The sequence below is a fragment of the Schistocerca gregaria genome, chromosome 2 (assembly GCF_023897955.1).
Source record: "Schistocerca gregaria isolate iqSchGreg1 chromosome 2, iqSchGreg1.2, whole genome shotgun sequence".
Lineage (NCBI taxonomy): Eukaryota > Metazoa > Arthropoda > Insecta > Orthoptera > Acrididae > Schistocerca > Schistocerca gregaria.
In genome coordinates, this window is record NC_064921.1 from 14,032,587 (window position 1) to 14,104,675 (window position 72,089).

The 72,089-nt window shown below is 45.0% G+C and overlaps 1 protein-coding gene across 1 annotated transcript; it reads right to left on the reverse strand.

Moving 5' to 3' along the window:
* Nucleotides 1-24,346: 24,346 nt before the first annotated feature.
* On the reverse strand, nucleotides 24,347-50,111 carry LOC126332401 (uncharacterized). Its single transcript, XM_049996593.1, has 2 exons — nucleotides 50,056-50,111; nucleotides 24,347-25,373 (listed from the first exon to the last, which is right to left on the reverse strand). The coding sequence occupies exons 1-2, from the start codon at nucleotides 50,109-50,111 to the stop codon at nucleotides 24,347-24,349; spliced, it is 1,083 nt and encodes a 360-aa protein (XP_049852550.1).
* Between the last annotated feature and the right edge of the window lie 21,978 nt (nucleotides 50,112-72,089).

The following is a 72,089-nucleotide window of genomic DNA, read 5'->3' on the forward strand; positions in this document are numbered from 1 at the left end:
GGAATTAAACATACGATTGTAGTTGGTGGTGACTTGAATTTGAAATCAAACATGCACCTGACTCATGTATTGTTGCCGACATATCGAGGGTAAATTAAAGTTTTCTTTGAACCTTTCAGCAACTGTATCACCTGAATTGGGAGGTCGGCAAAAGGATCCAATTATTTTATTCCAGTTGCCATCAGTGACCTCTGCCCGTACTAACTCACAGGAAGTATCTACGTCAATTTCGCTGCAAATTGACCTACGTCTGACAGCAACGAACCCGCCACAGCCAACCGTGTTTAGCCTATCCTTTCGGAACACCGTTAGGTTCTTCGCAAAAATTTCGGCCGAGCTTGTATCTGTCTTCAGCCAGCTTCCAGTCCCTATAACGATTTGAGCATCAGTGCTTTCTATTAGCGCTTGGAGCTCCAGTACTTTCCCAACACAGCTACGACAATTTACAACTGTTATACCGATGGTTCCTGTATGTACTGTACGTTCTTCCTGTGTTCGGCCTGCACCCTACGTGACTGAAGCCCGTTTTGTGTTTTCCCGAGACCTAAAAACCCGCCCAGCCCCTGCTACCGGTGCAGCCGCCTTGTGCGTATAGTGGACACCTGACCTATCCAGCGGAACCCGAAACCCTACCACCCTTTGGCGCAAGTCGAGGAATCTGCAGCCTACACGGTCGCAGAACCGTCTGAGCCTCTGATTCACACCCTCCACTCGGCTCTGTTCGAGAGGTCCGCAATCGGTCCTATCGACTATGCTGCAAATGGTCAGATCTGCTTTCATCTTGCAAGCAAGACAGGCAGCCTTTACCACTTCTGTTAGCCGCTTAAAACCAGATAGAATCTCTTCTGATCCAAAGTGACACACATCAGTGGTACCGTCGTGAGCCACCACCTACAGTTGGCTGCATCCTGTGCTCTTCATGGCATCCAGGAGGACCTGTTCCACATCTGGAATGACGCCACCCGGTATGCACACTGAGTGCACATTGGTTTTCTTTCCCTTCTCGGCAGCCATGTCCCTAAGGGATCCCATAAGGAGCCTAGCGTTGGCGCTCCCAACTATCAATAATCCCAATAATCCCACCCACTGTGATTGTCTGCATTTGTAGGTTGAAACAGGAGAGGCGACAGCGTCTGGCTCTGCGACTGCGTCAGCCACAGACAGCGCCTGGAACCTGTTTGTCAGACAAACCGGAGAGGCCTTACGGTCGGCCTCCTGGGAACTCTTTCGCCACCTGCTACACGGTGGGGCGACGTCCCACTCCATCACAGGTGAGGGATCATCATCAGTGCCAGCTGTAACTGGGCTGTCCAGCGGTGAGGACCGATCGGAGGATTCGGACGCGCTGGACGTCAATTGAATCCCCACGGCAAGTCCACAACAGTGGTGTCCGTCCACTGCACCCTCAAGCTGTGTAACCGAAGCTGTCACAGCCTGAAGCTGAGAGCGAAGCGACGCCAACTCGGCTCGCATCCGCACACAACAATGGCAGTTATTGTCCATACTAAAGACCGTTTTTCCTGTATAGTTTAGTTTTCCACGGACTATCGGCACGTGCAGAGCCACTCTACTGTAGACCCTGACGAAAACGCAGGAACTGTGTCTAACACGCAGAGATTAAAAAAGCTAACTACCGAAGCACTCAGAGGAAACTAAATAATTTGCCCACGATTAGGAACTTTTAATATGTCACAAAATCGATTTACTTTCTGACTCAAACTAAAACGCGAGAACTGTGGCTATTATTTAAACACGCAGAAACACAAGAAACTAAACTACTAAAGCAGAGATGATATTACAAAATACGCTCCTGGTTAGGAACCCGTAAAAGTCACAATATCGGTTATTTTCCTGTTATTGCTTGTGTCGCTGTCGGCTACTGCTGCCTGACTGAGTACCTGTACTTTGATTATCCCCAGAACTTCGTTTGGCTATGGAAGACTATACACTAACTGCACAAAAACGACTAAGTTTATTGTTACATGTTGTATCTGAACTGCTTCCACACATTTGTCGCACAGTGCCAAGAAGTTCGTATTTTTCATTTGTCAAACACACTGAGATAACGGACACACAGCAAAACTAACGTAGCAATTTTATGATTGGAAGTGAAAAGTCAGCACCCTATTTTTAATCCCTTTTTCCTGTTAAGAAATATGTATCTGCCAAAGAATTAGCTACACTGTCCGCCCCTGGTAGCTGAGTGGTCAGCGCGTCGGGATGTCATACCTAACGGCCCGGGTTCGATTACCGGCTGGGTCGGAGATTTTCTCGGCTCAGGGCCTTTGTGTTGTGTTATCATTTCATCCCCATCGACACGCAATTCGCGCGTAGTGGCGTCAACTCCAAAGACTTGCACCAGGCGAACAGTCTCCCCCACGGCAGGCCCTAACCACACGTCATTTTCCATCAGCTACAATAGTTAATTACGAATCTAGATTTTCCTCGAATCTTGATGAAACAGAACTTGTAACTGCAGTAATTCAGCTACCTCACAATGTTTGACTCTGCAGATTTTCTGCAGTTTGTAAAACCAAGTAAAAACTAACTGGATCGTAGGTTTTTTTGCCTTCTAATTCATATGTACCACCTCCGGTAAATCTACAATTTTTCCTGTAAGCTCTTTCTCATAGCCCTGCAATCTGTAAGCGGAATTGATATCCTTCACTAAAGCGACAAATTCGTCACACAGTGTGTGTACGGACCCTAGCATAGTGAACAAACTGTTGCAGCGCGTGCGGAACTTTGGCTCGAAGCATGAGCAGAAGCCACTTCATATAATTTAACATCGTAAATGTGGCTGAGTGCACTTATGCAGTTAGCACCATACAGAAGGCTTTTGCGAATATCCAAAGCTGCTGTTGTATTGGAACCCTGGTCGGAGACAAAAACAAAACTATGCAACATGTCCGGCGAAATTTTCGTATCAGTCCCTCTCTTGTGCGTCTTCTCGTAATATTTACTTCCGTGAGCTTAACGGCCGGGAATTCGGCTATGAATAAAACGTTATTCAAACTAGAATAATCTGTGTTTTTGTAATGTGCCGTAAGTGTCAATGCACGTTTTATACGAATCAGTCGGAATATCAACTATCGTAGTCAATTTTTTATTAATAACTTACGTACTCGTAATAACAAAATGTCTTACCCGGTTTTGGACTGCAAGAAGCCTCTTTTCTGATATGTTTACTTACAGCAGATATAATTGACATGACGTCTAAAACGCTGGCTTCTCGATAATGTGCACCCTTATAAATTTATTCTTGGCCTATTTCGTTTAAACCTTCATCAGACACCCCTCTCACTTCTAAAAGTTGTCATGTCCTTATCACACATTGCAACAAACTTCGCTGTTATGTTTTACTACTACCTACATTCCTGAAGGTGTCAGTGTGGGATTTTTTTACAAATGAATTTCTTTAAATCAGTTGTTCTCGACTAGAAAAACAGTAACGTTGACCAGTTACATATCCTGTAGACTGTTTTAGTATACTACAAATATTTGTTCCTTACTTCGCTTTTTAGTCTTTCCCATTTCTTCCACGTTTACTCATTGGTTTCACTTTTACTTGTTAGTGCACTTCCTCACTCTGCGTGATTACAAACACACCACGAATGAGAAGCCTGTGCTGAATGTAGTCGCGCAAGGATAAAGACACGTTTAACGTTTTTGGAGTCAAACATTACATGTGACTCGGTCATGGTCTCTACGCTAGGCCACTTAGCCTAACTGGACAGCCTACCCACATTAGTTGTGTTCAGCACACCTCACATTTTGTGCTAGATAACTGTCATGCACGACTAGCCTGTCCCATCATTAACTGCTGTACTGGACACACACACACACACACACACACACACACACACACACACACACACACACACACACACACACACCATTTTAAGGCAGTCTACACGACGCACGCTCCGACCAACTACACTGAATAACATCAGCGCCGCCCAGCTCCTAGCGCTGGTTGTGACGTTCTTTTCTGTGATATACCGCTTAGTATTCCACAGGAAAAGAAGTCGGATTTGGCTTGGTTGTTTCCGAATTAACAAGACCAGAAAAAGCCATGATAAAGCCGTGGGTATTGGAATGGATCATCCAATGGATCAAGTGCACCTACTCTGTGTTACTTACGGAGCTCGGACCCGAAAATTTTTGTAATTATTTAAGAGTGGATGAAAAATGCTCTTCGGAGCCCCTGAACGTCGTCAAGTGAAAGCTACATCACGATTTCTGGCCACTGGCGGAAGTTACGAGGAACTCACATTCAGCGCAATTAATCCCGACTATTATTATCTAAAATGATTCTTGAAACCTGCAAAGTAACTCGTAATGACATGAGGAAATATTCGTGATAAAGCAAAAGCGAAACGAAAATGAAATTATATTCATGTAAACTTTATGAATTTATGTTCGTATGTAATATTCATAATACCCCTCGTAAGTTCCAGAAATTCATTACAAATTAGAAGAAGACTGAAAATGGGAACGGCGCATATTATGTAACAAATTCAGCAACATATAAGACATGAAGCACTTAACAGTTGTTAGAACTTATGAAAAGCCCTTCACTTTCCTCTTGATAGCAGAATGGGCTGACGATAGGTTGCATTTTTGTAACACTTGCAATGATGAACCAGGCGTATTTCATGAAGAAAAGTCCATCGACTGTCTGTAATTCGGTGTTTGGATTTTCATTTCATTTCCGATACGTATGGAAAATAAAAACTAGTCTGTCTATTTAAGGGTATCAGGCTTCATTTCCGAAGGGTATCGGTAATAAAACCAACAGACAGACGACTAACAGTTATTCACAACGGGATCTATCTTTAATTTTTCCCTGTTTGCCACATAAAAATGTTACGGATTCGTTGCTTACCTCTGTATTGTTATTCTGCTCGCACGACAGGTCCGACAGATAGCTGAAGACTCGAAAACTTTCAAGAAACTCTGTCGTAAAAATTTCGTCTGCCTCGCACAATGTCACGTTAGCCACATTTGGACTGAATTGAACCTCGCGCGTGGTTACTGAAAAGGAACTGTTGTCAGGCGGTTTGCACGGCAGACTTCACAATTTGTAGGGCGAATGAGGAGGGGGGTGCGACTGTTTGCTGGTCTTACTTAACCAACCGACCGCAACGTAAAATCGGTCGGTCTTTCGATAAACAAGCAGCACTCATACAATTAGTAGGTCGGTAGGGCAACAAGCTACGCACGCACAATTTATCGGTAGGTGCATAAACCGGAGCATGTGTAGGGTCCTTTACTGACAATGAGACTCTGACAATAATTGAATGAGAGAAAGAGCACGAGTAACTAGCTTTCGCAGCAGTAGATTCCGATATCTCATAACATGCTTCTGACTGCAGCGTTGAAGCAATTCAATACTGCACCTTGCCAGCTATGTAGTATACCGATGCAAACATTACGACAGCTCATTGGCCACACCATTGGAGAGTTACTAGCAATGCTTGAGACAAGCTCGGCTAAGTAGCTGAGCACGATTTCTCGCAGTTTGCTTGTAGCCTCACAGAGGTTCCTCGAAACTACTACGAAATTAACGAGCGAGGTTACGCAATGGTTAGCACATTGGACTCGCAGTCGGGAGACTAATAGTTCAAACCTGCGTGCGGCCATTCAGGTACAGGTTTTCCTAAATTGTCTGGAGCAAATGCTGTGATGGTTCCTTTGAAAGGACACTGCCGACTTCCTACTCCATCCTTCCATATTCCGAGACTGTGCTCCGCCCCGTTGTCTACACGATGTTAAACTTGAACCTTCTACTCCTCCAGCTACGAAATGGGAGTTAATATTTGCCCAGATCTGAGGGAATTAGATTAGGAAATGAGACGCTATTTGGGGAGCAAAATAACTGACGGTGCTCGAAGTAGGAGGATATGAAATGTAGACTGGCAATGGCAAGCAATGCGTTTCTGAAGAAGAGGAATTTGTTAACATCAAGTGTAGATTTAAGTGTCAGGAAGTCGTTTCTGACAGTATTTGTATGGAGTGTAGTTATGTGATCTACCCATCTAATCTTCAGCATTCTTCTGTAGCACCACATTCCGAAAGCTTCTATTCTCTTCCTGTTTCACTTCCATACATGGCTAATGAGGAGGTATTGAATAGAATTGGGGAGAAGAGGAGTTTGTGGCACAACTTGACAAGAAGATGGGACCGGTTGGTAGGAGATATTCTGAGGCATGAAAGGATCCCAAATTTAGCATTGGAGGGCAGCGTGGAGGGTAAAAATCATAGAGGGTGACCAAGAGATGAATACAGTAAGCAGATTCAAAATGATGTAGGTTGCAGTAAGTACTGGGTGATGAAGTTTGCACAGAATAGAGTAGCATGGAGAGCTGCATCAAACCAGTCTCAGGACTGAAGACCACAACAACAACAACAACAACAACAACAACAACATGGGTACCACAATTTGCCCACGGAACGTGGAGTCACTAAAAACCTTTGTGCGATAGTTTGTGAACGATTCTCCGCTATTCATCAGGAAGTAATTAAAATTTGTGCCAAAACGAAAACATTTATCCGGCCGTGTTGGCTATCATCAGAGACCAGGTAAAGGAAACAGAGGCAGCTCAGCGTCTGAAAGCAGGGAAGTCGCATTTGGCATTGGTTTAAGTATAAACGAACTTTATTTGCGTAAATTAAAGCGTATGTAACACCCCTCCACACGCACCAATTTATCGGCTGCCAGATGACCAATTCCATTGCACCCTACACACGTCCCGACAGACTGAACTCAGCGATTATAGTGCGGACCTGCTGTCGTAATTTGTTTATTTTATGCTTAGTTCGTTGTGTTTGCCCTACGGCATCCCGCTTAGTTTATCACAGAAGCAAAAACGGGGTTTGCTTTGCCTGTTTTACAGGCAACAAGGAAAAACAGCCGAGAGATAGCTGTGGGCAAAGAAGTGGCAATCGCAGAACGGGTGAATCGTGCATTTCGGAACTGCTGAACACCATAAAACCATTCTTAAGGGAAAATACTGCAGTCCTGACACACGTTGTAAACTCCGAGGAGAGAGTGTTAGCTACGTATATTACAATTTCTCGCCAATGGCAGCAGGTGTAAGATTCAATGCTCTTCTGCCGCCACAATTATAAATTAAAATTGTTCCTGAAATGTGCCACGTGATTTATAGTTGACTGAGAAAATGCATCGTGCTAAAGCAAAATAAATACAACAAAAGACGTTAGTGAAAACATCATTAATTTATTTATGGACGTAGCACAACAAGATGACCGGTAAATTTCAGAGAGACATATTCGAAAAAGAAACTACACATGGTGTCGGCGCACGTCATCTAATAAATACAACAGATGCGTAAGAAATGAAGCATTTAGCGACTGTTAGAATTGAAAAAAAAAAAAAATACGTAGCAGATGCCATGGATATAGGCTGGAATTTTTCAGTACTACAAAAATGAAGCAAGTACATTCTATGAATTAACGTCCATGGCATGTCGATTCTTCGTCTTTTAGATTTCATTTCCGATTAGTATCGGGAATAAAACCTAATAACAGAAATAAAGAAGGGCGACAGACTTAACCTCGTGTTGCACATAGAGACACCATTATGTATTCGGTAAAAAATGAAACAGGTGCTTAATTTCCTGCATCGCCGTGAATACATCAGCAATCTTTAAATTTCTTTAAATACTCTGTCCTTAAAGTTTCATCCTCCTCGGACGTCCACATGTACATTAGAATAGCATTTAATTCCGTGTGCTGTGACAAAACATGAATTTTAGTCGGGCGGCTGGCACGATCGCGCTACACTCGACGCAATCTGTTCGGTCGGCTATCGAGTGGTGCGACGCGCCCGACAGTGGAAGTTCGTCGGTCGGTCAAAACACCGACACGCAGCCAATTTGTCGGACTGTCGGTGGTTGAGGCGCCACGAGAGGCGCTGCTGATGAATCACGTGATCCGTGACGGGTGTGACAGACGAAAGGAAGAGGTGTAAATCATTCTTCCTGCTTTTCTGAAGTTGTCAAGTGATATCTGAAGTTGGTGGTGGAGGTGTTCCCGTTGCTGACAGTGGAGGTGTTCCCGTTGCTGACAGTGGAGGTGTTCCCGTTGCTGACAGTGGAGGTGTTCCCGTTGCTGACAGTGGAGGTGTTCCCGTTGCTGACAGTGGAGGTGTTCCCGTTGCTGACAGTGGAGGTGTTCCCGTTGCTGACAGTGGAGGTGTTCCCGTTGCTGACAGTGGAGGTGTTCCCGTTGCTGACAGTGGAGGTGTTCCCGTTGCTGACAGTGGAGGTGTTCCCGTTGCTGACAGTGGAGGTGTTCCCGTTGCTGACAGTGGAGGTGTTCCCGTTGCTGACAGTGGAGGTGTTCCCGTTGCTGACAGTGGAGGTGTTCCCGTTGCTGACAGTGGAGGTGTTCCCGTTGCTGACAGTGGAGGTGTTCCCGTTGCTGACAGTGGAGGTGTTCCCGTTGCTGACAGTGGAGGTGTTCCCGTTGCTGACAGTGGAGGTGTTCCCGTTGCTGACAGTGGAGGTGTTCCCGTTGCTGACAGTGGAGGTGTTCCCGTTGCTGACAGTGGAGGTGTTCCCGTTGCTGACAGTGGAGGTGTTCCCGTTGCTGACAGTGGAGGTGTTCCCGTTGCTGACAGTGGAGGTGTTCCCGTTGCTGACAGTGGAGGTGTTCCCGTTGCTGACAGTGGAGGTGTTCCCGTTGCTGACAGTGGAGGTGTTCCCGTTGCTGACAGTGGAGGTGTTCCCGTTGCTGACAGTGGAGGTGTTCCCGTTGCTGACAGTGGAGGTGTTCCCGTTGCTGACAGTGGAGGTGTTCCCGTTGCTGACAGTGGAGGTGTTCCCGTTGCTGACAGTGGAGGTGTTCCCGTTGCTGACAGTGGAGGTGTTCCCGTTGCTGACAGTGGAGGTGTTCCCGTTGCTGACAGTGGAGGTGTTCCCGTTGCTGACAGTGGAGGTGTTCCCGTTGCTGACAGTGGAGGTGTTCCCGTTGCTGACAGTGGAGGTGTTCCCGTTGCTGACAGTGGAGGTGTTCCCGTTGCTGACAGTGGAGGTGTTCCCGTTGCTGACAGTGGAGGTGTTCCCGTTGCTGACAGTGGAGGTGTTCCCGTTGCTGACAGTGGAGGTGTTCCCGTTGCTGACAGTGGAGGTGTTCCCGTTGCTGACAGTGGAGGTGTTCCCGTTGCTGACAGTGGAGGTGTTCCCGTTGCTGACAGTGGAGGTGTTCCCGTTGCTGACAGTGGAGGTGTTCCCGTTGCTGACAGTGGAGGTGTTCCCGTTGCTGACAGTGGAGGTGTTCCCGTTGCTGACAGTGGAGGTGTTCCCGTTGCTGACAGTGGAGGTGTTCCCGTTGCTGACAGTGGAGGTGTTCCCGTTGCTGACAGTGGAGGTGTTCCCGTTGCTGACAGTGGAGGTGTTCCCGTTGCTGACAGTGGAGGTGTTCCCGTTGCTGACAGTGGAGGTGTTCCCGTTGCTGACAGTGGAGGTGTTCCCGTTGCTGACAGTGGAGGTGTTCCCGTTGCTGACAGTGGAGGTGTTCCCGTTGCTGACAGTGGAGGTGTTCCCGTTGCTGACAGTGGAGGTGTTCCCGTTGCTGACAGTGGAGGTGTTCCCGTTGCTGACAGTGGAGGTGTTCCCGTTGCTGACAGTGGAGGTGTTCCCGTTGCTGACAGTGGAGGTGTTCCCGTTGCTGACAGTGGAGGTGTTCCCGTTGCTGACAGTGGAGGTGTTCCCGTTGCTGACAGTGGAGGTGTTCCCGTTGCTGACAGTGGAGGTGTTCCCGTTGCTGACAGTGGAGGTGTTCCCGTTGCTGACAGTGGAGGTGTTCCCGTTGCTGACAGTGGAGGTGTTCCCGTTGCTGACAGTGGAGGTGTTCCCGTTGCTGACAGTGGAGGTGTTCCCGTTGCTGACAGTGGAGGTGTTCCCGTTGCTGACAGTGGAGGTGTTCCCGTTGCTGACAGTGGAGGTGTTCCCGTTGCTGACAGTGGAGGTGTTCCCGTTGCTGACAGTGGAGGTGTTCCCGTTGCTGACAGTGGAGGTGTTCCCGTTGCTGACAGTGGAGGTGTTCCCGTTGCTGACAGTGGAGGTGTTCCCGTTGCTGACAGTGGAGGTGTTCCCGTTGCTGACAGTGGAGGTGTTCCCGTTGCTGACAGTGGAGGTGTTCCCGTTGCTGACAGTGGAGGTGTTCCCGTTGCTGACAGTGGAGGTGTTCCCGTTGCTGACAGTGGAGGTGTTCCCGTTGCTGACAGTGGAGGTGTTCCCGTTGCTGACAGTGGAGGTGTTCCCGTTGCTGACAGTGGAGGTGTTCCCGTTGCTGACAGTGGAGGTGTTCCCGTTGCTGACAGTGGAGGTGTTCCCGTTGCTGACAGTGGAGGTGTTCCCGTTGCTGACAGTGGAGGTGTTCCCGTTGCTGACAGTGGAGGTGTTCCCGTTGCTGCTGCTGGCGTTGGAGGTAAGTCACAGTAAGTGGACTCATATTTCTGCACTGTTTATTTTTTGATTAGAGATTTGCTTTCTGTCATTGACTTCCAAATTCTTAACCATTTAACTCAAAAGGTCTGTGGTGAAGGCTGTGAGAAGGAAAGTTTGCAAACCGAGCAAATGTGGCATAGTGTTTTCAGCATATTTGGGAAGACAGTGAACGGATGTAAATGTCGTTGTTTGTGAAACACAATCGCGAAAGCTTAATTGTATTTCCTTTTTGTAAATGTTTTATTAAACTCACCTATATTTTAGGGCTGCATTACTCATTTGAAAGTAGAGGTGGATCAAACGCGGCGGTGGGAGACGGAGGGGTGAGGGTTATCTTAGGAGGCAGTATGCGCCTGGTAGTAGGGACCTGAAGGACGAAAAAAGTTTTCACAGCGCAAACGTGGAAATGAATTTAAACAGCTCTTACGAATTACGCGTTCTTGTCAGTAATAAAGAAGGTCGAAGGACGACTATTGCTCATTTCTGTTGCAGTGACATAGCGCACGGAACAATCTTCATTCATTCATTCATTCATTCACTGTCTTTTCTAGCGGAAGTATGCAACAGCGCTGGAATAGATCTTCAGGAAGGAAGGAAGGAAGGAAGGAAGGAAGGAAGATGTGAAGATTAGGTTTAAAGTTCCGCCGACATGGACATGATTAGAGACGGAGCACAAGCTCGGACTGTGTCAAGGATGGGGAAGGAAATCGGCCATGCCCTTTCAAAGGAATCGTCGTGGCACTTGCCTGGAGCAATTTAGGGTAATCACGGAAAACCTAAATCTGGATGGCAGAACGCGGGTCTGAACCGTTGTACTCCTGACTGGGGTCCAGCGTGTAACAACTGCCCCATTTCGCTTGTTAGTGTTTTCATAAACTTAGATTACATATCGTAACTCGTTTCGACAACTGTGTGAACATTGCTTGCATAACGCAACATGTTTGGACATGAGAGGAGCCGTAATATTATGCTGCTGTTAATTATCGCCCTCCTGTCTGCCCAAATAATACGCTACACTGTCCGCCCCTGGTAGCTGAGTGGTCAGCGCGATGGCATGTCATACCTAACGGCCCGGGTTCTATTCCCGGTTGGGTCGGAGATTTTCTCCTCTCAGGGACTGGGTGGTGTTGTCTTATCATTTCTTCCTCTCCGACGCGCAAGTCGCCGAAGTGGCAAAAGACTTGCACCAGGCGAACCGTTTACCCGACGGGTGGTCCTAGCCGCACGGCATTTCCATTTACCGCCCTCTCAACTCGAATTATCCAATATAGGAATTGAATTTCGTTTTTGTAAATGTTTTATTAAAATAACTAACAGCATGATGTCACTTACAAATACTAGTATTTGAAAAATATGTTGGAACTATTTGGTATTAGAAGCTTTCTGTAATTACGATAACAATACTAGTAATCTCCTAGAAATAATTACGTAATTTCGATACGTTATTAGTTTTTTTTATTTTCTACCCATCAAAAAAGTTCATCTTACGCCTGAGCGGATGATCAGTCAGCTTATGAACGTCTTTACTACAACGTAGTTGCAGCATTGTCGTCAGTGATGGGAAATATTATGGCTTAAACAGTGACTAAATAATTCGGATTTTTTAAAGCCTCTCAAGCGTCAGTGAGAATTCTGTAATGCCTCACACGTAACCGCTCCTCGCTTTCACGGACGCCTACCATATTGCGGAGTACGCAAGGTGTAAGCGGTACCTTTCACAACATACCACTGTGGTGTAGGGCAAGTCGAGACGAACAATTCGATATACTTCGTATGCACCAAGCACGGGAACTGCCTCATTGCCGGTAAATGTTCCGTATTTCAACCTGTTAAATTTTTCAGTATGGAGCAGATATAAACACTGCGCTTCACTGCCTGTCAATTTGTTACCACAAACTATTTGACTTTGAAACTTCCGGGCAGATTAAATCTGTGTGCCGGACCGAGACTCGAACTCGGGACCTTTGCCTTTAGCGGGCAAGTGCTCTACCAACAGCCACCCAAGCCCGACTAACGCCCTGTCCTCACAGCTTTACTTCTGTCAGTACCTCGTCTCCTACCTTCCAAACTTTACAGATGCTCTCCTGCGAATCTTGCAGAACTAGCACTCCTGAAAGAAAGAATATTGCGGAGACATGGCTTAGCCAAAGCCTGGGGGATGTTGCCTTTCACATTCGTTGATTTCGCCAGCTATCAAACTGTGACGTTACAACGTAACAAAATAAAGTTCGGGTTGTGCGACGAATCAGTCTGTTACCACACACAACCAAGATTAGTGGGTGGGGGATAGAGTGGTGGAAATACCACGCTTTAACTTCAGATTGGCCTACGTGAAACACCTAAGCTGTAGGCTCTGCGTTTCATTCGATATTTTCCAATATTCTCTTGCTCTTTTCGCTAACACAAAAACAGAAAAGAATACAACATTTTTGTAGCACATACAGTGACGTTTAATTTTTTAATGGCATGCATTTCTGCTAGTCGTCTGTTCTCGAGTTGATCATTTCTTTTTTACGCCTTTCTGTAACAACTACAAGCCCCTCCACCCTCCCTCCTGTCAGAATGTTTAGTACGTTGCTCATGGCACTCCCTTCTGCCACTGTATAAAACCTTAGATTACATGAATTATTTCCATATTCTGCCGGTTTCATCGACTATATTTTATAGACTTCATTGAACCACTCCCATTAAATTTACAAAGGTTTATAGAATTTGTTGGTGGTGTTCTGCAATGCAATTGTTCAGTAATAATTCAGTAAGGTGATTAATAACAGTAGTTGTTCAAGGAGTTGTAATTTATTGTTACACAAAGGGTATTTTACTCTCCTGTCCGGTCAATACTTCTCCAGCCTTCGGCAATGTTTTTTATTCTCATGGGATGAATCGTGTTGTTGGAGACAGGCAAATCAGTCTACAGACGATCATGAGAACAAAGGCAAGGCCCCTGTGGTACCCCCCCTGAGGTGCAGCCTTCCACTCCTACAGTCAATGAACCAACAGTGTCTCACCCCACCTATATGGATATTACCCCATCCTTATTGGTGACAGATAGCGACTCGGTGGCGTGACCGACTGGTTCGTTCACTTCCACTTTGGACTCTGGCTTGCAAATTTCCATTATAATTCCACTGAAGGATTCTCGTCACTTCCCAGAATTGCAGCCCCTTCTTTCTTTCTATTCTGCCACTTGTATTGCGCTCCAGCAGACCCATTTTGTCAATTTTTACTCACCCACCCTTTGTGGGTTCCATGATTTTGGTCGTAACTGAATTGGCCCATTGCAGGCTTCTGGTGGTGTGTGCACCTTGGTCCGCAAGGACATTGTTAGTAAATGGGCTACCCTCCATACCACTGTGGAAGCCGTTGCTGTCAGGGTCCATCTGGCCACTCCAATCACGATCTGTAATCTCTACCTCCCACATCCAGCACCCTCAGCACTTTTTTCAATAAATCCCTTCTCCCTTCCTGTTATTAGGGGACTAACCCCAAGAGGGTTGTGGGCAGGACAATAGAAGCTGTTCTGTTTACTAAACACAGGCGCTCCCACACACTTTAGTGTGGCACATGGCACTTGTGCAACCATTGACCTCAACCATTGACCGCCATAGGGTGGTGGGGTTTCGGGTTCTGCTGGATAGGTCAGGAGTCCACTATACACACCAAGCGGCTACACAGGTAGCAGGGGTTGTGTGGCGTAGACTGGGCGGTTTTTTTTAGGTTAGATGGCCTCGGACAAGTACAGAAAGGGCAGCAACCTCAAACGGTGCAGGGAAAAGTCAGGACATGTGGGGGCCAAACCGCGGTCTGTACTGTAATTGTAAACTGTCGAAGCTGCTTTGGTAAAGTACCGGAACTTAAAGCGCTGGTAGCTTTCTGTACCTATAACGATTTCAGCTATGGTGCTTTCTGGCTGAAGCCAGAGGTAAATTCTGCCGAAATTTTTACAATGGTACAGACAGTGTTTAGAAAGGATAGATTGTATGCAACCGGTGGTGGCGACTCAGCAGCATTGGTGGCTGAACAACAGAAAATCTGGAATACATTTCACATAAATATCCTCCGCATGTTATTGTCTTAGGTGGAGATTTCGATTTACCAGATATAGACTGGGACACCCAGGTGTTTAGGACGGGTGGTAGGGACAGAGCATCGAGTTCAAAAATGGTTGAAATGGCTCTGACACCACATGGTCACTGCTCTACCATATTTGTAACATTATCTTGTGTGGATGCATGCAAGTCCATGTGGCATTGCTGCTTTGTTTGGACTAAAGCATTCCTTTCTATTTTTTCCCTTACATTAGCATAAAGACAAATTTTCTAGTTATCAATAATGATACAGGATAGAAATGGTCAGTAGTGTTCACACACTAATCGATGACAAGCAAATGGGTAATGCACCAATGGCCAACAATGGTTTGGCTTGTGGTACCCATATCCTTTATTGTTGAACCTTCTTTGTTTTATTCAAATGCTGCACAATGACGACATGGCTATACTTCATCAAACTGTCAAGGTCTTGGGCGCAGTGATTAGGATCATCGTGTGTTAATGCATTTAGATGATCACATATGCTGAGGGTCTTTCTGAAAATGGAAGGTAACTAATGTCAAAACTATCATCCTTTAAGTGAGAAGCATTTTCTTCTCATGCTCTGTCCCATGGCATTATCCCTATTCAACGAGTGTGTTACCATTGAAACCACTTATTCATAAACACCACTATTCTCATTTTGTCCATTTAGCCATTTTAAATTTGAATCTAGCAGTGCTTCGCATCAATTGACTATGTACGTAGAAGAGTGTCCACATTAAGTGAGAACAAGGTAATGTACTTTTTAAAAATGTTTAAAAAGCACACTGTATTTTTTGGCCCTAAGCATAAGAAGACAGTTCATAGTATTTGCCATGAAAATGGGAATGAAAGAATATTGGAATACATGGCCTGGAATGAGTATGCCCACATCATGATATGAAAATCACCTCCAGCCTGAACTGCACTCTGCACGCTGTGGGTTAAACACTGTTTGGCCACTAGTGCAATGTATGACCCAGTACTTTGAAAGGAGGCTGAATTGTGACTTAGCTCATTGGAGGCATGTAACACAATGTGCAAGTTTCAGCTTCACTGTTTGGCCTACTGATAACATGCAGTAATATGTGCCACTGTGACCAAAAGCTTTTTGCTAGGTATGAGACTCCTGTCTTACATTTATGCAGTTCACAAGGAAACAGGTTAAGACAGATTAGCATTCACTGATTGCAGTAGTATTTGTGGAGTATGGAACACTTTCCTTATGACAAAGTGAGACACCCATGTCTGGTATCTTTCAGGTAGAATATTTTTATGATACCTCTTCCTCTATTGCCATAAATGGCTGGGAGTTGAACACCCTTTATTTTAGACAGGTTATATAGCCAATGTAGACACAAATCAGATAATTTCTTCATGGTGCAGTCACATCCATCACCAAACATGAAACCTCCATGCCATTCTCTTGCACCTCCCATGAACTGTTCCTCTGCAGTGATTCCATACGTACCACAAGACTTTAATGAGCTCTGGCGATAGGAGCCCAACTGGTAACAGTTCTAGATTATGTCCTAAGTGTTCTTTTAAGGGTGTGACTTTCCTTGTATGAGCTTAGCTGGAAGTAAGCATCTATATGTAATGGCAAATCTAATTTGTAGAACATTGGAGCACCAAGTGATTCTGGGTGATTTAAGCTGCACATAATATATCCTTTCAAGATGATTTGTTGGAAAGACTAATCTGGCATCAGTATGTTTTACAATTGTGGAATGTGCGTTTGTGTGTTATGACCTCCTTCCTGAAGGAGGTCATGTGACCTCAGTAGGTATCAACACAGTGAAAAATGGCTTAAAAGGAAATATCAAAGAAATTGTGAACTTCAACTCATTCTATCCATGAGAGATCCAGATGGTACAAGTCATTGGCATCCAGGTTGATGTTATGTCCCTTGCCTTCAAGAAGGCTTTTGGTACACACAATGACAAACTGAACAAAATACAAGCTTACAAGATTTTAGATCAGCTTTATTCTTCTTTGATACCTCTTAGTGTGTACATTACAGAAACAGCCATATTGGACACACAACAGAAATAGTAAGAAATTTGGAGTCAAATAAACAGGTTGTTGGAATTAATCTTGATTTATCCAAACCCTTCAATACTGTGAACCATGTTATATTACTAGAGAAACTTGAAGCAATAGGCATAAGGGGCACTGTTAAAAAATGGTTTGAATCTTATCTGTGAAACAGGACAAGTTGAGCTGAGGTCATACAACAATGTTCACAACTTTACTCATATCTGAACTGAAACAAATTGAAATAGGTGTTCCACAGGGCAGCATTCTGGGCCCATTTTTATTTCTAATTTATATTAATGATATACAGGCTCCCGACAGCTCAGCCAAAATTCTGTTATTTGCAGATGACATGAGTATCATAATTAGTGATATAAAAGAATCATTGTGTACTACAGCAGAAAAAATGCTCTCATACATACAGTGGTGTACTTTATTTCCAATCAGTTGCAAGCTATGGCATAAGTTATTGGGGAAAAAGCAGGTCAAGACTGAATGACATTTTTATTATGCTAGAAAAGAGCTATTCGTATAATGACACAGCCCACCACAAACTCACTGTGGACCCTTATTCAAACAACTAAAGATACTTACAATACCCTCAATATATATTTTTAAATGCCTGGAAATGATCAGTAAAGGTAACTGCTATCTCCAAACTAACTCAAGCTACCATGATCACAATACAAGGCATTGTAAAGACTTCCACATTCGTTATGTACCAAAAACTAGAACTCAGAAACACATTAGCCATTTAGGAATAAAGCTTTTAAATGCACTTCCATTTCAAATTAAAGAATTGAAAGGCAAAAATAATTTCAAGTGTGAAGTACAAAAATTCCTTAATGCAAAAATTATACTACAGTGTAAATGAATACCTGTCTCAGAGTGTGGATTGAAACCTGTACTGTTTAAAAAATTGAAACTAATTTAATTATGTTTTCAATTTCCTAATTATGGTAATTAGGAAAATCTGTTAAATATCTGTAATATGTTTTGAGTATGAGACATAGTGAATGATCTGTAATTATTTATCATGAGCATGTACATTGTTTTTGGGTAATAAATTCTTGTACACTACTTATGTACTATGTGTTTATGTAATTTGTTTGCTGTTTGTATGTTTTGTCAATTTATTATGTGTATGTGTTGTGTTACGTGTAATCAAATGACAAGTGCTATATCACATGTGTGATCTATTGGATGCTAAATAAATAAATCGACAAAATGTTCTTGATAAGTAGTACTGGTGATCTGTATGAAATTAAGTTTCACTGTATCCCAAGAAATTAAGACAGAGCCATTGTTTACAATACAGAAATCTCAGTACCCGTTATGGAAATATGTACTATTGTTGCTCAGCCAGCTGAACAGCCTCCTGTTTCCATCAGTCATGAAAGAGCACAAAATGTAGGAACCACAGGCACACTGCATGGCCTCATGCAAGTATCTGATACTTTTCATGGTATGAACTGCAAAATTAAGTAATGAAGGATCTATGTTGGCTGTTTCTGAGCTTTGTATACATATTCTGATATCCGCACTAACACATCTCATACAAAAGACACTATCATGCTTATACTACGAAAAATCACAGACGGCAGCACTTGTCACTCGTCTTGACAAGAAAGGTATACAAACAATGTTGTTTGCTACTTGCTTCACCATTTTCACATTCCCATTGTTGCCATTAACTATACTATGCATCACCATGTGCAGTCCAAAGACCATTATTTTCTGCGTTATGTCACATGTTTATTTTCAAGTTGTCCTTACAGTATAGAACTGAATAATAGGACTAGCTAAAGCTCAAATTGCCCAAAAGGTGAAAGTGAACTTTAATTTCACAGAAAAAGAACCTTTGCAGGTTGTGAACTGGAAAGAGACTAAGAATTACTGCATCCAGGAACAAGGTTAGGTAAATGACAGGAGATGAAATCTGTAATTTGCATTATTATAAGAACAAGAACGTGTGGCTCACAGTGACCACCAGATGATCATTTGAGAGGAAGTAACTGATGGGGAAACAATATTTTTGTTGTGTTCTGATGACAATTGTGGGTTCCCATGTTTTCTGTAAAAATCTGAGCTGCAAAAGCAAACAATTTCCTTGATTCGTTACTCATGTAGCACAAAGACTTCAGTCAAATGCACAAAGTAGGACGTACTTTACAGCTACACCACCAACAGGTGGGCACATATGCCTTACAGAAAGAACACAGCCATTGTGCACCATGCACCAAGCTAGCCAGGTGACGTGTGGAAATAGTTTCCACAGGTGCACCTAAGCAGAAGGAATCCCTTCCACACCAGCAGCTGCAGAAGCATTTAGCAAATGGGCCACAATCAAGTGCAGCCTGCGAGCATATACATTTATCAGGTAGAACATTTACCACCAGTCTACTACCCATGTAAATGCATCCAGGTGATAGCAACCCCACCTGGTGAAGAATGACAGTCACACAGATGCCAGATGCACAGTGCATGTAGAATCAGTGACCGTGCTGTCCAAATGTAGAATGGGAAGGTGTGTGAACTGAGTATGACTGAAGACACTGCTGTATTCATTGCACAATGAACAAGTAGCACAGTTCCCAAAATGCTCATGCCTAGCCAGCGCACCATCAATTTTCCTCAATCTGTGGTGGAACCAAATCCACGATATTGTGGGGTTTGGCAACCACCCCCATTACGTGAACTATTGATCAAAATTAACAGGACACCCTAAAAACATACGTTTGTCGTATTAGGTGTATTGTGCTGTCACCCATTGCCAGGTACTCCATATCAGCGACCTTAGTAGCCATGAGACATCAGAGCACAATGGGGCACTCCACGGAACTCACTGACTTTGAACATGGTCAGGTGATTGGGTGTCACTTGTGTCATAAGTCTGTAAGTGTAATTTCCACCCCTACATCCACTGTTTCCAATGTGATACTGAAGTGGAAACCTGAAGGAACACATGCAGCACAAAAGTTTACAGGCCGACCTCGTCTGTCGACAGTTGAAGAGGGCCATAATGTGTAATAGGCAAGGCACCTATCTGGACCATCACACAGGAATTCCAAACTGCATCAGGATCCACTGCAAATACTATGACAGTTGGGTGGGAGGTGAGAAAACTTATTTCATGGTTGAGCAGCTCCTCATATGTCACACATCATGCTGATAAATGCCTAACGACCTCACTTGGTGTAAGGAGCATGAACATTGAACAACTGGAGAGTGGAACAACATTGTGTGGAGTGACGAGTCATAGTCCAGAAAGTGGCAATCCGATGTCAGGGTGTGTATGGCGAATGCCCGGTGAATGTCAGCTGCCAGCGTGTGCAGTGCTAACAGTAAAGGAGACAGTAGTGTTATGGTGTGGTGTGGTTGTGTCTTTCATAGAGGAGCCTTGCACAGCACTATCACAGCAGATGCCTACATTGATGTCTTGAGCACCACCTTGCTTCCCACTGTTTAAGAGCAATTTGGTAATGGCGATTGCACCTTAAAGCATGATCTAGAACCTGTTCATAATGCACTGCCTGTGGTGGGGGGTTTACATGATAACATCCCTGTTGTTGTTGGAAAGTTTAAGGGGGACTAAACAGCTAAGGTCATCAGTCCCCCATTCCAAAAAACCGGCGAAACAAAATTTACGGAACAGGTAAAACCCCAAGGGGGGAGGAGACGCCCCTCCCCCCAGTCACTGAAAGAACACCAATGTGGCAGCGAACACTAGAGACAAGAAGAGTACAGACGAACACTGGACAGAAAGAAACGGAAGAAAAGAAGAGGGTCAGAGACTGGTTGACTGACCATGGGAACAAAAATTGGGAAAGAGTCAACCACCCGAATACACACATTAAAATCTGCGACCAATGGGACACTCGAGGACAAGATACACAGAAAGGGAAAGGGACAGGTCCCCCCTAAATGGAACCATAAAAAGGACTACCACGGATAAAATTTAAAACGTCGTCAGCCATGGAGGCATCATTGCATAAAAGCAAAGGCAACGTGCCCGGGAGATTAAAAGTCTGCTGGAGGGTGCGCAGGCGGGGACACTCCTACAAAATGTGGGCGACCATCAACCGGGACCCACACTGACACAGGGGGGATCCTCCTGACGGAAAATATGTCCGTGCGTCAGGTAGGTATGGCCGATGCGGAGCCGACACAGGATGACAGAGTCCCTGCGAGAAGCCCGCAGGGAGGACTGCCACACATCGGTCGTCTCCTTAACAGCCCGCAGTTTATTCGGCGAAGTCAGGCTACGCCACTCGTCACGCCACATCTGAAGCACCTTACGGCGCAACGCCAGCTGCAAATCACGAGCCGGGAGGCCGATCGCCAAAGTGGGGCGTCGACCGCCCCTTTGGCCAGCCTGTCGACACGTTCATTCCCCCGGATGCCAACGTGACCTGGCGTCCAAACAAAGACCACCGAAACGACCAGAGCGGGTAATGGCAAAAACAGACTCCTGAATAAAGGATACCAGAGGAGAAGAGGTATAGCAGTGGTCGATAGCCTGGAGGCTGCTCAGGGAGTCACTGCAGATGACGATGGACGTACCTGAGCAGGAACGCACATGCTCAAGAGCGCGCAATATTGCCACCAGCTCTGCAGTAAAAATACTGCAGCCAGCCGGCAAGGAGCGCTGTTCAACATGGGCAGCGTGAGCAAAAGCGTAGGCAGGACGACCATCCACCAGGGAACCATCAGTGTAGACAGGCTCACAGCCTGAAAATGAGGCGACGAGCGCAAGAAAATGGTGACGGAGGGCCACATGCAGAACCGAGTCCTTGGGTTCCCGTGCCAAGTCCAGGCGGACGGACGGACGGGTCATACACCAGGGAGGCGTGGGTGCACAGGCCCGGAAGGGTGGCAGAAGTGGGAACGACCCCAGTTCAGACAGCAGGGACTGGACGCGGACAGCAATGGAAAGCCCAGACCTAGGTCGCCGGTCAGGCAGAGGGAGAACCCTGGCAGGGAAAAGCAGGAGATGATTGGGATGGCCCGGTGAGCAATGCACGTGGACAGCATAGTCGGCGAGCAGTCGGTGGCGGCGAATCCGCAGCGGGGGAACCCCGGCCTCCACCAGCAGACTATCCACGGGGCTCGTACGGAAAGCGCCAGTTGCAAGCCGAACCCCACAGTGGTGTATGGGGTCCAACAACGTCAACACTGAGGGCGATGCAGACCCATAGGCCAGGCTCCCATAATCAAGCCTGGACTGCACAAGGGCTCTGTACAATCGCAACAGCGTGCTGCGATCTGCACCCCAAAACGCATGGCTCAGACAGCAGAGGGCGTTGAGGTGCTGCCAGCACTTTTGCTTCAGCCGAGTAATATGAGGAACCCACGTGAGCCGGGCATCAAAGACGAGTCCTAAGAAGCGTCTAGTGTCCACCACTTCAAGTAGTTTACCGTCGAGGTAAAGTTCCGGATGAGGGTGGACCGTACGACGCCTGCAGAAGAGCATAACTCGAGTCTTGGCCGCAGAGAACTGAAATCCATGAGTCAGAGCCCATGAGGCCGCCTTGCGAACGGCTGCTTGCAGCCTGCGTTCGGCGACTCCTGTAGTCGTTGAGCTAAATGAGATGCAGAAGTCGTCGGCATACAAAGAAGGAGACACCGACGACCCCACGGCTGCAGCCAGACCATTAATGGCCACTAGAAATAAGGAAACGCTCAACACCGAGCCCTGCGGGACCCCATTTTCCTGTATATAAGATGAACTAGAGGCTGCACCGACTTGCACCCGGAAAGAGCGGCGCAATAAAAAGTTTTGAAGAAAAGCTGGGAGCTGACCACGAAGACCCCACTCACGCAACGTAGCAAGGATGTGATGCCTCCATGTTGCGTCATATGCCTTCCGCAGATCAGAAAATACAGCAACGAGATGCTGACGGCAGGAAAAGGCCATACGGATAGCAGATTCCAGCCGCACCAAATTGTCCGCAGCAGACCGGCCCTGACGGAAGCCACCCTGGGATGGAGCGAGGAGACCGCGCGACTCAAGGACCCAACACAAACGCCGCCCCACCATACGTTCGAGCAATTTGCACAAAACGATGGTTAGTGTAATGGGACAATAGCCGTCCACCGCCAGAGGGTCTGCACCGGGCTTCAAGATGGGAACGATAACACCCTCTCGCCATTGCGACGGGAACACGCCCTCGCTCCAAATGCGGTTAAAGATGGTGAGGATGTGTCTCTGGCAGTCCCTGGAGAGATGCTTCAGCATCTGCGCGTGGATGCAGTCCGGTCCTGGCGCTGTATCAGGGCAATTGGCGAGGGCAGCGAGGAATTCCCTCTCGCTGAAAGGAGCATTGTATTTTTCAGAACGACGTGTGTGGAACGATAACGGCGTCCGCTCGGCGCGCTCCTTTAGAGAGCGAAAGGCAGGAGGGTAAGTTGCAGTCGCAGAGCTCGTAGCAAAGTGCGTGGCAAGGTGGTCAGCAATGGTGGCAGCGTCCGTGCAGACAGCGCCGTCCAGGGAGATTCCACGGACACCCATAGGGGTCTGGTATCCATAAATCCACCGGATGCGGGACCACACGAGCGACGGGAGACACGGGAGCCCAAGGATGAAATGTACCTCTCCCAGCATTCCTGCTTACGCCGTGCAATAAGACGACGGGCCAAGGCACGGAGCTTCTTAAAGGCGATGAGTGTCTCCAGAGACGGGTGCCGCTTATGACCCTGGAGAGCCCGCCTACGGTCGCGAATAGCCTCAGCAATCTCCGGCGACCACCAGGGGACAGACTTCCTCCGAGGGAGTCCAGAAGAGCGAGGGATGGCAGTCTCGGCCGCAGAAATAATTGACGAGGTCAAGACACGGACCACCTCGTCAATGTCACCCTGTGGGAGAGAAGCAATGGTGGCAGCGGAAGTAAAAGCCGGCCAGTCAGCCCTGTTGAGAGCCCAGCGGGGCAGACGCCCAGAAGAATGACACTGGGGCAGTGACAAATAGATGGGAAAATGGTCACTACCACACAGATCAGGATGCACTCTCCAGTGAAGGGATGGGACAAGTCAGGGCTGCAAAGAGAGAGATCGATGGCCGAGAACGAGCCATGGGCCACACTGAAATGCGTGGGAGCACCGGTGTTCAAGAGGCTAAGGTCGAGCTGAGCCAACACATGCTCCACAGCGCGACCGCGGTCATCGGAGACAGTCCTACCACAGAGTGTTGTGGGCATTGATATCGCCCAGAAGCAGCAATGGCGGCGGGAGTTGAGCCAGCAGCGCAGCCAAGACATGTCGGGGGAGTTGCCCATACGGAGGAACGTAAACAGGGCGAACAGTAATAGCTGGCGAGAGCTCAATCCTGACAGCGACTGCCTCTAAAGGCGTCAGAAGGGGTACTGGTGAGCTACAGAGAGTGGTGAACAAAGAGGCAAACTCCACCTGAAGCTCGTTGACAGTCAGCGCGGTTCTTATAGTATCCCCCGATAACTGCGAAGGGCAGGGGACCACATTGCTGGAAACCAAGTTTCCTGAAGAGCAATGCACAGAACAGGGGAAACACTCAGAAGCATCCGGAGCTCAGGCAGGTGGCGGAAATAACCGCCGCAATTCCACTGGAATGGAAGCAGGAAGGGACTGGGAGGGCGTGAAGGCGACTAAGAGGCAGATGGCGCCGCAGAGTCAACGGCCGCCACTGAGCGAGAGTCAGCTGTGTCCATAGGAGAGGTCCCCAAGGGTTCCGTGAGGGCGAGATACGTGGCAGAGGCGAGGATCTCCACCGCATCCCCAGAGCCAGAGCTATTGACAGCAGGCGGACACGTTCCGGTCCTTCTCGCGTCTGTCCTTTGGCTTAGAGGGCTGGGAGAGTTCCTCTGAAGGAACGCCGGCGGAGACGACGCCGGCGGAGACGACGCCGGCGGAGACGACGCCGGCGGAGACGACGCCGGCGGAGACGACGCCGGCGGAGACGACGCCGGCGGAGACGACGCCGGCGGAGACGACGCCGGCGGAGACGACGCCGGCGGAGACGACGCCGGCGGAGACGACGCCGGCGGAGACGACGCCGGCGGAGACGACGCCGGCGGAGACGACGCCGGCGGAGACGACGCCGGCGGAGACGACGCCGGCGGAGACGACGCCGGCGGAGACGACGCCGGCGGAGACGACGCCGGCGGAGACGACGCCGGCGGAGACGACGCCGGCGGAGACGACGCCGGCGGAGACGACGCCGGCGGAGACGACGCCGGCGGAGACGACGCCGGCGGAGACGACGCCGGCGGAGACGACGCCGGCGGAGACGACGCCGGCGGAGACGACGCCGGCGGAGACGACGCCGGCGGAGACGACGCCGGCGGAGACGACGCCGGCGGAGACGACGCCGGCGGAGACGACGCCGGCGGAGACGACGCCGGCGGAGACGACGCCGGCGGAGACGACGCCGGCGGAGACGACGCCGGCGGAGACGACGCCGGCGGAGACGACGCCGGCGGAGACGACGCCGGCGGAGACGACGCCGGCGGAGACGACGCCGGCGGAGACGACGCCGGCGGAGACGACGCCGGCGGAGACGACGCCGGCGGAGACGACGCCGGCGGAGACGACGCCGGCGGAGACGACGCCGGCGGAGACGACGCCGGCGGAGACGACGCCGGCGGAGACGACGCCGGCGGAGACGACGCCGGCGGAGACGACGCCGGCGGAGACGACGCCGGCGGAGACGACGCCGGCGGAGACGACGCCGGCGGAGACGACGCCGGCGGAGACGACGCCGGCGGAGACGACGCCGGCGGAGACGAGCCCCCTGGTTTTGGAGCAGATGTCACTCCTGAAGCATGTGCGGGGGGAGTGACAGAAGGGGGTTTGTCCCCAATTGCTAAGGGGGCAACAGAGGAAGACTTGCCCCCAGACACGAGGGAGGCAGATAGAGATGGACGGCCCCGAGTGCCAACTGAAGGCGGCACAGAGGAGGCGACAACTGCCGCCCGCGAGGGCGACGATAACGTAGCTGCAGCATAAGAAGTTTGAAGAGGGACAGGATGCAACCTTTCAAATTTCAGTTTTGCCTCGCGATAAGTAAGCCAGTCCACGGTCTTAAATTCCATCGTCTTCCGCTCCTTATGAAGAACGGGGCAGTCCGGCGAGCATGGAGAGTGGTGTTCCCCACAGTTGACACAGACAGGTGGAGGCGCACATGGAGAATCGGGATGAGAGGGGCGTCTGCAATCTCTACATGTGGCGCTGGATGGGCAACGGGAGGACATATGCCCAAACTTCCAGCACTGGAAGCACCGCATCAAGGGAGGGACGTATGGCTTGACGTCACAACGGTAAACCATTACCTTGACCTTCTCAGGCAATACAGCACCCTCGAAGGCCAAGATAAAGGCACCGGTGGCCACCCTGTTGGTCTTGGGTCCTCTGTGCACACGACGGACAAAATGCACACCACGTCGTTCCAAGTCAGCTCTCAGCTCGTCATCGGACTGTAACAAGAGGTCACGATGGTAAATAATCCCCTGGACCATATTTAAGCTACTGTGGGGAGTGACGGTAACAGGGACGTCTCCCAGCTTATCACACAAGAGCAATGCCCGTGACTGGGCTGCGGAGGACGTCTTGAGGAGGATGGACCCATTCCTCATTTTGGACAAACCCGCCACTTCCCCAAACTTATCCTCCAGGTGTTCCACAAAAAACATAGGCTTTGTCGAAAGAAAGGAGTCACCATCAGTCCTGCTGCAGACAAGGTATTGTGGTACATAAGGCTCCTGCTTGGTACTAGATCTGCGTCCCTCCCATGGCGCAGCCAACGAGGGGAACGACTGAGGATCGTATTGTGCAGCATCGAATTCAATTTTGCCTCGCTTACAGACGCTGGTGGCAGTGCGACCACCAGCTTGGTGAGATGTATTGCGCTTCATTGCGCCATATCCGCCCAGATGCCACCTACTCCGAATGAGGGCTCTCCCCAAGGGCGCCACCCAGCCAAAGCAACGGGTACCTGGCCGATATCCCATTGCCCGGAGTCCCCATGCCCCAGACAAGATGGGCACATACTCCTTGGCATGCATGGGGAGCAAACAGCTCTGGCATCTGTAGTGCGATCCCTGCATGGTCAGGGGGCTACCATCAAGAGGGTACATGACGACCCCACCACAACGGACTGGCTACCGTGCTGGATTTTAGGCGTTGAAAGGGTCCACAGTTGCCGTGGGCGCTAAGAAGGGGATTGCGCACAAGACGAGGAGGCAACCCAGAAGACATGGGGTGTAAATCCCTCCACACGACAATAGATAGCATGCAATATGGAGGTGCACGATGGACCAATAGAAAAACACCACGTAAGGCGTCCTTCCCCAAATGGCACGCACTAACAACGGAAATTTTGAAAATGGCAGGTCAAACCCAAGTGGGGACCATCACATAAGGCCTAAACTTTGAAGACTCCTTTTAGTCGCGTCTTACGACAGGCACAAATACAATGGGCCTATTCGTACCCCCGAACCTGCAGGGGGTTAACATCCCTGTAATGAATGGCCCACTTATAGGAAACCTACAGGAAACCTATAGGATATTTGGGATGCTGTCTTCATGCCAGGCCTCTCTAATCGACATTGATACCTGTCCTCAGTGCAGCACTGAAGAATGGGCTGCTATTCCATAAAAATCCTTCCAGCTCATAATTGGACGTATGCCTGCAAGAGTGGAAGCTGCAATCAAGGCTAAGGGTGGGCCAACACCATAATGAATTCCAGCATTGCCAATGGAAGGCACCACAAACTTTCAAGTCATTTTCAGCCAGATGTCCAGATACTTTTGATTACACTGAGTGTGTGTGTGTGTGTCATAGGCTGGGCAGACTGGTAAAACAGTAGTTTTGCCACAATTTGCCACCTGTCCTATCAGTCTGGGAAGAGTACAAGTTTGAGAGACCACAGTGCACTGAACATTCCTAGCAATGGGCCTCCACAACCAACGAACCATGCATTTGCTAATGTTATCACAGCATCAGCAACTGCAACAAATGGGCATGTGACCCTTGGTACTTGAGATTGGTGCATTAGCGGAGCTTTGGCTGATCTTATGAATCCTGACACCACTTCTACCATGCCGATGGAAGCACGGGAATCCATTGCTATGTATGAGAATGTGTCCTTGACACCTGCACTGCAGGACAGAGACAAGCCCTGGGACACAGTACACCTGCTTCAGCACTACTGCTTCGGGTTACTGCTGCCAAAGCACTGGAGGCATCGGCCAAGGAGAACGTCGCCAACACAAGTACCAGTGTTACAGTATCCCCAGGGGAGAGCCATAATGGAATTTGAAAGCAGAACACAAATCATGGAACTAGTCCTTTTTAAATGTGGTGGCAGTGTCTTTAAGAACCAGAGGAGGCATTACTGAAGTAACTTTCAGACAGAATAGTGACTCCATCAGCAGACTCAGTGGAACAGGCGTTCCTAAACTTATTTCAGCTACAGTGATGTCAAAATGGTAGAGTAGTAACTGTGTGTAAAGTAGAGCAAATCCGATTTAAAATTTAAGAAAATCTTTCAAAGGAATTCAGCATCACAAGTGTGACAGATGGCGTTATTTCACAATTTTCTTAAGTTTTGTCACAGAGGAAGTCTTTAGGAAATCAAAAGGTGGAAAGGATGAGTTAAATGGGAGAACACAGTTATTGGAGTATGCAGGCAACACTGCAGATCTAGTAGAGAGAGAGAGAGAAAGCATTTGTCAGAACAGTAAGATACTTAGCTAGGAAGCCATTGTATTAGACTGTGGTTAATGTGGAGAAGGCTGCTGTGGAAGCAGAAACATATGTCAAACTTTTCAACAAGCTTAACCAGAAATTAAGGTATTTCAAGGTGTCAAACTTATTCCTCCCACAAATGTATCAGAAAATCTGCCAAGTAAGATCAAACGTTTATCCTATAATCCAGTGATCTGTTTAATATGGGACAGGAATCTGAAGCACTTGAATACAGAGATGAATAGAACTTTCAGATCTGAACAGAAAAATACAATGAACAGCTTTGGTTACAATGCCTGAATAAAACACCCAGACATATAGAAAGGAAATGAGAGTAGTACAACCAGATTGAACACAATGTCATGCTGAAAATGACAATGCAGAGATTAAGGCTGGCAGTGCACATTGTTAGGAGGAAAGGCACTTGCCAGGACAAAGCTGTGCTCGTGGGAAATCCTGGTGGACGTGTCCATTTGCAAGACCAAGCGGGCAGTGCAGGCACGAGCTGCAGAATTATTTTCAGCAACAAGGTCAATATGTGGGTGAAGCAGTCATTAAAGGTGTAAGACCGTTCCTGCACATGTGTTTTCAAATCTAAAGACCTGGGAGTTTTTCATGGAGAACTCATCATATGAAGTCGATTGACTCTACATTCCATCCAGGAAACAAATCCTCCTACAGTCTAACGTAACTGCTTTGATCCAGGTGTCTTAAGGTCATTCCAGATTGGAGACAATGGACAAGGGAACTTTTAGCTGCATATAGTCCATTGGGTTTGACTGCATGGAAGCAAGTTAAGGAAAAACGAACACACTAAGCGAAAAAAGTGGATAGTGTGCATGTGTGTGGGGGTGGGGGTATTTTCAGTTTCCCCACATCAGCTATTGCTAGATTCATTTTTGTTTCACATTCTATGGGCATATGAATACTTAACTGTAAAGAGATGGGGTGAAAGACCTTAGAATGTTCGATGTCTGAACAGCGCAAGTACGTTCACATACCAAGATTTTGGTCAAGAATGGCGAATGAGGACTGAGCAGTTTGTTCCTCATCTTTCTCATATTGTTTTACAGAGGAACATATTCAACTTTTTTCACTCTGACAGGAGAATTCTTACAGTGCTTGTGTAGTCCTTTAACATCTATGTTGAGGGCACACCCTCTAACATGAATACATACATCTGATGGGGGAGAATCTGTTGCCAATAATATGTGTACTAGAAACATTTAAGATAAACAGATGAAAATGCAGCGACATTAGCAACTCAAGATACAGTATGTTTAAGTCACTATGCAGCCAGAATACTGTAATTCTAACTTTGCATACTTATGTGATGTGTCTGAATACTATGATCACTATAATAACGGTTCCATTAACTGGTATTCAGTTCTATCTTCCATGTCCCTGTATGTGACTGTGTAAGATTTGGTCAGTAAGTAACTAGCCCAGAGCCACTACCAGTTGCATATTGCTTATGTCACAACTTCTAAGGACAATGAAAAATTCATAATCATTTCCCCAAACTGACAAAATTCAGAAATTTATAATGCCATAATTTACTCTGTAAGATGTGTAACATAGACGTTCTAGTGAGTAAGACAAATAGTACAGTTAGGAACTGGAGAAAGTGAGTGCTTGTCTTAGCATGGATTACATGCATCTCCCTTGACTTATCCATCCAGTGTTGAGTGAGAGCACTTACGAACTTCCAACAAACTTTATGCTTAACATCAAACCTTTCCTTGACATTTTCTTGGCTACATGCATGAAGTATATTACTAACACATGAACTAATTTACAGAGAAATTAGTCTGCAGGTCTTTCAAGCATGGTTGATCAATTCTTTAGACAATACATATTTTTCAGTACATTTGTAAACCAATATAAGGCATAGAATTTTCAGATACAGTATAGAAACAGGGTTATATCATTGCAGTAATATGTTGGCATATAAAATACCTATGCAAGCACACTTAGTAGTAACTTCCAGAAAACTGTTTGTCATGTGTCACTTGCAAACCAATATGTACACAATACTTTACTTTGTTCATTAACATTATCTGGCTGATAATACTAACATGAAAAACGGCAAATGTTTTGTTCACATCCATAAGCAATGAAGTAATTAGTTTAATTCATATGGGGAACTATGTTATACATTTCACAGACTTGGTTTCATTGTAGAAATGTTATCAGCAGACAATTGTGTGAGCATAACAAATTAACATATTTATATTACTGCATAGTAATATTCATTAAGGAAGACTGAAAGCTGGTGACATGCAAGCACATTTTTGCACTGACAGTTTCCTCCCCAAGCTTGGTTAATTACACCAGCATCTATTTTAGCTTTTCAACAAACAACAGACTTGCATTAAACTAATTGACAACATAGGAAGAACGAAGGAAATTAGATGTTAACTTTATTCACAAATTTATGTGTAGCAATTGCACGTAATTCCACTATCTGTATAGTAGATGTTTGAAAACTAGATGTGCAAGATGCTCTTACTGAGGCACAAAAATGTATGCGAACCATTTTCCATCAATCTGGTAACTAACAAAAACAGGATATTTCACTATTCCTGCCACAGGCTTGTAGAGCAAGTTGGTAGATGAGGTTTTGGTAAGGAGGCAATATCGACAAATATACAAAGTCTCCTGTACAACTTGTGAAAGCTTGGAATAGGAATTGTGGAACACACTGCACACTGAGGAGAACTGAGAAAGTGAACGACAGATGATGTCTTTTGCTTACAGTGGTGAGGGGAGGATTCCTTCACATTACCTTCACTGCATCCAAACAGTGAACAGTAAGACATTCTTAATGAACAGGTGCAACTGCTTAATTGTCTTTCTTGACATTTTCAGGAGAGTACTTCAATTAAACTTTTGTATTAAAACAAAATGACAACTGCTCTTCAGTTGTTGTACAACTACGCAGTCATAGTTTTAACTGTAGTGCCACAACCAGCAAGCGCATTACAGCAGGTATGGTTCAAATTCTGGGACATAATTTTAGTGATAAAAAACAGAGTGGAAAACATGACTTTACAATGTTTATACAAGTGTCTGAATCTTCATGTTGTAAGAAGATATTACATAACTCTACATTCTTATTGGTATGTTTCACAAATTATTATATTAAAGACACTTATTATTATTCCACTCAGTATGATCTGTTGAGCCAATCACAACTAACAAATATGACAATGGAAAACATAAAAATCGGGCAGCACAGCTTGCATGGAACTCATTTTGGTGTAAAATATCCATACAAAGCTAGCTGCGGACTAATATTTAACAGCTTGGTGTGGTTTCTTACTGCAAAATACACCTCTTTCACATGTCTATCAGCATTGGACATGAGCTGAGAAACAAACTGGTACAGAATTTTTTACTATATAAATGAATAGCAAATATAGTAACACTGTGATTTCTTTCAGCACATTTAATTTGATGATCAAAGTACTTTGTCACATCTAAAATATTTTTAGGTTTATGTTACTGTGTATTATAGATGCCAATTAACTTCATTTACATGGTACATTCATTTAAATGTTTTTATTACATACAACAGAAGTCATGTTACTTGATACGTACATTGCAAGCAGTAGTGTTAACATTTCATCACCTGTGTCAGTTGGGGCTTCCACAACTTCTGTGCTGCATTATTTGTGCAGAAAGTAACATTTATGTACACAATATTCCATGGTTAAAAGTAATTTATGAGAAAAACAGCAAATCTGCAGGAAAGGAACATACATAAATAGCTTGTTAGGAATATCTCAAGCAAAACTAAACCAAGATTTTTTTCCAGTGACGCTGCCTGTGCTAGTAAAATGTTTGTCTTCCTCCTGGTCAACAGATTTCATAGCACATACATCACACCAGTGGTAACTGTGGCTGATATTACACTGAAGACAGGTTAACAGCAGTGAGTAGGATGCAATTTACTCCTCACAACAACAGGTTACTTTGTACCCTTTTACCTCTTATCACGAATTCTGGTTGGTCTTCTTTGTTGATGGAGTTCAGTGCAAAGTCGGCACAGATCTTGGAGAACAGTTGGTAATTTCTTGTGCCATTGAACACATTGCACTCTTCTGGTTATCCTATCTCCCTCAAGAAATATTCTGATGTAAATCCAAAGTCAGGCAAACTTAGGAACAGCAACCAATAGAGCTACCACTACTCTTTGAAGTTTTTCTGGAACCCTCAGTTATACCACATCTCACTGATTGGCCCGTGAAACCTCAGGATGGGCCTTCCACTAAGACTGGCATCTTGCTCTGTATTTATTGTAAGCTGTCCGTTTCCACACCAGACAAAGTTAGTGGTCCACTGGTATTTAGGACTGCATTCAGCTGAATATTCTTTGAGATATGACGATGTGTTACAAGTGACTGATACCTTTCCACATCAGAGAATCCACAGCATACAGACACAGGCAGTCATTGTTTATTGTTCGTTTCTTGGTTTATTGGATCTTATGGTAAACATTTCAGCAAAGGTTAAGGAAATGCAAGACAGGAGGAAACATGCTGGCTGGTTAGCAGGTAGAGCTGCTTTGTCACAATTTTAACATTTTTGTGCAACACTTTGTTTACAGGTAGTTCACCTCCCTCTCCCAAATGGAAGATTGCAGGTGAAGGTGCTGCAGGTCTTGTCAAGCTGACTGAACATCATGTCTTCCTGTTAAAGGTCCAAAAGCATCTTCAGTAACAGTCATTTTTCTCCTATTGTGGTCACCGAAATACAAATAACAATTAGTGCAGATGTCCATGAGGTATGGGATGAGAACTGTGGAATCTTTTATCGTATGTAGTGTGTTTTGGAATGAAGTACATTGGTTCATCATCATTACAGCAACCGTCCCTCACAATGTTTCATCATTTTCACTTCAGTCTTCTCTTCACATTAGGCACCAGTAACATTACTTCCATTCTGTCCCTCAAGAATATCCAACCGGTGCACGTCACCACATGTATTTTCTAACACCAGCCTCCTGTGTTGTGCTTTGTCACTTGCCTCAGTGCAGTGGTGAAGTGCTGTGCTTCTCTTCAGGATTGTCCTTGTAGTAACTGCACCAGCATGGTGTTAAAAGTTTCCATTATTCCTCATTACTACTTATGATGACAATTCTTCGAAGACCTGGAACAGTTCCCATTTTATATGATCACCTACTTTATTTTGCATGCAGAGAAATGTCCTCAACTGCAGGCCACATTGTTCCCAAATTAGTGTCATTGTGGGTGAATGATAGTAGGAACACTCCTGTTTACACACCCATTATGGTCTATCCTGTTCTCACTATCTCTCTGCTCTTTGTCAGCCTTCACACCCAGGGCTTATTCAGAAGCTTGTGAGCACTAAGATTATTCAAAGGATGTATTACCAGCCGTCACGTAACTCACAGTTAGGAAGACCATATTTTTCTTACAGGTTCATACCCCTAGGAGGACTGGCTTCACAGCGTCTATGGAGGCCCTCCTCCTCATGGAATGTAAGATTAGAGAAAGAAAATGAATGACACCCTCAGGCCTCGCAACCTAATACCATTGGGGTCGAAAAAATCAAGAGTTGACCAAGAGAGGCCGACAGGAAAGAGAGAGAGAGAGAGAGAGAGAGAGAGAGAGAGAGAGAGAGAGAGAGAGAGAGAGAGAGAGAGAGAGAGATATGCAAGGAAGCAGAAGCATTGTCTGAGCAGACTAACGAGTGATTATCTTTTGAATGATTGTCTCAGGTTATTTGACACACAGAAGAAAGATTCTTGCATTAAGGGTTAGACTCCACCTATTACTGAGATTTTTCTTACATGGATTGTTGAGTAACATCTTTTCCCACCAGTGCATAAAAAAATAAAGATTAACATCTAGAGTAACAGTGCTGCTATCCAATAGCATTAATTTTTATAACGTGCAGACATTTTACAGAGACTTGTTACATGTTTCGTCCAATTAACACTGAAAGGTTTATGTTTCCCTGCTACAAGCAGGTTACTCCTTAGCTAAAAATAGAAACTACTTCACACGAAAGATTTTCTTTATTTTAATAATAGTTGAAATAGCTACACCATATGTCATATGTGGTAATACAAAAGATGATATTCATCATAACCAAATTGAAATCATTCAATAGAAATGTTACAATCTTTCTTAATTATGTATTCAATGTGTATCTACAGACAAGCATCATATAGCCGGTTTAACACAAAGCTGGGGGACTTTACAGCTAATGAGTCACCATGAATTGAAATATTTTTAAACAAAATGTTTTGTCTTGATTGTAGCTCATGCATGTTTGGATAATGACTGATTTCAACCAAGACAAAATTTATAATTTTTTACATAACTACGTTATAGAACACAGTAAACAACATTTTTAGGAGTTCCTCTCACATTTCCATAAATAAAGTTTAAATAATGACATTTAGAAGCTTTAACACAGTTTACACAATCTTAGCTAACAATTTTTTCATCTATAGTTTACCAACTTTGAGTAACATTTGTTTTATGTGAGGACAATCGTCAAATATTCCACAAAAGGAAAATTTTACCTGTACATTTATCATATTACTGGCTAGTTTGGACTACCACACTGCTGTCAAGTGCCTATGACAAGACATACCACCACAGAACAATGTAACTTACCGTCTAGGAAAGTCAAAAATGTATTTATGACAATCAAAATTTCAATTTTCATTATCAGCCATTAGTTAAAACTACGCGATTAGTGTATACTATGTCCCACATGATGTGGCACACATTATCAGTCTACATATGAAGCCATATATGCATAATAACACTTATGGAATACCTACTGAAGGGCATGAAGTAGCTGAAGATCTGTAAGGCAGCGTAACTTAAAGATTCTGTCCTTTCACTTCAGAACAACATTGTATCATGCAAATCATAACAAATCTACTAGTAACAACATACAGAGTGAAGTTCTAGTTAGCTGTTTCAACTTCTGCCAAAGATACAAAGACAACATACAGGTCTATCAATAATATATGACCCTGTGGCTGATTATAGTATGCATTCTAAATGCAAACAAAGTATGTCATCTAGCTGGGTAAGAGTTTCTAGTAACTGAGGGATATCATTTTAAGTATTTCATATTACGGAACATGCAACCTAAATACTGAATGTTACATTAAGGGTTGAATACATTGTCTACATCAGTGCTTTACAATTTCCTGTAGTTCATAAATCTCCAAATACTGTAATGTCTATGTTGGAAAAACGAAATATGACCTTGGGTAATTGAACTTCATGAAGAACCAATTGTAGCAAATATTTGTACCAGACATTCTACAATGCTTGCAAGAAATGACAATGTAGGAGCTTCAGTAATGGCAATACGAAATGCTTATGCTTCCTTTCAAAGGGACCAAATTTAAATGACTAATAGTCACAAATGTTAATAATGATTTCATTAACTACTTTGACAAATGAACATTTGTACTACTAATTCAAGTTATCAGAATGTAAACATACATGAAATCTATTTTATTTTACACAAAAGTTTTAAATACATATACGACTAATTGAGTGTGACCAAGTCATATCAAAACAGTGAAGATGTCAAGATAAATATTTAACTGAGGGAAGTGTGGCTTCTTGAGCTAATAATTCTGTCCTCAGACAGGTGAAAGTGGTGAGAGGTTACTCTGTTACAACTATTCACTATAGCTAGTGAAGTCCAATATAATTACATAATGTCAAGGAACATGAATGTATAACTATGTCTTATTTATGAAGTCTAATATTATGAAAAGGTGGCAATCTGTGGGTCAATCAATCTTAAACAAGTGGCCACCCGTAAGCATATACATAATCACATTAAACTGCCAGACAACACATACAATTAAGTGCTTTCTAATGTAAACATACATCAACCTTTTTGTTAGTCTGCTTAGGACAAGAGGTGGGTTGCTAACAGTAACAGGCACTCAGTATTTCAGATCATATTAAGAGCGTGTCTAATATTTCTACATGCACAGTTGTTCTCTTCGAAGTAAACAATTTGCAACTGAACTACAGTAGCGTGCACAAATATATATTTTCAGGAAAATGTATCATAAAAAGCCTACAACTTTGTGATGTAAACTCTCACAGAGAGAGATTAAAAAGCACAGGAGAGACAATACATTCTTGTGTAGCTGCCCATTAAGATCAGAACATTTTTCTACTAAGTATGTATGTATACAAACTACAATGTTGTGTACTTAATATAACCCATTTAAAAGCACGGCAGGAACGAGTCATATAACATTACAATTATTTCTATGTTCTTAAAGCTTCAACAGTATGCAATGAAAACCTTGGGTAGTGAAAAGGTTAAAGAACACAAAGCAGGAATGTAAACAATTTATAGCTTTAAGTCTTAATTTCAAAAGCATGCAACAGAATTCAAAGGCAAGTGAAGTGTGGTAAACTCACATTGGTAATATAGTTTTCATAAACCTAGATTTATTGTAGCTCAAGCAAACCTTTAAAATGTTATGGAAGGCCACAAACATACTAATGGAAAACGTTTGCTATTGGGTTTCTAATTGCTATTATTGCTTCTAATGACTAAACTTCCTATTATTTGGAGCTTTTGTACACACTGCAGTTTCTTTGAACTTCTGTTACTTTTCAAATGACATTTTAATTGTCTGCTATTAAGAATTTTGGAAAGGTTTGAATTTATAATCAATGTTTGTTGGAAGCAGCTAAGTGCTCTCATTATGGAACACTCGAATATAGTGTGTGTTTTTGTGCATCTATCTGTACTGGCTGAAGACATGCACGCCATTTCTTTATACTTTTCTTCCTATGTTTAACTGCTGATTGAAGATCATACCTCTTAGTGACTACATTCTGACAACAGTTTCATTTTCAGTATTTTTGTAATTACTGACTGCATTTTAAAAAAGAATATTCCTGTTGATCCAGGACACTGTCAGATAAGCAATACGAAACTGGTACTGCAGGATATGAAGTTAGTCTTTTAGCAATAGCAATGGAATAGGGTTTGGGGGAAAAAATGCCTTCTGTCCTGTGTGTGTCCTCTGATTTCTGATAATCATCTGCCAGCTAGTTTGAATGGTGTTTAGTACAAATTTACCATGTTTGCAGATGACAGCAGTATTCTAATGAAATATGTGTTATGAAGACCAGTGGCACATCTCAATTATAGCCTCCTTGAGCTGCGCTGCTGGCACTGTGGGAATCAACGGAGAGCAATGTGGAATCAAGTGAGGCCAGTTTCTGGACCAAAAGCAAATTTAGTTATCTGTGGTGACTTTAACATTAATATGATGAAGCCCGATAAGGTTAGCAACATATGTGAACATTCTAAGCTGTTTGGAATATCTTCCCTTGTTAAATGTTTAACTAGAATAACAAAAGAATTTTTCCTCATAAATAGATCATGTAGCTACAGATATTGACAGTAAAGAAAAGGTCATATTGTCCAAAACCCGGGCCTATCAGACCACCTCTGCCAGATCTTTAGAAGTGACATTCATATAGAAATTCTTCCTAAACTGTACATACAAAAGAATGTTTTCCTAATCAGCCCTGTATTAGTTTAAATCCCAGCTAGAATATGAATATTGGAAGGAAGTCTATGCAGAAACCAATGCAAATCAGAAATTTATCAAGTTCATGTCTATTTTTAAACTCAGATTTGAAGCAATGTTTTCCTACACTAAAAAATTAAAACTACAAAAGAGAAATCAATGGGTAAATACACATATCAAAAAATCCTCAGAAACTCATCTCAACTCCATAAAAAAATAATCGATCTAACTCAGAAGTTCTGCAGTTCTACAAAAAAGTAGAGGAAAATATCCAGAAAAATGCTGCTAGCTGTAAAAAACTTTCAAACAACAAAATATTACTTGAAGCTGAAAATAAGAGCAAAGTAACCTGGATCATCATCAAACAGGAAACATTAACTCCTCTACAAAGGACCTCAGTTCACATATTAAAAACAAAAATGTACCAGGAAGCAATCCTAAGAAATTAGCTGATTTTGTGAACTCATTTCAGTAGTATTGCAAAAAAAAATTACAACAGAAAATTCCATATACATATGGTTTACTTACTCAGAACCAGCCAACAAACAATGGTGCTCTTGCCAACTACAGAAAGCGAAGTGGCACTAGTAGTACAACTAAAAAATAAAACTTCAGTAGGACTTTATGAAATACCAGTCTGCATAATTATAGAATGTATAGACTCCATAAAGGGCTGATTAACAGACAATCAATCAATCTTTCGAATCTGGATACTTTCCGGAGTACCTAAAACAAGCAAAAGTTATACCTATCCTTAAAAATGAAGATAATGAGAATTTAGAGAACTGCAGGCCGATTTCTATACTGTATCATTTCTAAGATAATAGAAATAATAGTCACACAGGCAAGTGTATTATGCCCAATATTTTATCTTATATACATTAATGACTTCCCACAAAGTATCAGACATGGTGAAAAATAGTTTTTCTGATGACAGCAACATAGTAATAAGAGGTGAAAATCAACTGTCAGGAAGAGCAAACGAGGCTCTCAATTACGTCCACAACTCGTTATTAAAGAATAAAGTAACCCTAAATGTAAAGAAAACTATGTTAACTTCCAATTGAACAAAAAAACAATGCCACTAGAATGAAAGTTATTAATAATGAATTAGAATGTGTAAGAAGTACCAAATTCGTAGGGATGAATGTAGACAGCCAATTGAAATGTACAAGCCATGTCAACATTTTGCTAAAGAAATTATCCACATCATGCTATGCTCTTAGAATCCTTGCACCAGTATGCAATACCTGTCTTAAAATAACGTATTACAGATATCTACACTCAGTCCTCAGCTATGAGATCATGTTTTGGGGAACAAGTGCGAGTAACATACAAACTGTGTTCACAGTACAAAAAAGAGCTGTAAGGATAACAAACAGCAACAACAGGGGCCTCTGTCTAGAATTATTTAGAAAGCTAGGCATTCTAACAGTTTCTTGTGACTATATCTTTCAGAACAATGTTCATTACAGAAAATCTCAACATGTACATCACAAACAGCCTAATACATGACTATGAAACAAGAGCTTTTAAACACCTCCATGTAGATAGAAAGAACAAGGCAAAGACACAAAACGTATGTTTTATAATAGTATGAAACGGTATAACAAATTACCACAGTACATTAAAGAAAAGAATGAGCCCTCATTTTCAGACAAAAGCTGAAAACCTTAGTAAGTAAAAGTTGTTATACTGTAAAAGAACATTTAACATAGATGTAGATTATTAGCAACATATTACATTATCACCAAAATAATATGTAATTATAAATGTGTGTATGACTAGTTATAAAATGCAGGGCTTTCAACTAGCCAACAACTTGCAAGCCTTCACTCACATCTGCTGGATGACTCATCTCGGAATGAGGATGCATGGTCGCCACTGCAATTTATGCAGGAGGGAGGAGAAGGCAGGTAATCACTCACTAGCATCCCTACCACAATTAACATTTGGCTGTGTTGCGACACGAGTGTGGTTGTTACAGTAGCAGTGGTAACAGCTCATCTGGCTTCAAATGTGTGGTTGGACTTTAGTGCCTCTGTCAAACATAGAGCAAGTTATGAAGTCATTACTATCAGAAGTGAGTGAACGAACTAAGGTTGCATCAAACTGTTTCATTATCCAATGGACTGCAATGACACACTGATCAGAAACGTACATTTGGATTTGTCCTTCATTCTGACCATCGAGCAGCCTGGTGTAAATACCACCATATGAATTCAGGATACGATGGGCCTTACCACTAACATGACAGCTTTGGAGGAGTGAAGCTGCAAGCAGTTGTTGGGCTTTAGAACCACACTTGGTCTCCAAAAGCAAAGTGCAATTACATAAATGAGAGCAGGATTTCACAGGGCCGGCAATTGTGTCAACACCTTTCTGAATAATAAATGGATTAACTGTAGCAAAGAAATGACAATGTCCAGTATGTGGTATACGGAACCAATGTGCAAGCTGGAAGAGTGAACGTTTAGCCGCATTCCCATTATGTTTAGCTGACACAGATTGGAATTGGCTCATTATGACAGAATCTCCGAAGGCATAGCATGTTCGTTCCTGCTGAGGGACCCTTCCACAGAGGGGAGCTCACACTCATTAGGCGATGGATCACACCTCCCAAACTTCTGACAGAGGGACTGAATGGCATTTTGGGAGGGTTACAGCTCAAACTACCACCCCTCCCTGGACCTGGTCTGTACCATATATGTGGAAACCCTACCTGCAGACCTGGGGATGGTCATTACTTGTTACCCCGTCACATGGTACACTTGGGCTGGCCTTCAGAACTGCACAGGGATGAAGAGGAAACAAAGCCAAACCTCTAACACCAAAGTGGAGAACAATACATTACAAAAGAAGAAATTGTATTCTGTGTGATGAAGTTCTAGCCCCTCAACGTCATTCACAAAGAGTATCTATGACATGTTCCAAAGGGAGGATAGACATGCAACACAGAAGTGTGAAGGTGCTACAATGGCAGAGGTCCCATGGTAGCCAAGCCAAAACTCATTGAAAGGTGACGAGGGATTTTGGAGGTTGAGTTTTTGGGATTGATGTTTTATTTTTATGAATCCTTTTTCATAACCTGTCTTAATGGTCGCAGTGCCAAATGAACAAGCAGCAACATTGGTACAAGCAGTAATTAACAACAGGGTACTTAAAGGTACCAGAAATAACAAATTAAGGGGGTCACCTGTATCTTGGATTTATAGAAGGAATTTAAGCTGTAATGTGGGAAGAAATTGAGGTCAAGTCATCTACATTGTCAAGCTAGTAGGATCATGTTAAGGGTGCATGAAGCAATAGGGAGTATGCTATAATACCATATAGCACACACATACCAATTGTGATGTCTGTTCAAGTAATCTTTGTGTACAAATCAAAACCGCAAAAACTACAGGATTTTAGCCATATGATGTGGTATATGGTCATAACATGCATTCAATTATTGACATAGGAAAACAAGATGAAAAGGACAATAGGTTAACGCATTTGTGAGGGTGGCAAGAGAAGAATTGAAAAGGTGGGTTATGGCAAAAACTGGCACTGTATAAACAAGAGGGAGCAGTGCCTCACAGGGAAAGATCACCCTAAGACAAGGAAGGCCACTGTGAAATCTATTGACTCCACACACTGCAAATAGTATGACACTACTTTTTATGCAGTGTCAAGGCCAATATCAGATTGTAAAACTGTCAGTGACTTTCAAAATGCAGTTGTCTATATGAATTCTGCATGTGGAAATATGAAACTTGTGGGAAGTCTTTAGATTATCCCAAGAATTGGAGGTCTGAGCCAGAAGGAAAGTGGGAAACAAGTGATTAGTAGCGAGCAAGAAGTTTTAAGTGAAATGGCTATAGTAGGTCTACACAGGAAGACCTAGGACGTAAGGGAGTTTTCTTTGCATGTTTGGTACAAGGAAGATTACCTGCTGTCAAAAAAGTGGATTTTTGCATGAGAGAGACATGCTGTGTCCTCAGATGAGCTATGCCCGGAGAGAAGATAAATCCAGTCTTTAGTGGACTATGGCTTGTCATTGCAGTGGGAGCATTGCAGAACGACCATGTTGACAGTGAGCACTGATCACCAAGCACATCAACAAATGTGTATATCAATGGGTGATACAGGTGTTATTTAATGAAGGGTAGACATAAAATGAGGTAACATGGTTAGAAGAAACTCTCGGTAATTTTTAACTGATGGTATGTCATCACAGAATGTTTGAAGAAGTTTCCAGGGTGTGTAGGAGGAAACATGGGAGGATTTGGGGAACGAGGTGACTTAGGCTTTGGGGAATATACCACATACCAGAAGTAGAGGTGGGATCACTGTGTTAGGATAACATGTGGAAATAGTGGGACAGCTGATGAGGGTGACTGAACGATATAGTAGAAGTAATAAAACAATGGGTAGAATAAGGAGGGCAATAAGTGAGTGCTACAGCACAAAAACTCATGTTTGCTAAAGGATATGCTCTTACTGCACTAGCTGAATTGGAAGTGTTTATTACACAAAACTGCAGAAGAAATGGTGAATCTTAACTGAAGCAGAAAATTGGATAAAGAATTGATAATCTAGTTGTTACTATCCTTTGAGGACAGCATGAGTGGAGAGAGAGAGAGAGAGAGAGAGAGAGAGAGAGAGAGAGAGAGAGAGAGAGAGAGAGAGAGAGAGAGAGAGAGAGAGAGAGAGAGAGAGAGAGAGAGAGAGGAATTAAGAAATAACAGTTTCTATTTTTATTCTCTATTTGGACTTAAGCTAGGTCCCACACATCCATTTCACTTATCCCAGTAATTAATAAAAATGTGTAAGGCAAAGTAAAAGATTTCTGGTATAATTTGAGGGCCAGAAAAATGTGTTCGAACTTCCAGTGCACCTCTTTGATGTTACTTTTTAGGCCCTTATATGCTTGCATTGCAAAACCAAATCCTCTTTTCTGTATAGCTTAGAATATGCTCTTTCTAATGACCATAGTTTAGAAGAGTTTGAACAAAACACTTTTTTGAAAAATTTTACTAAAAATATCCATATTTAGCACTTTTTGAAAAATCGCCAAATTTACCCTAGATTTGTGAAATAATGGAAAGTAATAGGAGAATGAAATTTTATATTCTAATACCTTGTGTTGGTGAGTTATGGTATGCGAAGTTTCATGTAATCCCATAATTACTTTCGCAGATACAAAAAACAATTTCGCATTTTTTAAACAGCTATTTTTTCGCCCAATTTTGCTTCAAATTATCTATATGAAAATTGCTCAGAAATCCTTTAATATTTTACTTTAAAGAGCTCTAAACGTTGTGTAAGATGGCCAAGTTTTGTTTCTTTCATTCAAACACATACAGAGATATCTCATCTAAAAGTTGCTGAAAATTCAAGGACGCACTATAGAAAGCCGTGCTATGGTCTTAAACAAGTGACTCTCCGAAAGTATTGAATTTCTGAAACCAACTCTGCCAGTTTTCATTGAGAACATGTGTGAATGTTCATACAAAATTTCATCAAAATCCATGAGGGTCATGTGGGAGCCTCTAGACCACTTGGCATGGAATGACCCTAAGAGTAGTGTTTAAGGGAACATGGTGGCGAAAGTAATCCTTAAAAAGCTGACTGGAGCCATTTGTGGCAGCCAACAGGATCAGTCATTTTAGTGTAATGATGTCCTAACTATGATGAAGTAATCATATACTGTCTTCCAAAACACGCAGAATAAGAAGTAGATCACAATTGAGCCTGCCACAGGTGAACACTTATGTTATGCCTTATATTACAGCCATTGTATTTGTGAGGTGAGCTGGTTAGGCACAGTGTTGAAATAGTTGACATAGCAGCATGTAACCTGAAATAAGAGACATCATAACATATCCTTCCCACCCCTCCGGAAGTAGTCGTCCATAACCGCACAACCTCCAAAGGATTCTAATCACCCTGTTGACACTCCTATCCCCCCATCACCTCTCCATAGGAGTATTATCTCCATGCAAGAACTAGGTGCATAGCCTGTTCAATCCATCAAAACCATGTTTCTAGGTCTGTCACAGGATTATCCCAACCTAGGATATAGGTTGCAGTAAGTACTGGGAGATGAAGAAGCTTGCACAGGATAGAGTAGCATGGAGAGCCGCATCAAACCAGTCTCAGGATTGAAGACAACAGAGGAAAGGCTATATGTGAAAACAGCTTTATCAGATACCAGCTCTCAGATGAATCAGACAAAGAGACTATGATTTACAACAAAGGGCTATGTGTTGAGAGGCCAGACAAACGTGTGGTTCCTGAAGAGGGTAGCAGCCTTCTCAGTAGTTGCAGGGGCAACAGTCTGGATGATTGACTGATGTGGCCTTGTAGTAATAACCAAAACGGCCTTGCTGTGCTGGTACTGCGAATGGCTGAAAGCAAGGGGAAATTACGGCCACAATTTCTCCCGAGGGCATGCAGCTTATCTGTATGGTTAAATGATGATGGTGTCCTCTTGGGTAAAATATTCCGGAGGTAAAATAGTCCCCCATTCAGATTTCTGGGCAGGGACTACTCAAGAGGTTGTCATTATCAGGAGAAAGAAAACTGGAGTTCTACGGATCGGAGCGTGGAATGTCAGATCCCTTAATCAGGCAGGTAGGTTAGAAAATTTTAAAAGGGAAATGGATAGGTTAAAGTTAGATATAGTGGGAATTAGTGAAGTTCAGTGGCAGGAAGAACAAGACTTCTAGTCAGGTGACTACAGGCTTATAAACACAAATTCAATAGGGGTAATGCAGGAGTAGATTTAATAATGAATAGGAAAATAGGAATGCGAGTAAGCTACTACAAACAGCATAGTGAACGCATTATTGTGGCCTAGATATATACGAAGCCCACACCTATTACAGTAGTACAAGTTTATATGCCAACTAGCTCTGCAGATGACGAAGAAATTGAAGAAATGTATGATCAAATAAGAGAAATTATTCAGATAGTGATGGGAGATGAAAATTTAATAGTCATGGGTGACGAATTCGGTATTAGGAAAAGGGAGAGAAGGAAACAGTAGGTGAATATGGACTGGGGCAAAGAAATAAAAGAGGAAGTTACCTGGTAGAATTTGCACAGAGCCAACTTAATAATACCTTACACTTGGTTCAAGAATCATAAATGAAGGCTGTATACATGGAAGAAGCCTGGAGATACTAGAAGGTATCAGATAAATTATATCATGGTAAGACAGAGTTTTAGGAAACAGGTTTTAAATTGTAAGACATTTCCAGGGGCAGATGTGGACTGACCACAATCTATTGGTTATGAACTGTAGGTTAAAACTGAAGAAACTGCGAAAAGGTGGGAATTTAAGGACATGGGACATGGATAAACTGAAAGAACCGGAGGTTGTACAGAGTTTCTGGGAGAGCATAAGGGAACAATTGACAGGAATGGGGGAAAGAAATACAGTAGAAGAAGAATGGCTAGCTTTAAGAGATGAAGTAGTGAAGGCAGCAGAGGATCAAGTAGGTAAAAAGACAAGTGCTTGCAGAAATCCTTGGGTAACAGAAGAAATATTGAATTTAATTGATGAAAGGAGAAAATATAAAAAAGCAATAAATGAATCAGGCAAAAAGGAATACAAACGTCTCAAAAATGAGGTCAACAGAAGTGCAAAACGGCTGAGCAGGGATGGCTAGACGACAAATTTAAGGATGTAGAGGATTATCTCACTAGGGGCAAGATAGATACTGCCTACAGGAAGATTAAAGAGACCTTTGGAGAAAGAACCACTTGCATGGATATGAAGAGCTCAGATGGAAACCCAGTTCTAAGCAAAGAAGGCAAAGCAGAAAGGTGGATGGAGTATATAGAGGGTCTATGTACTTGAGGACAATATTACGGCAATGGAAGAGGATGTAGATGAAGATGAAATGGGAGATACAATACTACGTGTTGTGTTTGACAGAGCACTGAAAGACCCGAGTGGAAAAAAGTCCCCAGAGTAGACAATATTCCATTGGAACTACTGACGGCCTTGGGAGAGCCAGTCCTGACAAAACTACCATCTGGTGAGCAAGATGTATGAGACAGGCTAAATACCCTCAGACTTCAAGAAAATTACAATAATTCCAATCCCAAAGAAAGCAGGTGTTGACAGATGTGAATATTACCTAACAGTCTGTTTAATAAGACACAGCTGCAAAATACTAACTCGAATTCTTTACGGACGAATGGAAAAACTAGTAGAAGCCAACCTCGGGGAAGATCAGTTTGGATTCCGTAGAAATGTTGGAACACGTGAGGCAATACTGACCCTACGACTTATCTCACAAGCTAGATTAAGAAAGGGAAAACCTACATTTCCAACATTTGTAGACTTAGAGAAAGCTTTTGACAGTGTAGGCTGGAATACTCTCTTTCAAATTCTGAAGGTGGCAGGGGTAAAATACAGGGAGCGAAAGGCTATTTATAATTTGTACGGAAACCAGATGGCAGTTACAAGAGTTGAGGGGCATGAAAGGGAAGCAGTGGTTGGGAAGGGAGTGAGACAGGGTTATTGTCTCTCCCCAATGTTATTCAATCTGTATATTGAGCAATCAGTAAAGGAAACAAAAGAAAAATTCGGAGTAGGTATTAAAATGCATGGAGAAGAAATAAAAACTGAGGTTCGCCGATGACATTGTAATTCTGTCAGAGACAGCGAAGGACTTGGAAGAGCAGTTGAATGGAATGGACAGTGTCTTGAAAGGAGGATGTAAGATGAACATCAACAAAAACAAAACGAGGATAATGGAATGTAGTCAAATTAAATTGGGCGATGCTGAGGGAATTAGATTAGGAAGTGAGGCACTTAAAGTAGTAAAGGAGTTTTGCTATTTGGGGAGCAAAATAACTGATGATGGTCGAAGTAGAGAGGATATAAAAGGTAGACTGGCAAAGGGAAGGAAAGCGTTTCTGAAGAAGAGAAATTTGTTAACATCGAGTATAGATTTAAGTGTCAGGAAGTCATTTCTGAAAGTATTTGTATGGAGTGTAGCTATGTATGGAAGTGAAACATGGACGATAAATAGTGGGGACAAGAAGAGAATGGAAGCTTTCGAAATGTGATGCTACAGAAGAATGCTGAAGATTAAATGGGTAGATCACATAACTAATGAGGAGGTTTGAATAGGGTTGGGGAGAAGTTTGTGGCACAACTTGACCAGAAGAAGGGATCGGTTGGTAGGACATGTTCTGAGGCATCAAGGGATCACCAATTTAGTATTGGAGGGCAGCGTGGAGGGTAAAAATCGTAGGGGGAGACTAAGAGATGAATACACTAAGCAGATTCAGAATGATTTAGGTTGCGGTAGGCACTGGGAGTTGAAGCTTGCACAGGACAGTAGCATTGTGAGGTGCATCAAACCAGTCTCAGGACTGAAAACAACAACAACAACAATCCTTATGGGAATTTTGGAAACTCAAGGATCTATGATTATTGATCAACAAATCCCTTGATCGACACCGAGATTTCGCAAAACAATGTCTGCAACCAACTCAGACAAATATTATGATTTTTACATTTTTTCTGACAAACCAGATAATGCCAACCGTCTTTTCAAAGTACAGTTTGCAATTGATTATTTTTCCAAAAAGTTTAAAGAAATGAAACATTGCGTGGACAGTTAAATTTTACAATCCTTCGAAAATTACCAAATAAGGCATACTAAGTTGAATGCTGTGTGATTCAAGAACGGGATACGTTTCTTCATTCAACATATATCTCTACACTGAAGATCCCCCGGATAAAATGAACTTGCAAGACATGGATATACAGTGACTACTGACATTCCATGCTTTGACTCACAAAACTGTAGAAATTCAGTATGGTAGGGACGGTAGAAAATCTGAAGAGGAAATTTTAATGTTCACTCTGGATGTAGTTGCAGTCTGTGAAATGATATAGGAAGAATATCATTTGTGGTAAGATGGATTTCTCATGAGCAGAAATGTAGGGTAGAGCGAGTCACTGAATGTTCTAATCCTGCAAGAGAACACAAAATAAAGATGGACATAAAGTAGATCTAAAAAAAACTTATACCACATACAGAGACATGCACAGTAACAATGAGGTAACACTCAAGTCAAGGTAAACGTGACTGAGCTAGAGGTGCCTTGTCCTATATTTAAAAGATGTCAGTTGGAAAGCAGTGTGCATGGATGAGAGGCTGTGTGCATCTACAAGCACCAACCTCCATTGTTTACATTCTAGCTGCATCTGACTTGCACAGTGCACACTGCTAACTGTTTACAAAGATTTTGGGAGTGTATGTGTGGGTGAGTACAGTGGACAGTTCATTCTCATCAAAATTTACACCAAAAAGCTAATGGTTTTGTTTCAGGTATATCTGCCAATGTCACAATCTGATGGAGTAAAAGTTTATGACAAAATATGTATGTAATGAAGATGTAAATCAAATAATCATGAGTGACTGGAATGCTGTAACAGGTAATGTAATACATGGCAGAGTTTAAGTGAATGAGTTTGATAATAGGAGTGATGAGTAAAAAAATTCAATTGTTCTGTAAGTCTGTTAATTATGAATATGCTATTTTTAAACAGCTACAGGAAGAGGTATATTTGGAAAAAGTCTGAGGGACATGAGATTCTAGCTGGATTACATCATTGAGACATTTTGTAAAATCTGATATTGGATTGCAGTGTATACTTAGGAACAGATATACATTCATGTCACAAGTTAGCAATGACGAAGAGCAGACCGAGGCGTAAGAGAATAGTCAATAACTGTTAGTGGTGAAGTAAGTGGGGTACTGAGCAGAATGGCGTGTGTTTGAAGTTATCTGAAGCAATAAACAGTGTGGTAATGAATACTGCAACACGCAGGTCAGTTGAAGAGGGAGGGATTTATCTGAAAACGGCAGTCACAGAAGTTGGACAGACAAATTTAAGTATGCAGGAGGTAATTGTAAAAGAACTCTTGGTACAGAATAATAACTGAAATTGATTCTAAAAGTAAGGAACTACAAAAATGTGGAATAGGAGACAAATACATCAATGAGTCACTTCTGTATGAAACAGGAAAGCAGAGAAGGCAGAGTGAAATGACGCGAAAGTAATTCCACTGTTGAACTCAGAGGAATAAGCTGGCATGTGGTAAGAGTGCATTAAGGCTTCTCTGTGGGGAAGGATCTGTTTGATGACATGACAGAAGAAGAGTTTCAACACACAGGTGATGCAATTAAAATTAGGAGTTGAACAAATTATTGTGAGACCTGCAATCAAATAATGCTGGAGGCACACAAAGTAATGTTTGAAGTCGTAAAACCCCTAGTGGAGGAGGGGGTGAAGCAGGTGGGGAGAGAAATTTTACTTTTGGAACAAAGAATTTTATGAAAGTCAATCACATAATGTGATAAACCAGAAAAATAAATTTAAGTATTTGGCCTCTGGTTCTACAGAGGCAAGATGAAAATTCAGTGGACTGATGTAAGAAATGAAGAGTTTCACCACAGGAACAGTCAGAAGAAGGGACAAAATGGAAGGGCATACATTAAGAGGCCAACAAGTAACTTCCACCATACTTTAGGGAGCTACAGAGGTAATAATTTCAGGAGATGGCAGAAATTGGAATGTGTCCAGAGAATAACTGGGTGTGTTATACTATGAGGTTAAGTTGTGATAGAGGAGTTCACAATGGACCAAATCAAACCTGTCAGGAGACTGCTAAAACATCAGTATTTCTCATGAACTCTTCTGGATCATGTACAACAAATTTGATAAGAGAAAACTTTTACTGTAAATTTTTAGGTTGAATATCTAAAATCTTGTTCAGCTGTCTAAAATATGATCAATGGAGAATACCACATTTATATGGCATCCTATTATACAGTATATTGCTTTATGTGTAATTCTCTCATAGTCACTTCATTTAATTAGATTACATTCCATTACACGTTTTGCTCGTCTTATGAACTCTCAAAGACACTATCCACTGTGTTCAACTGCTCTTCCAAGTTATTTGGCATCTTACAATTCACAGACGAGGTTTCCCTTTTATCTTTTTCAACTTCTTTGTTCAAAGTACAGAAAATGGAATTATTGATAAGCTCCAGTCCTCTCTCCCTTAACACTATTCCCCTTAAGCGTCTTTCAGCACTGAACTGTGTGGCATCCATACAATTTGTGAAAAACTTCTCTCGATTCACCAGGCAGACCTGAAAGCAGTGTGTCCTCCAAATGGATCTGGTTGCTCATATTTCATTCCAGCCATAATGACCACTAAACTTTAGATTAAAATGGGTGCCTGGTGGATCTTGTGGGCAATTTAAATGTGTACAACATCTTAGAATCACAATTGTAAAGAAACACTACTGCAATATATCTGTCATCTAAATTTCTCCTTTGTTTCTTCCACTTCCTTGAGATTACCACTCCTTGACATCCCCCTGCCACTTTATCATGCGTGTTTGATGTTTGTTATGTATCTGAAATAATTTACATTTTTTTATTTTTATCATAAATAAACTCAAAACTAAGTAACAGTACAGTACTAAAAAGTACCATTACGCAGAATGTGCTTTCGTCTTATAGCAAATGACATCAGTGTTTTGGACCAGGCGACACTGCAAGCTGCTGGCATTAGAACGAGCAAACATGACCGTCCGCACAGCCGGTGCATGAAACACTGGCTAGGCAGTAACATTAGACTAATTTACCTCTCTCTGTTGATTGTAAACGACTGATATTCAGGGTTATGTCGTAGTTTTTACAAAAATTACTCCTCAGTTCGCGGAACAGGAAGATCAAGAAATTTCGTCCAAATATTACGTTGAATTACGTCAACTGAGGCATTACTTTGAATTCTGCAGCTGGAAGGAAATTAATGTAAGAATGATATTTCTGGTAATATTGATGTTTACAACTATAGTTTCCTACGGTTGTTGCGAGGAAGATTGATGTTTACCTGCAATATTCTCTAATTACTTTCCATCGAACATAGCTCGTAGAAAAGCACTACCTTCTCGAAATTACAGAGATTTCTTTTACCTTATTTCCGCGATAGTCAGCAGTACTATTCTTCTTTTGGAGCCATAGCAGTACCACCAACTGCCGCGCAATGAGCAATAACAGTGACTATCAGTGCCACAACAAAGGAATTGGATGTAAACTATTCAAGGAAAACAGGCTGTGCGCAGGAACGAGTACCATATGTTGAAACGAAGTAAGTCAGCGACTTATTTGATTTCACCAACAAACAGTGTAAAATGCACTACTTTTTCTACCATTTGTAGAAGTACGACTTGTTTCATTTCAACACCAAACGATACGCTACACTCTTAAATGACTATTCAGTGAAAAAACGGAAATTGACAATTTGCGATTCAGTTTCTTGCCTCGCTGTTTTCGGTCAAAAATCCATCATCTTAAACTTACAAGGTACATCCTGGGAGATGATGCAACAGGCTTTACTGATTTTGAAAGTTTCAATGAGGTGACCAAAGAGATGTCTTCAAAACTGTCACATTCAAAAACGAGAATCTTGCCAAGATTAATGGAACGACAATTGAAATCTGAAGGACAGAAAGAATGTCCTCAAGAACAAGTCACTGGTTTATAATTTCCTTAAAGGGTTATCTGAGTGCTTTGGAGTCGAATTGGTCAGGCAACGTCACGTTACTGGACCTCCGATTCAAAGAAGGATTTGAAGCATGAAGGCTATTACAGAGAAGTAAGCGTTGGTTGTTCAACAAGAACACAGCTCATTTCTGAACCATTTACCACTGTAATGCCAGAGCAACCCGGAATGAGTTTGGTGAAACCAAGAAAGGCACCACGTGCAAAATATGGCAATTGTAGACTCGGATAAATATTTAGCGGAGGGATATTTGCCTAGAAACAGCGATCCCGTGAACTGGTGAGAAACAAGAAAATTACAGTGGCCGACGCTGTATCAATTTGTTCCAAAAACGTTATGCATCAGAGCAACATCAGTGCCCTGTTAACTAATATTTTTAAAAGCACGACAAATATCCACTGAGGAGAGACATCGACTGAAGAGGGTCAGATTTTATTTATAAATTCCTTTTTGAATACACATATGGTAATACTGACTAAATGAAAGCAGACACACTCATTACAGTTTTAATTTGTATACTGTATTTTTCCAGTTGAAGTATCAAGATATAAGAAGGATCACTTGATATTTTTTCCAACATTTGTAACTTTTACAGCAGACGATGTTTAAAACTTTAATATCTCACCATTAATAGGGCAGTAACAATTATTACGCCTCTTTATAAGTTCTTTAGAACTAGGATCAAACTAGATAAAAATTCAGAGTTATTGACCTGAATTAAAAAGACGATGTGACTTCCTTTCACTTATTTTGTGAGAGTGGTGAGTCATGAAAAAGAGTGTTCTTCCCGGTGGTTGACCAGTTGTGATCTGATCTCTGAGAAGTCCTGCCGATCTCTAGATCGGCCGCATCGATTTGCTTGGCTGGAAGAGTGGGCGAAATCTAACAGAAACGAATTACTAGGCGACGGATGCAGTATTTGTTTCGCGCGCACAGGCAGGAACAGGACAGTTTATTCTTCTTACCTAACTATTGAAACAGTCATCAGAATTGTCTGCTGACCACTGCTCTTTCTCAGATGATGAGCAGCTTATGGAGTTTATATCCGAACAGCGTATTCTGTGGTGCATAGCTAACGCTGAGTTGAAAAACTAAATACAGGAGTTGAATTGGATACAAATATGAATAAAACTGAATGAAACCTGTAAGCAGAGATTTCTTTTGTCCTAAGCACTGGGCGTTTTACCTCATTTGTTCGGAGAGGTAGACCAACGTAGTCGCCCGTTTTCGACTGGTCAGCAACACGCTGCAATGACGGACTCCAGACACACGCCCTTGTATCTTTCTCAAACGACTTTACAAAAAACATTTGGCAAAAAAATTGTTCTTTACTTGTATCTCTCTGAATGTGCTAATATTCCATTAATGGTCGTAGTTATTGTCATATTTACGTGGAATTAAGACACTGCGCGAAATTCTAACAGTTTGCAATGGGAACTATAGCTCGCTATAATTTTGTGTTACGTAATGTTACTGCACATGGAACTTACCTAACGCAGTCAACTTTTCTTGAGACTTGAGCGGACGTCTGTCACCAAACTGGAGGAAATTTATCTGATGCAGCTCACTCATTTGGTAGCGAGCCGCTCCAGCGATAAAGCCAGAAAGCCAGAGAGAAATATCCACAACATTCCCCATATTTTATAAACGGTTTGAGATATCTAAACGAGATTTTGGCAAATGATACACAGAGGATTTTTGCCTTACGATTATCATGCGAAACATTGGCATATTGTTCCACTAACTACAGACTTTTCGATGAAAGAAAGTAATTTTTTAGGGCAATCGATGGCTGGTGAAACGATAAATGCTACCGATTTTGTGCAACTTAAGTGAAGGTGTTACATGTTTTGTAGTGAGGATGTGCTTTTCCATAGCTACTGACCTTGCTTTTCCTCAGTTCGTAACTTCATTAACTTACAAAGCCACTGTTTCAGAATTTCCTCGCAGTCCTTTCTGTTGAACGAAGCTAATTTCAACATCGAAACTAGTTAAATGTTATGGTTTTACTTAATATTCGCCACTCATGGCGTTTCTCTGAACGTTACATATGGTCAACATGTCAGGCTGCATTTTCGGCGAAGTTATTTTTACGTACGAACCAAAGCAGGTGGCAGATCTTATTGAAAGGGTACCTATCGAGTGTGCGTGTGGAGGGGCCACACTTCGTATTTACAGAAACGTAAGCGTAGGTTTCAGATCAGAACGGCACTTCCCCTGCAGCGCCTGCCCTTAACCTCCACCACTACTCTCCTCACACGTTCCCTGCCATCTGCGATCTACCGGTCACTGTATTCTGCGCAGACTACCGAGCCTTTAACCAGTTATTCTGAGTCGAGTGTTTTGTGGACAGTATTATGAACGACGATTAAAATTCAGCCTGTTGAAATCTGTGAACTTTCTTCTCATAGTCAATCATGTAAGGGTCTACGGATTGTGCGCAGCCGTACGGTACGTAACATGTGCTCGCCAGCTGACCTGTCTAATGCTGACAGTTTGCTTGGTCAGTAGACGCGCATCCGGCCGCAGTGCGACGCCAAGTACGCCACCGGCCGCTGTCTGTCCACAGCGCGTGGTATTAACTAGCGCGGCCTCCGGCGCGAGTATGTCTTTTCGTAGCTCACCATGGAGCCTTTCAATACCACCGCATTAGCCACTGTTAGGATGTCGGACACAGTGACGATGGGTACGCGTAGCGTGCGTGTTTTATAATCCGCCTTCACTAATAGAACTGTTTAAACTTCCTTCTCGGTGTTCGCATATTGCCGTACATCAAGGACCCACCGCTTACAAATCCTGACATATATTTCGTCTAATCATCATCTTAGGCAACAACACAAACTACCTCCCTTATCGAAGTGGCAGCATGGGGATAATGATGGAAAATCTACAGTCCTGAAGATGTGCAGCACAACGTGAACTTCGAGGAGCAGCAGCAGCAACAGCATGAACATCTTTCAACTACGTAGGGACAATCAACGCTGGAACTCAGGTTGGTTTACTCCAGTTTGGCTAGAATACGAAAGGCAGTGATCGATTTTTATTCTACATTTGAGTGACTCATTGGCGTTAAATTAGACGAAATGTTGCAATCCAGAGTAACGTTGTCGTTCTACGAACACATTATGAACTGCAAGAGAAGATTCGGCAGTTAAAAGCAGAAAGAAGCGAGGCTAACATTCCGAGAGACTTGGCAAATGATAGTTCATGCAGTACAGGTACAACTACAATAAAGAATTTATTATTCCCATCAGCGTCAGTGTCTAGCGGGAAACCCGAAGATGATGTGAAGGAGTCTTTTTTCGGAAACTTGTAGGTGCCGCCCAGTTAGGATCATAGACAGTTTCTGGTAAGCTAGTGGTTGCCTAATTAAGAATTCAAAGAGCAGCACAAGATTTCATTAGCACAGAGCCTACTTGCGTGAAAACAAGATGACAGTGAGTTTAGAACGACTGTTGTTCAGAGATTTTAACGTAAAAGCGCCATCAGTTTTTACAGAGAGCAGCTTGGCAGTCTGCGAATGCGACGAGACGCATCTACCTAGCAGTTTGCCGACAATTCTAAACATCAACGCTCTGACGTACCAGTTAGAAAAAGATGAAAATCGCATTCTGTTGTTCAAAGCTGACCAGAGACTTTGACATATTCATTCATGGGTAAGCAAAACTGTTCGATTGGCACGATGTAAAACGTTTAGGGAAGCAGTAGAATCAGCTGTTATTTCGTTGAAGCACTAAGACGACCGAATGAGATGCAGAAACAAGAATGCAGTCTTCATTACAGCAGTACAACGCAAAAGATGCAATAAGCTGGGTCACAAGCGTAATGATTGCAAAGAGAATCGAATCTGCTATCATTGCGGGATGCAGGGGCAGGTTTCGAGAGATCTTCGCATTTCCTTTCTTCTTGTTGCGACAAACAGACAATTTGTGGGATATTTAAACGAGTACAGGGATATACGGGCCACCACTCCGTCCGCCCCTTGCCATAGACTGTGATTCCTGTTAGTTCCAGTGAAAATCAGGCCGAAAATGACTTCGATGTTTTTCCCGCGATATACAGCACCTACCACGAACTACTTATTGACACAGGACCACAGACGATGTGGTGTGGCATAGATAAACGGGATAAATTGAAACTGCGATGGTTAAACGGAGTAAATCTATGTAACTATGGAGAAGCTGACGTAGGATTAATTCTTGGCCAAGGCCAGGTTGAAGGTGAAAATAAAGATAAATACCCAGCAAGGGTGCAAGTAGTTTCAAATAACGAAACGCGCTATGACGGTGTATTTTGATTCGATTTCGTGTCCGCTAGCGAGGCAGAGATTTCTCTCAGGAAGGAAGATCAGTCTAGACCGTAGCATCAACATCCCAGAAAATCGCTCTTCAGATCGTACTCAAAGGTGCAGCAATACTGACGTCATGGGAATGGACCACCCAAACGATTCATCAGTTTGCAGTCCGGGTCCATGTTCAGATTGATCAGCCTCAGCGAATTCCCAATGGAGCAGAAAGACAATCGACGTTGAAGTTCAGTCACCCCGATGCAAGGAACTAACTTTGTTATTAATTGATCGATCCGAGAATAGTGAGTTACTGGATAGAATGCATCGTCATGTTGCTAGAAGTGTAGGTGAGAGAGAATGTCGCAAAAGTCCTGGTTACAATAACGAATATGAGCAATGAGGATGTTTTTGCCAGGAGGAACGGAAGTTGCTGAAGAGTCGAGCGTAAGTAAAAGTGATGTAATACAGATTCCAGATGAGGTAAACGTTGCAGTTGTGAATACACTTTTTTTTACAGTACTCCAAAATTGCAACGAGGAGAAGTTAATATTGAACTTAAGTTCAAGATTTGGAAGAAGATACATTTGACAGCTGATAAACAGAAGATTTTAGCACCTTTTTTGAGTATGCAGATTTATTCCGAGAACGTGCAAACTGACCTGTCACTCGATTCAGCATCGTATTCATACTGGGAATGCAGCCTGAATCTCTTGGAAACCTTACCGAATACCAGCCAGTCAAAGAGTTGGTAGAAGACATCGGCGAAGAACAATTAGAAGCCGGAATTATAAAACAGAGATCCTTCAGACCCACCGTGGTGTTCGCCTGTTGTAATTGTAAAGAAATCGATTTCTGGAGAACAACAGTTCCGTTTTTGTGTTGATTACCGTTCTTTGAATGCTGTTACAACACCCGACGTTTACCCTTTAACTGGAAACCGCATGCTAGAGCCAATGAGTGGGCCATGTTGCTGAGCGGCGCCTCCAAGGAGCCATTCACAACAGTACTAGAGAAGCAGTACGAAATCCAGAAGTCTTATGCATACAGAGGTGAGCTGGAGGGCCGAACAGTTGCTGCTAGACTATTAATGCCCACTAAGAATGGAAAGACAATACAGAATCCTGTGGGACTTTTCTCCTGGGTATGGGTGGAACTATTAGAGGCACCAACTTGGACATGGAAAGTACGGAGCGACAGGCAGTTTTGGACAAAAAACGGGGTGTGGGCCCCGGAGACCCCACTCATACAATGTGCTGAGCGTATGATACAGCCAGGTTGTGTCGTATGATGTACGTTAGTCAGCCTTTTCCAAACGGCAACACCTGGTCGCCGTCGTTTTTGTTTGGATGGCAGACTCGATGAACAAGACCATCAGTGGTAGAGCGACCCTGGTGGAAGCCACCCTGACTTGGAGCCAGCAAGCCACACGACTCCGGGACCCAACCCAACCACCGACATACCATACATTCCAGCAGCTTACAATGAACGTTTGTGAGGCTACTGGGCCGATAGCTATCCACATCAAGCGGGTTTTTACTGGGGGTTTGAGCACCGGGATGATGCTCTTCCGCCATTGCGATGGAAATACGACATCGCACCGGATTCAGTTGAAGATAACGAGGAGAAGTCGTTTGTAGTCAGATGAGAGATGTTTAATCATCTGACCATGGACCTGATCCAGCCAAGGAGCTGCGTCAGGGCAATGCGCTAGAGCACTGAGGAGCTTCCACTCTGTAAATGGGACGTTGTAGGATTCTGTGGGGCATGTAGTGAAAGAGGACGTTCTCTTCCAACCGCCATTTGAGAGTGCAAAAAGCTAGGGCGTAATTCTCCGACACAGAGGCTTGAGCAAAATGCTCGTCAATCGCCTTTGCGCCGGTAAATAATACGCCATTTATGCTAACACTGAATTCTGTTGGGGTCTGGTACCCAAAATGACGTTTGATCTTTGCCAAGACTTGGGAAGGTGACATGGCACCCTTTGGTCGAGACTTCTCTCCCAACACTCCTGCTTCCATCATTTGGTAAGTTGCCGAACGAAGGCACAGAGCTGTTGTAAAGGCTATGAGCTGCTCCAGGGAAGGGTGCTGCTCATGCCACTGTAGAACTCACTGATGCTCCTTAACTGCTTCAGCGACTCCTGGCGACCAAGAGACTACCTTACACTTCTGGCACCCTGAAGAGCGAGGGTCCACGTTTTCTGCGAAGAAAAAATTTTAGTCATCTGCTCAACCATCATATCGATGTTACCAAGTGGCGGAGAGTCAACAGTAACAGCAGAGGTTTAAGTTTTCCAGTCTGCCTTGTTTAAAGCCCATCTGGGCACACGTCTATGTCTGATGCTGGGGCAGTGACAGGAAGATGGGGATGTGGTCACTGCCACACAGGTCGTCATGTGCTCTTATCATCGGATTAAGGAAGGACAGGGAAAGAAGTCGGCCATGCCCTATCAAAGAAATCATCCTGGAATTTGCCAGGAGCGATTTAGGGAAATCACGGAAAACCTAAATCAGGACGGCCGGACGCGGGATTGAACCGTCGTCCTCCCGAATGCGAGTCCAGTGTGCTAGCCACTGCGCCACCTCACTCTGTCGTTAAGTGATCACCAGTGGATAGATGGGAGAGGTCCTGGGCTGCAAATTGATAAATCAATGGCCGAGTAACTACCTCAAGCCACATTGAAATGTGTGGCGGCCCCAGTGTTTCAGAGGTAGAGGTCGAACTGAGACAGTAATGTTTCGGTATCTCTGGCTCTTGGGTTGGGTGTGGGATTGAAGGGACCAGACTGCTAAGGTCATCGGTCCCTTGTTCCACGATAAAATCACATGAAATAAAAACTGTCAGTCGTTAAAAACGGAGAACTGAGACAAGGGACGACACAATACAAGAAAGACAGACAAAGACCAGACAAACGGAGCTAAAATCACACCGAGTGTGAAGGTGGTTGGCCGACCATGAAAATAAGGAAAAGCCAACCACCAAATGACAGTAAAACCCACAGTTTAAAACCACAGGCCAAAGGCCCAAGTCAATACAGGAAATAAAAGGACAAAAACTCAAATCAAACGATAAAAACCCCCTGCCCGTATAAAACTCAACACGAGGTCCACCATAGCAATGTCATCACGTAAAAGGGCAGGGAGGGTATCAGGCAGCGCAAACGTCTGCCTGAGTACTGTTAAAAGCGGGCAGTCCACCAAAATATCGACCACCGTCAGAGCTGCCCTGCAGCGACATAGCGGTGGGTACTCCCGGCGCAACAAATGGCCGTGCGTCAGCCACGTGTGGCCAATGCGCAGCCGGCAGAGGACGACGGAGTCCTTCCGAGAGGCCCGCATGGAGGAGCGCCACACACCGGTCGTCTCCTTCACCGCCCGAAGTTTGTTGTGTGTGGGCAGGGTGCGCCACTCGTCACCCCAGGCACCAAGCACTTTATGGCGCAAAAGCGACAGGAGATCACACTCCATAAGGCCGAGTTCCAGTGCCGGTGAACTCACTGCCTGTTTAGCCAGTTTGTCAACCCGCTCTTTGCCCGGGATGCCGACATGACCTGGGGTCCAAACAAAGACCACGGAGTGGCCGCAACGGGCAAGAGCATGGAGCGACTCGTGGATAGCCATCACCAGACGGGAACGAGGAAAGCACTGGTCAAGAGCTCGTAAACCACTCAGGGAGTCACTACAGATGACAAAGGACTCACCTGAGCAGGAGCGGATATACTCTAGGGCGCGATAGATGGCAACCAACTCGGCAGTATATACACTGTTCCCGTGTGCCAGCGACCATTGCTCACAATGATCCTCTAGAGTAAGAGCGTAACCAGTGCGACCAGAGACCATCGAACGGTCGGTATAGGCCACGGAAGATCCGGGAAACTCGGCAAGGAGAGAAAGCGGCGGCGGAGGGCCGGAGGAGGGACCGAGTCTTTCGGACCCTGTGCCAAATCCAGCCGAATGCATGGTCGGCGCACACACCAAGGGGGCAGACGGAGATTGGCCCAGAAAACAGGCGGGAGAGGAAAAAACTCAATCCCACACAGTAGAGCCCGGATGCGAACCACGATCGTACACCCTGACCGGGGCCGCCTGTCTGGAAGATGGACGATCGAGTGCGGGAACAGGAGACGGTAGTTGGGATGCCCTGGCAAGCTACAAACGTGGGCAGCATAAGCGGCCAGAAGTCGGTCGCGCCGGATCCGCAATGGAGGAACACCAGCCTCCACAAGTAAGCTGTCAACAGGGCTTGTCCGAAATGCTCCTGTGGCGAGTCGGATCCCGCAGTGATGGATGGGATCCAGCAATTGCAACGCTGATGGCGATGCCGAACCATAAGCCACACACCCTTAATCAAGGCGGGACTGGATCAGCGCTTGATACAGCCGGAGAAGGGTGGACCGATCGGCACCCCATCTGGTGTGGCTAAGGCAACGGAGAGCGTTTAAATGCCGCCAGCATGTTTAAGCTGCCTAATATGAGGCAGCCAAGTCAACCGGGCATCAAATACCAGTCCCAAGAACCGATGCGTCTCTACCACAGCAAGAGGTTCACCGTCAAGGTAAAGGCGGGGCTCAGGGTGAACCGTGCGACGCTGGCAGAAATGCACAACGCAGGTCTTAGCGGCCAAAAACTGGAAGCCGTGCGCCACAGCCCACGACTGCACCTTGCGGATAGCGCCCTGCAGCTGGGGCTCAGCAACTGCAATGCCAGCGGAGTTGTAGTAGAGGCAGAAGTCGTCTGCATACAACGAAGCTGAGACGGACGATCCCACCGCCTCAGCGAGCCCATTGATCTCAATTAAAAACAGGGAGACACTGAGGACACACCCCTGTGGGACCCCATTCTCCTGGACCTGGGAGGAAATATGGGACGCAGCAACTTGCACACGGAAGGAACGAGACGACAGAAAATTTTGAATAAAAATCGGGAGCGGGCCCCGAAGACCCCACACATGAAGTGTGGCCAGGATGGGATATCGCCAAGTAATATCGTATGCCTTCCGCATGTCGAAGAAGATGGCAACCAGATGTTGGTGGCGTGCAAAGGCTGTACGGACGGCAGACTCTAGGGAGACCAGATTATTGACAGCAGAGCGGCCTTTACGGAACCCACCCTGAGACGGAGCCAGAAGGCCTCGAGACTCGAGGAGCCAACTCAACCTCCGGCTCACCATACGTTCTAACAACATGCAAAGAACGTTGGTGAGGCTTATGGGGCGGTAGCTGTCCACCTCCAGCGGGTTCTTGCCAGGTTTCAACACGGGGAGGACGATGCTTTTTCGCCATTGAGACGGGAACACACCCTTAACCCAGATGCGGTTGAAAACATCTAGGAGGCGTCGCTGGCAATTCACAGAGGTGTTTCAGCATCTGGCTGTGGATGCGGTCTGGCCCAGGAGCCGTATCAGGGCAAGCAGATAGGGCACTCTGGAATTCCCAGTCGCTGATAGGAGCATTGTACGACTCCGCGTGGCGCGTGTGAAAGGAAAGCCTCCAACCTCTCTTTCCAGGAGTGGAAGGCCAGTGGGTAATTAGTAAATGCGGAACACTGAGCAAAATACGCTGCTAACCGGTCCGCAATCGTGTCGGAGTCTGTACACACCACTCCATTCAGCGAAAGCCCAGGGACAGAGACAGGCGGCCGATAGCCATGGAGTCGCCTAATCTTAGCCCAAACCTGCGATGCAGAGGTACGGACGCCAATGGTGGAAACATACCGTTCCCAGCACTCTTGTTTCCGTTGGCGAATGAGGCGTCGGGCACGGGCACGGAGCTGTTTAAAAACGATGAGGTTCTCGAAGGACGGGTGCCGCTTATGGCGTTGAAGAGCCCGCCGGCGATCTCTAATCGCCTCTGCGATCTCGGGCGCCCACCAAGGCACAGTCCTCCGCCGAGGGGACCCGGATGAACAGGGAATCGCAGATGCCGCCACAGAAACGATGCCGGTGGTGACCGACTGAACCACCGCATCAATGGTGGCAGGCGAAGGAGGTGCGATAGTGGCGAGAGAGGAGAACAAGCCCCAATCAGCCCTATTCAGAGCCCATCTGGAGGGGCGTTCAAAAGAGTGACGCTGTGGTAGTGACAGAAAGATGGGGAAATGGTCACTACCACATAAGTCGTCATGAACACTCCAGTGGATGGATGGTGAAAGTCCGGGGCTGCAGATAGAAAGGTCGATGGCCGAAAATGTGCCATGGACGACGCTGAAATGTGTCGGCTCTCCCGTGTTTAAGAGGCAGAGGTCAAGCTGCGAGAGAAGAGTCTCGACATCTCTACCCCGGCCAGTAATCGCGGCGATACCCCACAGGGTGTTATGGGCGTTAAAGTCGCCCAGTAACACAAAAGGAGGAGGCAGTTGTGCTATCAATGAAGCCAACACATGACGCGAGACATCACCATCTGGCGGAAGATACAAACTGCAGACAGTAATAGGCTGAGGCGTCCACATCCTTACAGCGACAGCCTCTAAAGGTGTGTGAAGATGTACACATTCGCTGTAGACTGAGTTAAGGATGTAGACGCAGACTCCACCAGATACCCTCTCATAAGCTGCCCGGTTCTTGTAATAACCCCGATACCCACGTAGGGCAGGGGTCCGCATTGCTGGAAACCAAGTTTCCGGTAGGGCAATGCAGAGGAAAGGGTGACTGCTGATGAGTTGGCGAAGCTCGGTAAGGTGGTGGAAAAAAGCGCTGCAGTTCCGCTGGAGTATCGCTTTGTCCATGTCCGAAAAAGGCGTGAAGGGGCCGAGGAGGCAGATCACGCCACTGGGTCACCTGCTGCCACCGATGGAGGACCAGTACAATCTGCTTCCATGGTGTCTGAGGGTCCGGCGAGATCCAGGTCCTCAGCGGACGCCCGGATTTCCACCTTATCCTCGGACGCACAGCCTGTAGGGAGCAGTGGGGTGGATGCCACTGCGTGGTCCTTGGCCTTAGAGGTCTTCTTCTTCGTCTTGTCTCCCTGGTCCTTGGGTTTCATTGGCTGGGAGGGCTCCAGCGAGTCAGTCTCCGGGACGGAGGAGGAGCGGGCAGCCCTGCGACCAGCCACTGGTCTGCTTTTCTTCCAGTGGCTGACGTCACCCTTCCCAGAGGTGGAAACCTGGGAAGGAAGGGACCCAAGGGACCCTTTCCATGCTATTCGAGCCGGGGAAGTTTGAGGCTTCCCCAGCTTAGAAGTGGCGACTGATGTCCCCGATGGTTGGGGGGTTGCTGCTCCTGAGGCAGGTAGTGCAGGAGCAGCAGGGAGTGAAGTGCCCCCCACCATCAAGGGGGCAGGTGTAGCATTCCGGCTCTGAGAGGTGGCAGTCTGAGGGAGAGCTAATGGGGCCATAACAGTAGTAGCCATGGCGTAAGAGGCAGTCATTCGAACAGGATGGAGGCGTTCGAACTTCTGCCTGGCCTCAGTGTATGTCAGGCGGTCCAGGGTCTTATACTCCATGATTTTGCGCTCTTTCTGGAAGATTCTGCAGTCCGGCGAGCAAGGCGAGTGGTGCTCTCTGCAGTTTACACATATGGGAGGCGGAGCACATGGAGTATTGGGATGTGATGGGCGTCCACAATCTCGACATGTGAGGCTGGAAGTACAGCGGGAAGACATATGCCCGAACTTCCAGCACTTAAAGCACGTCATCGGGGAGGGATATATGGCTTGACATGACAACGATAGACCATCACCTTGACCTTCTCAGGTAAAGTATCACCCTCAAATGCCAAGATTAAGGCACCGGTGGCAATCTGCTTATCCCTTGGACCACGATGTACGCGCTGGACGAAGTGAACACCTCGCTGCTCTAAATTGGCGCGAAGCTCGTCAGTGGAATGCAATAGAAGGTCCCGATGGAATATTATGCCCTGGACCATATTAAGACTCGCATGGGGCGTGATTGTAACCGGAACATCCTCCGACTTGTTACAATCGAGTAACCAGCGGGACTGGGCGGAGGACGCCGATTTGATCAAAACCGAGCCCGAGCGCATTTTGGACAAGCCCTCCACCTCCCCGAACTTGTCCTCTAAGTGCTTGACGAAGAACTGAGGCTTCATGGATGTAAAGGATTCACCATCAGCTCTCGTACACACCAGGTAGCGGGGCGAGTATGGTTCGCTGGCATCCTTAGTCTTTCGTTCCTCCCATGGTGTAGCCAGGGAAGGGAACGATTTGGGGTCATATGTAGTTGCGTTGTATTGAGCCCTGGAACGCTTAGAGACTGCTGGCGGCTGGCCGCCAGCAAGAGATGATGTACCACACTTCATTGCGGGTCATCCGCCCTGATGCCACCTACTCCGACCAAGGGCCCTCCCCATGGGCGCCACCCAGCCTCAGCAACGACCACCTGGCAGGATGGCCATTGCCGGGAGTCCCAATGCCCCAAGGAGATAGGCATCTACTCCTTGGCATACGTGGGGAGTTAACGGCGCTGGCATCAGCAGAGTGATCCCTGTGTAGTCAGGGGGCTACAACCAACAGGGTACATGGCGGCCCCACCACAAAGGACTGGCTACCGTGCTGGATTTCAGGTGATCTAGTCCAATATTGTCATTGGCGCATAAAGCGACACAGCATAGCCGACTGCAGTAAACTGCACCCAAGAACAAATCCACGCCCAAGAGATGGTAGGTGAGCGAGACTGCTAAGCGATGATGACAAATCTGGCTAGAGATGGTAATGCATGATGGACACATCGGTCCTTGTAAGGCGCCCTTCCCCAATCGGCTCGCTCTTCAGAAAATTTAGAAGGATGGAGGTCAAACCCGTTAGGGGACCATCTCAAGGCCAAAACGTTTGAGACTCCTTTTAGTCGCCTCTTACGACAGGCAGGAATACCGTGGGCCTATTCTTACCCCCGAACCCACAGGGGGGTCTCTAGCTCTGCCAGTAAGCACACTGCCACCTCAAAGGGTTATGGGCGTTCAAATCTCTCAGAAGTAGGAAAGGTTTAGGGAGTTAATCAGTGCACCTAATACAAACAGGGGTACTGCAGTATCTGGAGGAAGATATACATTGCACACAGCTATTTGCTGTGTCGTCCTTATTCTGACAGCCACAGCTTCAAGAGGGGTTTGGAAGGGCACAGGTTCACTACAGAGTTTAGGACGAACATGAACACCACCTGACACTGTTATAGACGCTACAGTTCCTGTCATATCCCTTGCCCTTTGTAGGGCAGGGGCCCACATTGCTGGAAACCAGGTTTCCTGGAGGGCAATATTGATAGCAGGTGTAAAGCTTAACAGTTACTGTAGCTCAGCCAGGCGATGGAGAAAACACTGGAGGATGACATGACCGTGAGACGGGGAAGACATGAAACATTCAGTGAGGTAGTTTACACCTCAGTGTCACCTACTGCCACCGATTTATTGCCTGAGCAGTCTGTATCCATTGTGTGAGGGTCTGGCGAGATCTAGGTCCTCAGGAGACGCCAAATTCGCCGCTCCACCCTCAGACACAGAGCTTGTAGGTAGCAGTGTTGTGGGTGCCACCACAATTTCCTTGGTCTTAGGGGTTTTCTTTTTGGATTTGTCTCGCTGTTCCTTGGGTTTCCCTGGCTGGAGGACTTCATAGGCTTAAGTCTTTGGATGAGCGTAAAGCCCTACGACCAGCTGCTTTTGGGCTCTTCAGCCTTTGGCATGTGTCATCTTCCCCACTAGCAGAAACCTCGGAGGAGAGTGGCCTAAATGACTCCATCCTAGCAAGAGGAGCCAAAGAAGCCTTGGCTCAGAAGTGTGGACTGAAAACCCATATGGTTGGAGGGGGGTGGGGTGTTGCTCCTGAAGTAGGTAGTACAGGGAGGGAAGTGCTCCCATCTTCAGGACAGGTGTAGTCTCTTGGTTCTGAGAGGCGACAGGAGTTCGAAGAACTGATAGGGCGACAAGTGTTATTGTAGCATCAACATGTGACGTGATCATAGCCACAGGATGTAGGCGCTCAAAATTCCTCTTGGCCTCCATGTAGGCAAGTCAGTCCAGGGTCTTATATTCCACGATTTTCCTGTTTCTCTGTAAAATCCTGCAATCTGGCGAGCAAGGTGAATGATGCTCTTCACAGTTGACACAGATGGGATGCAGAGCACATGGCGTATTGGAATGGATGCATGGATGGATGTCCACAACCTTGACAGGTGGGCTGGAAGTACAGTGGGAAGACATGGCTGAACTTCCAGGACCTAAAGCATCACATCAGATGACGGATATATGGTTTGGCGTCACAGTGGTAGACCATCACCTTGACCTCCTTGGGTAATGGGACACCAACAGCCAAGATGAAGGCACCGGTGGCCACCTGGTAATCCCTTTGACCCCGATGGACGCGCCGGAGGAAATGAACACCTTGCCACTCTAAATTGGCACACAGCTCGTCATCAGACTGCAAAGAAGGTCCCTATGGAATATAACAACCTGGACCATATTTGAGCTCTTATCAGGTGTGATGGTAACAAACATCCCCAACTTGTTCCAAGTGGGTAATGCCTGTGACTAGGCAGAGGATGCTATTTTTATCAACTGACCCTAAGCGCATTTTCGACAACCCTCCATCTCCACTAACTTGTCCTCCAAATGCTCCACAAAGAACGGAGACTTCATGGACGACAGATTCTCCATTAACTCTCGTACATGTGAGGTACCGGCGCAAGTAAGCTTCAGTGCCATCCTTAGCCTGGCATTCCTACCATGGTGTGGCCAGGGAAGGGAACGACATGGGGTCATGTTTATTAGCATTGAAGTTTGACTTTGCCCACTTAAATACTGCTGGCAGCAGACCACCAGCAAGGACTGAGGTCCTACACTTCATGGTGTGCCATCCACCTTGATGGCACCCACTGACAAGGGCATACTCCACACAATTGCAACCCAGACACAGCAGAGGCCAACTGGCGGGATGGACATTACCAGGAGTCCCAATGCCCCATGTGGACTCTTTGGCATACATAGAGTTAATGGCACAGGCATCAGCAGAGCTATTGCTGCGTTGTCAGGGGCTACAACCAACATGGTACATGGCAGCCCCACCGCAACAGACTGGCTACCGCGTTGGATATGAGGAACAAAAGTCCATGGGCGTCATCATCAGTACAGAAAGTTACACTGGATAGAGTGTGGTGGAAAATGCACCCAGGAAGGAGTCCTCACCCAAGAGAGAACAGATGGGAAATCAATGTGATGAAGGGGGCTAAAGATCTCAGTGCATGATTGACACTGAGGCACCATGTAAGGCCCTCTTCCCCAATTGGCTAACTCTTCAGAAAGCTTTGAAAAATTGAGTTCAAACCATGCAGGGCAGCATCACATGAATGCCAAAATGTGGGACATCCTTTTGGTCACCTCCTATGACAGGCTGGAATATCTCGGGCCTATTCTAAACCCCAGACCTGCAAGGGGTCTTATGTTGCAAAAATTTCTAAAAATCTGCTGCTACAAAGAAGAACAATGCAACGTGGACGACTGTCTTGTTAAATTTACAAGTTTTCAAACCAGAAGCAGGGCTCACCTTTTCAGGAGCCGTTTCCCAACACTAATGCCACTTATTGAAGTTATTGTGCTTATAATTATACCAGATGATCATACAAAAAAAAAACAAGTAGACGATCAATGGAGACAGCTGTTTAACACACAAGCTCAGTATCCTGAAGGATTGAAATGAAACTAGTAAACCTGATATTTTTTGAGATCCTCTACAGGAAACTGAAGATTTTTCTGAGCTGGCTCTTTTGCTTTAACTGCACCGTCTTTACGTCATGCAAATGCTGACTATGAGCTATTTTCAGTAACGTTAATTTAATAAAAACAGACATAAGAAACCGGCTAACTGGGATGCGTCAATTTTGAATCGGCAAAACCTCTACAGCCGTATGACTAGAAAAAAATTATACGGCAACGTAAGAACGATGTCAGTGGGCTGAGGATATACCTGGTATTTGTAGACTAGAAAAAACCACTAAAAATTTCCTTATTCGTATGCAAATGTGGGTTAGATGGCCCCACAGTTTAGTGATCTGTAGAGCTGTCGAGGCCCAAGTCGCACATCTAATGGAAGACAAGGAAGGAAAAACGTTTCAGTGTCAAAGATTTGCTAAAGCAACGAAGAGGTTTTTTCCCATCTTGGATATTCGGGAATCCAGCCGGATGTTCGCGTCGTTCTCGCACGATATTTCGACAGCGTGCCTCGCTGTCTTCTTCAGGTGCTACCTGAGACGCGAACATCCGGCTGGATTCCCGAATATCCAAGATGTCAACAGGTCGCCGGGAAAGCATGAAGAATTACATCAGGTTTTTTCCCGCCAATGAGAGTGGAATATATTCCCGTCAGCTAACAACACAGTTAAGTAAAGTGCCATAAAGATCGAATAATACGTACCTATGTAATTTTAGAAACTATAACATTATCACCTAATTGTTATATCAAGTTGTGAAATTTATTAATGTGCATCCTCATTTAATCCTAGTGTATAACTAGCGTTTGTGAATCCTTCATACTGCCAAGAGTAAAATAAAATTTTAGCCTATCGTAGTAGTTAATCGATATTAAGCGTTCACGCATTCCACTAAGTTTCTTCTCACGGGCTCTAACCTTTCCTCCTAACCCCCCGCCCTAACGGCCGAGACAAGCAATGCGTTCGGAACGTAGGGCTAGAAAATATGGACACAAATGTTTTCTTTAATTCAAAATTTTTAAATCAATGTCTGCTATATTGGCCCTCATTAATACATCTTATTTTTGGTTTCATAACACTTTAAATAGTTAATAATTTTTTGTGGTTTTAGGGCGCACAACTACAATGGTCATTAGCGCCTTGACTAATTTAGGAATGTACCACGAGGCACAAGGTTAAAACAGCAACTAAAAGGGACAACACTATTAAAGACGTATGAACAGACATAGAATTAAAAAACTACAGCATAATCAAACGTCCTTAGGTGTGTCAAGTTGATGAAACGAAGAACGCGAGCAGCAGCTCCTGGGTCATCCGCTAAAATGGCATCCAGAGTACATGGCAGGCCAAGATCAAGACGCAGCGTAATAAAATCCGGACAGGACGTTAAAATGTGACGGACCGTCAGCAATTACCCACATGGACAGAAAGGCGCCGGCGCTGCCGTCAGCAGATGGCGATGGCTGAACTGGCAGTGTCCAATTCGTAGCCAGGCCAAAACGACCTCCTCCCGCAGAGAAGGACGTGAGGAGGACGTCCAAGCTGGGGGAAGAGGTTTCAAGGCCCGAAGCTGCTTGGCCGCAAGTGCAGCCCAATCGGCATGCCGACAAATGACCGTGCTACAACCTGATGAAGGGACAACAAGAAGCCGTCCGAGGCTGGAGGACCGCAGCCTTGGCCGCGGCATCTGCAGCTTCGTTCCCAGGGATACCGACATGGCCAGGAACCCACATAAAGCTAACTGGAAACCCGTCGTCCACCAGCTGCTGAAGAGAGCGTTGGATCCGGTGCACGAAAGGGTGAACCGGATACAGATCACTGAGGCTCTAGATGGCACTCAGAGAATCGGAGCAGATGACAAGCAGAATGTCGGTGGCGGCAGACGTAAAGAACAGCCTGATAGAGGGCAAAGAGCTCAGCTGTGAAGACCGAACAATGGCCATGTAGCCGGTACTTTAAACTTTGTGCACCGACAATAAAAGAACACCCGACCCCGTCATTGGTCTTAGAGCCATCTGTATAAATGAAGGTCATATTAATGAACTTCGAACGAAGTTCGACAAAACGGGAGTGGTATATTGAACCGAGGGTAACCTCCTTTGGGAGCGAGTGGAGGTCAAGGTGAACGCGAACCTGAGCCTGGAGCCAAGGTGGCGTGTGGCTCTCGCCCACTCCAAAGGTTGCAGGGAGTGAAAGATCAAGGTGTTGGAGGCGACGAAAGCAAAATCCATGGGGTAGCAGGTCAGAGACATACAACCCGTATTGACGGTCGAGAGAGTCGTCAAAAAAGGAACGATATGATGGGTGGTCAGGCATTTAGCTTGGAGCGGACGATCGACCGATATAGGCGAAGTAGGACGGTTCGATCCGTTCCCCACGACGTGCCACTGAGAACACGGAGGACATTTAGGGAACGGGTACAACAGGCAGCCAAACATGACATGTGGAGACCAACTTAGTTTCCTGTCAAATGTAAGACCTAAAAATTTTCTTGTCTCCACGAATGGAAGAGCAACGGGGCCGAGTCGTAAGGACGGTGGGAGAAACTCTTTGTAGCGCCAGAAGTTAATACAGACCGTTTTCTCGGCAGAAAAACGGAAGCCACTGGCGACACTCCAGGAGTAAAGACGGTCAAGAGAACGCTGAAGACAGCGCTCCAGGAAACATGTACGCTGTGGGCTGCAATAGATGGCAAAATCGTCCACGAAAAGGGAGCCTGATACATCATCTGGGAGGCAATCCATTATTGGATTGATAGCTATGGCGAAGAGAGCGACGCTCAAAACGGAGCTCTGTGGAACCCCATTTTCCTGTCGAAAGGTGTCCGACAGGACAGAACCCACACATACCCTGAACTGTCGATCCATTAAAAAGGAACGAATAAAAAGAGGGAGGCGACCGCGAAAGCCCCATGTATGCATGGTGCGGAGAATGCCCGCCCTCCAACAGGTGTCGTAAGCCTTCTCCAAATCAAAGAACACAGCCGCGGTCGGGCGCTTCCACAAGAAGTTATTCATAATGAAGGTCGACAAGGTAACCAGATTGTCAACAGCAGAGAGGCACCTACGAAATCCACATTGTACATTGGTAAGTAGGCGTCAAGATTCGAGCACCCAAACCAACCGAGAGTTAACCATTCGCTCCCTCACCTTTCAGACACAGCTGGTAAGCGAGACGGGTCTATAACTGGAAGGCAAGTGCTTGTCCTTCCCCGGCTTAGGAATCGGTACAACAATAGACTCGCACCAACATGCGGGAACATGTCCCTCAATCCAGATGCGGTTGTAAGTACCAAGTAGGAAACCTTTACCCGCAGGAGAAAGGTTCTTCAGCAACTGAATATGAATAGAATCAGGCCCCGGATCGGAGGACCGTGACCGGGCAAGTGCCTTTTCGAGTTCCCGCATGGTGAATGGGGCATTGTAGTTTTCACAATTCGATTAGTGGAAATTAGGTGGCCGAGCCTCCTCTGCCTGTTTTCGGGGGAGGAAGGCCGGGGGGGGGGGGGGGGTAATGAGTGGAGCTCGAAACCTGTGTGAAAAAGCGGCCGAAGGCATTGGAGACATCCTCAGGGGCCACAAGGACGTCATTCGCGACTGTCAAGCCAGAAACTGGTGAGTGTACCTTAGTGCCAGATATCCGGCGCAGGCTACCCCAGACAACAGAAGGAGTCTTTAAAAATACGACGACACTGCGCACGTAATCGTTTATAATTGATACAATTCGCCACGTTAGGGTGGCGTTTAAAGGTGCGTAAAGCACGTCGACGAGCACGTAAGGCGTCTCTAGAAGCTGCGGTCCACCAGGGGACCGGTACATGAGGTTGAGAAGAAGTAGTGTGAGGGATGGAATATTCAGCAGCAGTGAGAATGACTTCCGTGAAGTGTGCGGCCTGACTATCTTGAAAGGTCACCCTGGAAGAGAAGAGCCCCCAGTTTCCTTTGGAGATGTTCGAACTAGTTGAGCACGGAGAGGGGGTATGATGCAGGAGATGGATTACACATGGGAAGTGGTCGCTCGAATATGTATCAGAAAGCGCATACCACTCAAACTGGCGTGCAAGTTGGGGAGTACATACAGAGATCTAAATGGGAATAGGTGTGAGAGGTGTCTGAAAGGAAAGTAGGGGCGCCAGTATTGAGGCAGATAAAACTTAGCTGGTTGAAAACGTCTGCTAACAGGTAGCCCCTCGGACAGGATGCTGGAGAGCCCCAAAGAGGATTTTGAGCATTGAAGTCCAGTTAATAAAAATGGTGCAGGGAGCTGAGCAATAATTTGCAGCATGTCTGCCCTGGTAACGGCAGACGACGATAGAGTGTAAACGGTACAGATGGAAAATGTAAAATTGGGGAGAGTAATGCGGACAGCAACTGCCTGCAGGCCGGTGTGCAATGTGATGGGATCATAGTAGATATCATCCCAGACCAGCAACATAACCCCTCCATGAACTGGATACCTGCTTCAGGGGTTAAGTCAAAACGCTCAGAGGTGTAGTATGCCAAGGCAATTTGATCTCATGGACGTAGCTTCGTTTCGTGGAGGGCTACGACGAGCGGACGGTGCGAGCGGAGCAGCAATTTCAAGTCCTCTCGGATGGAACGAATGCTGCGAATATTCCAGTGAATAAGTGCCATCGTGAGAAGAAGGTGCAAGAAAGGGTCATCGAGAAGGCCGCTG

What these genes read in the sequence shown, in the direction of transcription:
- LOC126332401 (XM_049996593.1), bottom strand. Translation starts at nt 50,111, where the DNA reads ATGGCTGGAATGAAATATGAGCAACCAGATCCATTTGGAGGACACACT. An exon ending in GGAGGACACACTGCTTTCAG is followed by an intron (nt 25,374 to 50,055) that starts GTCTGCCTGGTG and finishes CACATGCTTCAG; the next exon opens with GAGTGACATCTGCTCCAAAA.